The following is a 56,517-nucleotide window of genomic DNA, read 5'->3' on the forward strand; positions in this document are numbered from 1 at the left end:
ACGACGGAAAGCGAACTTTCATAAAATTTTCACAAATTTAGAAGGACTAGTCCCTCAAATATTAATAAACGTAAATTTCGGAATTCTTACGAACATCTGAGCAGCGAAGTCCTTTGTCTGGAAGTTCTGTTTTCGGGTTACAGCTCGTTATTCCGAAGGTTCTTTATTCCGAAGGCTCTTCAGTCCGAAGATTCGTTATTCCGAAGGTTCGTTTTTCCGAACTTCATTTTCGGATAAACAAATCTTCGGAATAACGAACCTTCGGAATAACGCCACAAATGTTCGGATTAACGTACCTCTAGGTATAGGGAATTTGTGTGTTTCGGGTTAACGAACCTTCGGAATAACGAACCTTCGGAATATCGAACCTTCGGAATAACGAACATCACCCGTTTTGGTATGGTAGCGGATAATCGCTAAGTAAGAACGGGAAAATGTTCGGAGTGGTCACTACTATGGGGTCAAAATTACAAGGTCACACAGAATTTGCAGGGGTCAACCGATTATCACCAAAATCTAATCGAGTCTTTCCTGTCATTATCAAAACATTCCCTGAACATTTGGTGCAAATCCGTTCACCCGTTCTCTTGTTATCTTGTACACAAACAAACAAACAACAACAACAAACAAATGTACGGAACCCTTTACATAACCCCCGATTTTCATTGGCGTGGGTAAAAGATTTTTGTTAAAAGCTTCAATCAAAATGTTGATATCGTTATGAGAGGCAAGAAGTGAGGTGTCATCTGCATATAAAATGAAATGAGAATCATGGCAAGAGTTGACAATGTCGTTTATAAACTAAAAACAGTAAAGGTCCAAGAATAGATCCCCGAGGCACATCCGTATTAATGTTTTAAAAAACGAATGAAAAGAATCATAAACAGTAAATTGTTTCCGTCCTCATAAACAATGATTAATGAGATCTAAACCATAATACACACACCACGAACACCATAATATTGCAATATTTGAAGTAAAATTTCATGAGAAAGACAGTCAACAGCTTTAGAAAGATCCATAAAATTGCCAAAATTTCTTTGCCACCATTAATTTCTTCAATTATTCTGTCTTGCATAAATTATGCTTGCCATATCAACAGTAGACAAATTTTTGCCAGAAACCATACTGACTATCGTATAATAAATCATATTGAAGAAGGAAATCATAAAAACGAGTAAAAACTATTTTTCAAAAACAATGCAAATAAATATCGGACGGTAATTTATGAATATTCTAGGATCATCTTTTAAAGAAAAAAACTGGAGTAACTTTTTATATTTTCATTTCGGATTGTACAATACCAGTATTTTACGAAAAATTATATGCATGCAAAAAGGGGTCAACAATATCAATATCGTCAAAACCACTGCTTTTCCCAGACTTTAATGCCTTTCCAATATCTAAACTTTCATCTGTTGAGGCTGGTTTAAAAAATAAAGTATTAGCAACAGGTTTATTCATATAAACCGATACATTCGATGAATGTAGATTTATCAGTTTAGAGCATCGTAGTCACGTGGATAGCAATATAAATGTTACATTATTTTGTCATAGTGTATGCTGACGAGAGTTTTCGTGTCCTCACTTGGTTACGCACGGGACTACATACAGTCTGATGTGTAGGCGATACACTTTACATGGTCAATTTTGCTTCTTCTGTTAGGAGGGCTCATTTTAACAAATTAAAATCATATCACCATAAAGATATTATTTCCAAGTTAGCTGAAAATCCGTCATAGATTTTTCGAGAGATGTTGATAATATGGGGAATTCCCCTCCTCTCCCTCACCGCCCCCCCCCCAAAAAAAAAAAAAAAATCAGGACACCCCTTGACCCGCTATAATCAATACTATCACACTAAACAATTGGCTATGACGATAGGGAAACAATATTATTCACTTGTCTCGCGAAGAAGATCGAAGATCGTTCTTCGCGAGACAAGTGAATAATTGTTCCCCTATCGTCATAGTATTCACCGCGATGGTCAACATCTTCACAAGAATTGGAAAATCATTGATATTTCAATTGAATTAATACAAAAAAAAAAATACAGGATACCGTCATCTTAAAGCTGAAGCTTGAATTTCATGACGGCCTCCGGAAAAGCATGAGGTATGATATATGGCTTATATTTCATTACAAATCATTTATGTGTGTGCATAACGGAGTTTCACGGCTTACATACATCGGCTTAATATTGATGGATTTGCGGTGTGATAATTGGGGGTTAAGAAAGATGTAAATAGGACTATACGTCTTCATGTAATTCATGGAAAAATGATTACCAGATAGTTGAGAATTGAATCAATCAAAATCTACTTTTTTTTTTCCTCTTACCGACTTGTCATTTTACTTTTACTAAGTATGTACTTGAATTTCTATTTCATTCTCTTTTTCTTTCTAAGAAACCCGTTCATTCATTTTCAAGCATTCCGGATATCGCGTGTTACATTTTCTATAATTCATTAGAATTCATCAAATTATGCACACTTCTGCGGTTTCAATTCAAGTGAGTTCCTTTTACTGAGTACACACTTTTCCGGGTGTTCCCTAGGCTTGCCTAACACGACTCATACAGACAAGGTCTTCTCTTCATTTGTTTGCCTTGTTTTTTGCAGATTCTACATTGATGTCCTTTCGATGACAACATGCATTATAGAAATCAGGTTGATGTCTTTTTTTAAAAGATCAAGATAAATGCCGACTGCCAATACAATAGAGACGAGGGGCTTTTTTATGTATAATTCCTGTTTTTGAGAGTCACCTGACCATTATGGCAGTCGTGTGCTAGGAAGATGTACTGTCTCTGATGTATTGTTGAAAGCCTGCGGGGACTTTCCCCCTTTTTTACCCTGTATAGAATTGTAATTTTCCACACGGAAATATTTCACATTCCTCAGGTTGTTCCTTGTGCAGTGGGAATGTTTTTGAACAAAAGTGAACTAAAAAAGAAGTGCTGTAAAACCTATAACAAAGAAGCTAAGAAATATAGGGGGAAATGCACGGGGATTTTTATCGACACAAATATACCGGATCCAATGACTTCATCTAAAGTCATGGATGGCATGCAATAGATGGCTGGTGTAATAGATTTCCTCGCATTTTTTTTGACACTTTTGCGACTGTAGAATGGCACAGTGTATTTTCTTTTGTTCGAGTTAGGATTTACCCACGAAGCGTGAGCACGTTCACAATCGCCATGCACCATTTCAATGCATGAATACCGCATTAACAATCACGCAAGAACCTTCTCTTTACAAGTTTCACTTTCAGTTTCGATTTCAATTTGGTTTATTCTTCACAAACATCCACATAGTTATAGCATTTACTCATATTACGTAATTCTATACATCTTACGTGGACATGGGTATATTTAGGCCTACTTATGCACTATCAAATGTTACGAACTTGAAGCAGGTTTAAAATTTGAATGCAGTGTGAGGGCCATTATAATCTCAGCTTGTTGAAAAGGGTCACAAAGAATTATTAACAGAAATTATGCAGGTAAGTGAAAGTGATATAATTCAGAAGGTTCATAATAGGCTGGCCGACTGAGACCAAGTGGGAAGTGGTGAAGGAAGAAAAATATTATGTATATATATATATATATATATATATATATATATATGACGAGTTTGTTCGCAAAAACCGATAAGTCCATTTTTGAAGATTTTGAAGTACGGACTCTGTCATAAAGTACAAAATAACAGCTTTTAAATGATATATCGGTCACTACATATAAAGGTACATTTTTAAAGTTATGGTCAAAACAAGCAAATTTTTTGTTATTATTCTCTTTATTTTTCGTGACCTTTAATCGCAAATATCTCCATTTGGCAAATATGGACTTATCAGTTTTTGCAAACAAACGCTTCATATATATATATATGTGTGTGTGTGTGTGTGTGTGTGTGTGTGTGTGTGTATCATATACCAGGACTCATGAAAGGTTCTGCTAATAAAACTATGTGCCTTCGTTGCCTTCAATAGCACTATTTTCTTATGGGCGCAGCCGCGAAGGAAACAGTGCTGTTGAAGACAACCAAGGCACATTCTTTAGCCTGCATCTCGAAAAATATTTGTTTTATAACCCTCACAAATAATTTCAATACTGACAGAAAATGGGGTGGGATTTAGTCAATGTTTAAGATTTGTAAAGTTGACCAATTACTCATTTAAACAAGTTCATTTCTTCTGCATACAGAATTACACACGCGAAGTGTATGCATGCTGGTCTGCGATGCGCGGTACCCTTTCATTTGTATGTGGAAGCTATAATCTGAGACTCCTCGTTACCTACTAGTATATCACTGCCTATCATATTTGTACGTGAAAACCTGTAACCATGAGTCTTCTTGCGTGTTGGTGGAAAACCGTACTATATTCGCCTCAATGCAATGAGCAGAATTCAATATCTTAAAATGAGCAAGTGGTGGTGAGGAGAAAAATCCTTGGTAGAATCTCATACATGAAATTGTGTGGTTTATTAGTGGTACGTTTAATAGCAAATTACCAGCGTGATGGGACAAGGATTTTCATGGGAAAATATTTGTTATCGCTTTCAATGCTGTCGACCAATCAGAGGACAAAATTAATTCGTGAGGTATGTAATTGATATTATAGCACATACTACAGTGTATATTGTGCAGTAGCAATGTATTCATGGCTTCAAGTGATATGCTGCATTTATAGATAAAGCCTCGGGAGAATAATTTTATTTGAAGGCAAACAAGCCGACCATACAATATAAGTCGAAAATCTTGTAAAATTCTATTGACTATATTTATGTTTACTCTGAGAGAGAGTTGTGAAGAACCTAATGATATTCAGAGGAGTGCGAGTTCAGCATCATTGAATGGCAAGATGATTGATTTCCAACTGCATCTGTGAGTACAAAATACACATCTTGAAAAATTAATCTATTGTAGGTCAAATTATTATCAATCAACATATAGGAAGCAAGGAGGTGCTTTCTAAGCATTTGCTTGAATACAGGTTACACGTTAACATAATCTGCTATGCGGTATTTATTTCTGATCAGATATTCGCGCAGAACTGAAACATCGTGATTTTGTTGTAACAGGGGGAAGTGTATAATACGTATTGATATGATATGCTGTGAACATTAAGAAAAAAACTTTTAAAAATACCTTTGTATAATGTGGGAAATGGAAACGTTGTAAATGGTTATTTCTTAGTAGAAAGAATTTAAGCTCGCTGCTCTTTGCCAGGAGGAGTGTGTTACGTAACAATGTGGGAATTATAAGGGTACAAAAGAGAGAGCAATGAAAATAATGATGGTTCAACTAAAACCCTTCCCTGTTTGAACTCAAACCCTTCACATAAGGCTGACGAAATCAGTTTCATCCAGAATATTGCTATGTATATAGACCCTTTCGATATTCCGAAAATGAAATAAGGCTCATAATTCCTAAAGTTTATTTCTTGATCTAAAATGATATATGGGTTGATATTCCGAAGGTGTGATGGCCTGAAAATGAAATTTCGTTCGTTTTTTCGAAGGTTCGTTAATACGAAAATGAAACAAGGTTCAGTTTTCCAGAGATTCATTAATTCAAAATGTAATAAGGTTTGTTAATCCCAGCATGATTTAAGCTTCGTCAATCCAACAATGAAGGTTCGTTAATCCGAACGCTAAATCCATTTGTGGAGAAGCTGGTACTGTCGAGAAAAGGGAGGGTCATCGTTTCTGCAGATTAGTTATATGAGGGTGGAAATGGGGTGATAATGATCAAGGGTGTACACAGTATAATCTTTCAGAGGGTATCATCAGTACACGAATGCATGACTTTTTTTTTGGGGGGGGGGGAGCCCTTAGGTGGCCTCTTGTAATATTTTTCTTTTCTATTTATACGTCATGCATGGCTCATCATAATGATGCCATAGATGACTATAGGAGCATAGGGCGGAGAGGGAGAAATTGTTCATGTTTCCATTAAAAATGCAATTTGCAAATTGTACGATTGTATTCCAGTTCGCCAGTGAGTGTATCGGGGAGTTTGTGTATTTTCCACATCACTCTCTCTCTCTCTCTCTCTGTTCTCGTTCATTTTTCATCGCCTAATAGGCCTATCATACCTTTTGTTACGTTCAAATTAATTAATTAATTAATTAATGTACAGTATTTGGCGGCAGAAAGTTTGATCTCATTGCCCATTCTCGTTATAATGTACCCAGTTGTTTAGTAGATTCAGGGCACCCTCGTGGTAGATTACAGGAACTGATTATAGAGCAGGCTTCAGAGATGTGTTTCAGGCCCTTTGTGGGAACATTTCTTTCAAGGCGACCATCCATCCCCAGTTATATTTCTTTCTTGTTTTAACCCTTCATTGGAATATATATACTTTTTTTTATAATGTAAGCATGGTTATGACCTCAACGGACAAAATGTCATCAATACCCTTTATGCAGACGATTAAACGTCATCACCAAAATAAAACAAAAAGTATATATAGATACACATTTCATCAGAATTCAACTTTCACTCTCAGTTCATGGGTTTTTCCTTACAGTATGCAAAATGTTAAAGTTTGTTAATTAGTATTGTATATGTGTAATATTCTATATTGGTATATGTAATATGGAATTACATAGATTACACCGAAAGAAGGCCTATTACAGTTTTTAGGACTACGGGTATTTTTTTTTCAATGGGAAAGTAAATGTTTTTTGATTTTGTATAAAACGAAATCAGTAAAAAAAAAAAAAAAAACGAAAGAAAAATGCAGAACATCGACCGATTATTGGTCCGTCCGGAGTATGAAGTTTCCATAAACGTGCGACATATAAATATGTATATTTTAAAGAATTTATATAAATGTTATAATGATTGTTAGTGTTAAATATCATTGTTGATACTGGCGCATTAATCTCATGGATGTTATTTGTGTTGTATGTTCCTAAAATTGTGATTTGTAACTTTCAATATATACCTGCAATTATCTAATGAGATAATTGACCTGGTTATGTATAAACATTTTCTTGAATAAAGAAATGATTCAATCAAAAAAATATAAATATAAATACATATATATTTTTTTCATTTTTTTTAAGGCTTAAAATATGTAACCGTAATTTAACTTTTTACTTGCACTTGGATTATATTAATAATCTTATTGCTCGAGTATGAAACATCATGAAAAAGTTTTACGCTTCACATAAATAGCAAATGCCAGGTAACATCCCAGCCAGTTTAAATACATTTTGGATCGGAAGAAGAACAGTGTGTGGTAACGTATCTTACGCGTCAAAAGGTCTGTTAGCATACGTTTCATACCAAACACCAATCATGCCAATAAATTCATTTTAACTTGTAAGAACATCACAATGTGTTTATTTGTGTTAAACACCGCACTTCTACACGTACAGAATAATCTCGACACAGATGGAAGATTAGATACGATTCCACAATAAAACTTTTAGATATAGTTATTACGTGAAATGAAATACGAGAACCAATCAAATACAAAGCCACAATAGTTTTTTTTTTTTTCTGACATAGTCCCGAAATTTTGTAATTACACGCAAGACGGTAAAATGAAGTTGGAAAAGAATTAGATTTCTATACAAATAATGAACATGAATTTAATTTCTCTTTGTTACTGTCTGTAGTAAATTAGGTCTCACGAATCGATAAACGATAGTAACGTATGTAACAAAGCATTTACGCTCTTAGACACATTAAACTACCGATTACATCAAACCCAGATCACTCAAATAATTATGTGATTCAAAAGACCTGATGCAAAACGTTCGACATCAGATCCTATAGTAATATTCAGAGTATGAACATGCAACGAAGGAAGTGCTCTTGACATTAACCGTAATACTGAGCGCATTTTATGTAGAAACGATGCAAAATTATAATGAACAAAGGTTGACTGTTCATGTAGTCTCGATTCCTGTGAAGTTGACAGCGTAAGGTGGGTACCAGACTTCAGCCCTTAAAAGCCCTTCTTAGTTGATTTTTACTGACAAAAAGTTATTGTGATACAAAACACACATGTACACACACACACACACACACACACAAATGGATTTGTAACGTACAGTGTATATCCGACGGCACTTTTGTAAATGCCACAATTCTAAGTCCTGGTACAGTTCTGGTTTAGATGAGGATTCAGTTTTTAACTTTATGCAAGATTGTCGAAATCCACGTATACGAAATACTTTGGAAAAGTGTATTTGATGAAAATCAGTTTAGAAATGGCTGCGATGTCCATAACAGTGGTAAAAGAAAGATGTCCACATAAAAATAGATGGGGGCATCACTCTTTGTTAGGACCTCTTTCATTCACTTTATTTGGGATATCTCGGCCATTTCAAAACGGATTTTCATCAAATAAACCTATAATTCCTCTTAGAACTGCACTTTCTCTTAGCAAGTCATATAGAGCACGTTGTCACCCGGTTAAATCCGCGCGTAAAAGCCCGTCGCGGTTAATCTTGCTGCACGATACATTTCATTGGTAATGTATCTGACATGTTCGATGGTAACGTATCTGATGTGCCGTTACCGTTCTCACACTATTATTTACAAAAATAATAATTTGGCCCTGAAATCTTCAATTCTAAATCGAACGTCATAACATCATAGACTGAAATGTAACAATCATCCTCTCATTCTTAAAATTATTTGGTAATATATCATCAATATCAATAATTGTTAACAAATCAGTACTATTCATACCTTGATTTAAAAAAAAGAAATGAACGGGCTTAACATTACCCTTCCCCAATATATGGTGAATTTTAATACATCCCCTTTTCAGATAAATTGTGATAAAAAACATCTTTCCTTTCAAACGTATGTTTATATTATCAAAATTAATCGGGTTTTCAAATTCCCATTCATATTCCTACACCCACTAATCTCTTCCCACACTTGCAAAATATCCCTATAAAATTGCGGAATTTTCGAATTCAATTTCGTTAATTCATAATTAAAAAGGAATATACATCGACCTCCTGCTGACCTACAACAATAATCAATATACAATTTCCAACTCAAAATCTTATTTCCTTAAAAAAACAACGTTTCAGCCAAACTATCCGTTGCACCTAAACAATTATATATATATATATATATATATATATATATATATATATACATATATATATATATATATATATATATATATATAATTGGTCATTTTAACACCGCCATTATTATAATCCTGACATAATCTTGGCTTTGCTTCGTAAACGAAGATTAAGGGGCATTGACGTCCACGTCTGGCGCAAGCTCGCTGGTGGCTGAAGAGGCCAATTCGTGACAGGCACAATCGACCACAACGGCTGCAGGGGAATGACAAGTCCGGGTTTTGTGTTGTGGCAACACGGTTCTTCCTCCTTCTTCGCTTTTCTTCGAGAGTAGCCCTACGGTTGTTCTCAAAGGAGGACACTGATTGGTGCACTGTTTGTCGCCAGGACCCTCGGTCAGCGGCAAGGGATGACCACTGCCGATAGTCGATGTTGCAGGTAGATAGAGACTTTTTCAGAGAGTCTTTGTACCTCTTCTTTGGTGCTCCTCTGTTACGGTGCCCAGTGGAGAGTTCACCATAGAGAGTGATCTTGGGTAGGCGGTGATCCTCCATTCTCGTGACGTGCCCTGCCCATCGCAACTGCGTTTTCAACAGCATGGCCTCGACACTGGTGATCCCTGCTTGTTGAAGCACATCCACGTTTGTGATAGTAGTCGCTCCAATGGATGTTGAGGATAGAGCGCAGACATCGTTGGTGGAAACGTTCCAGGAGTCGTAGGTGGTGTCTGTAAGTGACCCAGGACTCAGAGCCATACAGGAGGGTGGTAAGTACCACAGCTCTGTAAACACTGATCTTTGTGACTTTCTTGAGGTGCTTGTTTTTCCAGACACGTCTGTGGAGTCTGCCAAAAGCACTATTAGCCTTTGCCAGTCTATTATCCACTTCCTTGTTGATTTTTGCATCAGAGGAGATGATACATCCCAGGTAGGTGAACTGTTTGACTGCCTTCAATTCTTTCTCACAGATTGTAATGTGGGGTGGGCAATACGCTTCCTGGGGGGCAGGCTGATGGAGAACCTCTGTCTTCTTCAGGCTGACTTCGAGACCAAAGAGCTGAGATATCTCTGCAAAGCAGGATGTTACACGTTGCAGGGCAGGCTCTGTATGGGTTACGAGGGCAGCATCATCGGCTAAAAGTAGCTCTCGAATCAGTTGCTCTACAGTCTTGGTGTGGGCCTGTAGACGTCGTAAGTTGAACAGGCTACCATCGGTGCGGTATCGAATGTAAATGCCGTCCTCGTCACCGAGGTCATCCGTGGTCCGTTTAAGCATCATGCTGAAGAAGATAGTGAAGAGAGTTGGTGCGAGGACGCAGCCCTGCTTCACACCGTTTGTGATTGGGAAAGGTTCCGAGAGTTCATTTCTGTTTCTGACCTGGCCACACTGATCTTCGTGAAGCTGCATGACCATGTTAAGAAACTTGGGTGGACAGCCAAGACGCTCCAGGATCTGCCAAAGGCCTTTCCTACTCACAGTATCGAAAGCCTTTGTCAGGTCTACGAAGGTGACATATAGGCCCTTGTTTTGTTCACGGCATTTTTCTTGGAGCTGCCTGAGCACGAATACGATGTCAGTAGTACCCCTGTTCGATCTGAAACCGCACTGGCTCTCTGGCAGGTGGAGTTCTGCCACAGCAGGTACTAGTCTGTTGAGAAGGATTCTTGCTAGAATTTTTCCGGCGATGGCGAGGAGAGTTATCCCTCGGTAGTTTGAACAGTCAGACTTTTCACCTTTGTGTTTGTAGAGGGTGATGATGACAACATCTCGGAGGTCTTGTGGTAGCTTACCCTGTTCCCAGCAGCATAGGAAGAGTTCATGAAGTTTTGAAAGCAATGCAGCTCCTCCATGCTTCCAAATTTCTGGCGGGATGCCGTCGATGCCTGCAGCCTTGCCACACTTCATCTGGTTTGTGGCCTTGATGACCTCTTCGAGGGTGGGAACTTCGTCTAGCTCTTCTTTCACAGATTGCTGTGGGATCTGTTGAATTGTCGGTTCGTCGACAGAGCGGTCGGCGCTGAAGAGGGTCTGGAAATGTTCTGCCCAGCGATTCAAGATGGATGTTTTGTCAGTGAGTAGTGCCTGGCCGTCTGAACTGCGCAGGGGGCTGACCACTTGGTGCGAGGGGCCGTAGACTGCCTTTAGAGCTTCGTAGAAGCCCCCGTAGTCACCGGTGTCGGCACAAAGCTGAACTTTCGAGGCGAGGTTGGTCCACCACTCATTCTGGATGAATCGCAGCTTGCGCTGGAGATTGCTGCAGGCAGAGCGGAAGGCAGTTTTCTTTACAGAGCATGATGGTTGTGCAAGGTGGGCCTGATGGGCAGACCTCTTCTTCTCCAGTAGTTGATGGATTTCTTTGTCATTTTCGTCAAACCAGTCTTTGTTCTTCTTTGTGGAGAGCCCTAAGACTTCTTTAGAGGACTGCAGAATGGCAGTTTTCAGGTGTGCCCAAAGCGTTTCAGGACAGGGATCTGTGGGAGGGTCTGAACCTTCTAACTTCAACTGAAGATTTGACTGGAAGTTGGCTCTCACATCGGCTGACTTCAGGCTACCGATCTGGATCTTCTTCCTGGGCGGACCTCCTCGTTTTGGCTTTGGCTTGAAGTGAAGGCTGAGCTTGCATCGTACGAGGCGATGGTCTGTATGACATTCTGCACTGGGCATCACTCTGGTTTGCACAACATCTCTGAGGTCACGTTGGCGCACAAGGACATAGTCTAAGAGATGCCAATGTTTGGACCTGGGATGCATCCAGGTTGTCTTGAGGCTGTCTTTCTGCTGGAAAGTGGTGTTGGTGATTGCGAACTGCAGCTCTGAGCAGAATTCCAACAGGAGATGTCCATTGTCATTACAGTTCCCAATTTCATGTCTGCCAAGAACACCTTTCCAGGCTTCCGAATCTCGGCCCACTCTGGCATTAAAGTCGCCGAGGATAACAATCTTGTCATCTGCAGGGATGTCTTTCATTCACTTTATTTGGGATATCTCGGCCATTTCAAAACGGATTTTCATCAAATAAACCTATAATTCCTCTTAGAACTGCACTTTCTCTTAGCAAGTCATATAGAGCACGTTGTCACCCGGTTAAATCCGCGCGTAAAAGCCCGTCGCGGTTAATCTTGCTGCACGATACATTTCATTGGTAATGTATCTGACATGTTCGATGGTAACGTATCTGATGTGCCGTTACCGTTCTCACACTATTATTTACAAAAATAATAATTTGGCCCTGAAATCTTCAATTCTAAATCGAACGTCATAACATCATAGACTGAAATGTAACAGTCATCCTCTCATTCTTAAAATTATTTGGTAATATATCATCAATATCAATAATTGTTAACAAATCAGTACTATTCATACCTTGATTTAAAAAAAAAAAATGAACGGGCTTAACATTACCCTTCGCCAATATATGGTGAATTTTAATACATCCCCTTTTCAGATAAATTGTGATAAAAAACATCTTTCCTTTCAAACGTATGTTTATATTATCAAAATTAATCGGGTTTTCAAATTCCCATCCATATTCCTACACCCACTAATCTCTTCTCACACTTGCAAAATATCCCTATAAAATTGCGGAATTTTCGAATTCAATTTCGTTAATTCATAATTAAAAAGGAATATACATCGACCTCCTGCTGACCTACAACAATAATCAATATACAATTTCCAACTCAAAATCTTATTTCCTTAAAAAAACAACGTTTCAGCCAAACTATCCGTTGCACCTATATATATATATATATATATATATATATATATATATATATAATTGGTCATTTTAACACCGCCATTATTATAATCCTGACATAATATATTTGTTTTATTTCTATCTTTCCCATTTCATAAAAATTCCAACATATTTTTTTCCACCTCTATCATTACCTTATTTGGATCAGCTGTAAGAGAAGAATCATAATTCAATTTTGATAAAGGATAAGTTTTCATAAAATGCACTTTACCTATAAAAGTCAAATCCCTTTGCTTCCACCACCCTAATAATCTTTTTATTTTACTTAATATTTTCTTATACATGTAATTCATTTCTTCTCTTATCTTTAAATTCAAAGAAAAATATTTCTGGTTTATTTTTCTTCCTTTCCAATCCGAACAAAATATGTTTTCTCTTTATTGATTCTGAGACCACTTATTTTAAAAGACTCATCAACAATGTATTTTAACCTGTTCACAAATTTTTCATCATTAACAAAAAGCATTATATTACCTGTATAAAGAACTTGGTTCACTTCATATTTCCCAAATGTAAAACCTTTAACACCATCATCTTCTCTCACTACACTAAAATTTATATGGCCAATAGAAATAAATGAGGCGATAGAGAATTCCCCCTAACTCCTTTCTTAATACCGAAATACCCCGTCGAACGTCCTCCATTCATAAGACTTCTCATATCTGTATAAAATATCTTATTTTAAGCCATGTTTTGTAAGAATTCCAAAACCAAATACTTCCAACACTTTGAATTAAAAAAATAGAAATTTACCGAATCAAATACTTTTCCAAAATCGACTGCAATTAAAAATCCATTAGTTTGATCCAATGAATGAAAGAACATCAGGATCCTCAATTACCCTTACCACCTCACCTATTTTTCTCTCTTTAATATGCCCAGCCTGATCACACACACACACACACACACTCATACACACGCATCGTATCATCCCCCCATCAGGCGTAATAAATATTCATGATAGGTTCCCGCTCTTACCGAGGGGAATTGTACATTTGCGGCTGCGTGAAATGAATAATCAACACTGGGCTTAACGCGCCTAGTCGGGGCAGCAATTCTCGGGATTGCGCCATCACTCAGCTTAACGAGTATAGTCGGCGTGAAAAGAATCAATGAAAAGGGTCCAGAACTAGACTACGGTGTGACCGCTCAGGCCCCAAACTCTAGAACCGTTCAGTGAAGGCTCACACCTGTAAATATAATGGAATGTCCCTGACTGCATCACAAAATCGTACCAAAGGTACAAGAATAAATGAAAAAAAAAAATCACAAATGCAGTTTGGCAAAAAACTGAATAGCTGCAGATATCGAGTATGAATTTCTCTACAAACTTCACTTCGGTTGGAAGATGAAAGCTTTTCTCATGGAATTTAAAGGGACTTTCTTTGACAGGATACATGTACAAAAGTATATGATTTTTCTTTTAGTAAAAAGGACTCGTAGTCTGACTTTACGAACCCTTGAACAAAGTTTGAGCGAAAGAACCCCCCTTGGAAATTTGATGGATGAAATGATATATCTAACTTTTTTTCAGGTTAGTTAAGATGAAGCATTTCATTTCTCCCAGCTTTTTCACAGAATTTTTGTAATTTTACATTTTAACACACGTCTTTATGGGGAAATAGTGTTACCTGTGTGAGCCCTGAAAATCACGTCTGTCCAGAATTAGCCTTTTGACAAGGCCCTCTCGCTGTAATGGGTGAGCGAAGCGAACCCAACCGAGCACGACAGCGCAGGGCCTGTCGCTTCCCCTTGTTCCCTTTCGCTCGTCACCACACAGTGAGAGGGCCTTGTCAAAAGGCTAGTCCAAAATTAGACCGCAAGTGCGTGATAAAGTATGCGTGCAGAGCACTGATCTCAGGAGTAACCTCAAGTGATTTATGTGGTGCACAGGTGTACATTATCTCCACACAAACACACACACACACACACACAAACTTTTTATCAAACCCTGATTCAATTTTTTTCAAAGGAGTTTGGGCCGCTGGAGCGGGGTACTAGTCACCTTCAGTGATAGTGCTATTTTTTTTTTTTTTTTTTGGGGGGGGGGTTGTTTTTGTTTTTGTCTTTCTGGGAGAGGAGGATAGGTAGATTTTTTTTTTCAACTTTCCTTGCCAAATTTGCTCATGCAGCGATGGTGGCACTTGATTTTCAAATTTATAACTTTTTTTAGTGGAAGGCATTTGGAGCTGTCGAATGCCATCACATTCTTTTCTACGTTATAGACAGATAAAATGGACAGGATTGCTCTACTTTCTAGCATTAAAACCATACTTGTGATAGGGTATCTACTCTCATCGGTAATGGGAACATTTTATTGTACTTCAAGGTTTTCTCTCTGACACTGCTTACCTCTAGCCCCGGTCTTTTGCTGCATACACGGGAGTACCCATATCCCTTTTATCTAGCTCTTTAACAAGACTTTGACGTCGAGCAACGTAACTGGTTTTTTTTTTTTTTTTTTTTTTTTTTTTTTTTTTTAATGGTGAAGCATATTCCCGGTGATTAAGAAACAATTTATTCTGTAGCAACTGCAAATGGGAATATAGTAAAACTTGCTCACGTATCCATGTCAGTGTGTCAACCCTTCCATTTTTCATACTCGTCGGTCCTATTAAAATAATTTAAATCGCAATTTTATTTGAAAATTTGACAGTCCAAACAAACGAGAATAAGTGAGAAATTGTGTACGCAGTAATATAAAGTGCTAAGAAATTGAAATGTCTGCCTGTCTGTATGCTTGCCGGTACCCCAAGATACTCAATTCATAAAAGCAAAGTACATTGATTTATAATTTCTTGCACTGAGACGTACAGACAGTCCAGTCAATTGTCTTTTTCTTTTTCTCTATATCTATTGAGAACGTTCCTTCGCCAAATTTCAGAACCAACAAATGATAAAAGTCTGTCATGGCAATTTTCTTCTACGTCATCGACAATCGTGAAGATGTTTTGGCCAATGTCATTATCATGCACCATGTTCACTGTAACAATGCTCGGGACAATCCCACTTCAACCCAGAGTATCCCAAATGTAACCAAATAAACGGTGTCATCCCACGAGGCCGACACCTACGATTCACACACCCCATGAGTTCGACAGATACATCAACTTTAATGTTCGGTCTCGTGGGCCCTATTTGCTTAGTGTCGAACTCATTGGCTGTATGGATGACCGGTGAACTGTTTAACCCATGGGCTGTATAGCCCTTTTGCTGTATGACTCTTGGGCTGTATGACTCGTGGGTGTCGGTCTCTTGACGTGCACCCAATAAACACGTAAAAAATTGAATGTTTTAAAAGAGTCAACCCACCACTGCACTGTTCATATCAAAATAACTTTTGGTGTGGTTTTTTTTTTTTTGTATTTTGACAGTCGTGCACAAAAATTATTAGACAAACAAAGGAAATATCTTTGCATTCCTACATCAATGTTATTCAACGCATAATAAATCTACAAAATGTTCCGCAAGATGTACGCAGATATCAAGTTGAAAATTAAGGTATTAACGTGCAATTTATATTATGCACAATTTTTTAAAGATTGCTATATACAGGTAACGAAGGAGTGATAAGAAATTATATCGCATTGCTTTATTTTGCGGAATTATTACTGAAACACGCATTGGTCCTTAGGAAACTACAAACACATTTGTATTGAGTGACATTTAATTACATCCATAAAGTGGGCATCAAAATATCATTTACAGCTGATTTATACCTTTTAATATCTTTTCTTGATTACTTTATTGATCCATGCATCATAGCAGTCAAATAAATTTACTTTCGAGTTTTCGATTCATAATAGTCATTTGAACATACATATTCCCTCTTTTCTTCGGCAATATAAGTGTAATTCAACAGCGTACACCAGCTAAAATGTTAACCCCAACGTGGTATTGATAAATACCTCGGGGAATTATAAAATTTTGGAGGCCGAAGATGTATATTCCCCAAAATGTCCCCCTCCTCTTATCCTCTACATGAATTTCATTGATATCTATTCAGTTGCACAAAGTTCAACTGTACAATTCAATGCAAAAAAAAAAATATCATACCCTTTATCATGGCCTATATCTGTATACGTATATTTTCTCCATGCCGTATTCTGTGTTAACGTTCAAGTATTCCTGTTTTTTTTCTACTGGAAAAAATACATGATCTATTACAGAGTATATTCCATACAGTGTTAAGGTAAATATGAATATTGAAGAGCTTGAAAAATCATATAATAGTATAGGCCTACTTTAAACATAATTTCCACACTATTAACCACCCTAAAGAAAATTGTAATTACAGGCACCTTCACCAGAAATGCATTCGTATTTCATTGAAAATCAATATCTATATATTTCTACTGAAAAAAAAAAAACACAAGATGATCTATTACTGAGCATATTCCGCTCAGTGGTAGAATAAATGTGAATATTAAAAAGTTTGAAAAATTATAAGATATTATAGGTCTACTTAAAACATAATTTTCACACTTAACCACCTTAAAGAATATTGTCATTGACAAATTCATCAGCAATGCATTCGAATTTCATTGAAAATCAATATTTAGATATTTCTACTGAAAAAAAAAAACACACGCAAGATAACAGAGTATATTCATTATAGTGTTCAAGTAAATATGAATATTAAAAAAAGCTTGAGAGATTATATAATATTATAGGCCTACTTAAAACATGATTTCCACACTTAACCACCTTATATGTTGTCATTGTTACCTTCACAAGAAATGCACTCGTGCTTCGTTAAAAGTCAATGTGTTGATATTTCTACTGAAAAAGAAATCCATTACAGAGTATATTCCGTATGTATACAGTGTTAGAGTAAAATAACATGAATATTGAAGAGAGAGAGAGAGAAAAAAAAATCTGTCTGACCCGGCAGCAAATCTGGATTACTGATTCCAAAACGATGTTGAATCAATTCTGATTCTATCTGAGTAATTGTCATATGAGTGAATGATTATGATGATATTGATAACAGCAAAGCAATATGATAATAATACATGAAAATCAATTTTTACTCCTCCTCCTAATGCTTACTTTTCCACACTCCTTTCTCCTCTTCCGCATCATCATCAGATCAAGATAGACCTTGCATGACGTACTAGTAGATGTAATGCAATGCTCACTCAAAGACCAAACATGACCACAGACGAAAAATGTAACATATTAAATGTACCAAGAGCAAAATCAAACACACAAATGTTGGACAGTAGATAACAGCAATAATTCCTATTTGATATGATTTGATTTGATTTTTTTTCAACATAATTTCATACATAAGTCAAATGTCTTTTCAGTAATACAGAAAGTGTCAGTTTACGGATTACAATGTACATATGATTCGAAGTAAGGATGTGTGTATCAATTGTTATGATAATTATTAACTAAATTTATATCATATTTCATTTCATTTGCATCTAATTCTAATTGCTAGAATTTTGAATAGGTACATGCAGACAGTTTTACATCCTTGTCCATAACTTTCATTCTGTTGCGGTTACCCTATATAGCGTGTTATGTGATAGAAGAAATCTTTGGTAACATATCTAAGGTGTTTCACAACTACATTACATCACAAACCTGCTTTTCAATCTACTTCAAAGAATGTATCCAGAAGGCAAAGAATTATGGACTCATATGTACACCTAAGATTACTTCCTATAATATTCCTTAATCTTTTCGGTACAGAGAACATAAGTGAGAGATAGAGAAAAATAAACTTTTGCTAGAAACAAGAGGCATCTTTAACATATATATATATATATATATATATATATATATATATTATAATACTAATCTAATATGGAATGCGATTATGGATGAGTGTCACAGGCGGTGAACTAATTAATGCATACAACATTTTTTGCTATTATATGATAATGCTATTGCTTAAGCTTGCCACCGGTCTTTACTATAGGTTAGATTACTGGCCCCACAGAGCATAAATCACTGCCAGCATTTCACCGGGAGTAACAGATTCGCCCCCAGTCTGCTGGCTGCCTTGGCAGAGATACCACTTCTCATCCATTCTCTCACGATTGAAGCCGACGCTAACCAGCAGCGATTCCACGTGCGGGAACTCCTCGGTGAGACCGGTAACCCGGGTTTGATCCAGGGGGAGACGGTCTACCGACATAGACTTCGCAAGCTGAAGACAAAGAAAAATGAAATCAAAGATACATGCTTAATTACATGCAAAGTATAGTAAGCTGCATTTCTTGGTTATTTTATATTTTTCATTTTTTTACTTTTTTAGAAAGGCGGTACGAGATGTGTGTACGAGCGGAATTATGTTCTTCAGTTTAAATGACGAACCTAAAATTCGACATAGCTCATGTGCAAAATACATTTAAAGCCACTATAGTGGTAAGTCTCTCTGAAGATGAGGTTGATTTGTTGGCCCCATACGTTATATTATCTTAAAAATAGGTTGCTTCTCATTGTTATTTGGAGGTAGTGGATGTTGAACCTTTCACACATATTCACGAATATTCAAATCACAGTTTGAATCAACACGCAGTCGACATCAGTTGTTCCATGACCACCATGAATGTATTTATGGTTTGTATTTGCATAATTTATAATGTTAATGGATTCACTTCCATTTAAACAGTAAACATTATGATCTGTTGCTCACGTTCTCCAAGTTTATCGAAAAGAAACTAAATGAAGAAAATTCTTCTCTATCCCTTTCTTCTGTTCTTCAGTCATCTGATGTACATTGCTCGTTATGCCCTCCATCTTTTTTAAGGAAGCAGGCTCTTATAGGGTATAGGCCAATTTTATAATACAAAAATTAAACTCTGTAACATCCTTTTCTTTCCGGAAATATGCCACCATATGCATGGGACAAACATAATTATCGCGCCTACACGCACACTCCCCCCCCCCCACACACGCAAACACACAAACAAACACACAGACACACAAACACACAAGCAAACATGAGCACATAGACACATAATAAATGGAAAGGAAGTACAAGCATTACCATCTCCATTAATGCTGATCTCTCGGTCTCCGTGCACTGCAGCAACTTGTCGCGCTGGTCTTCACTGAGATCTATAAAAAAAAAAAAAAAAAGACGAAGACTTACAAGACATAATAGTGTTGGCACAGTACATGGGCACTCGGATCGAGTTACTTCAAAACCTGCACTGGGCCAACAGCCAAATCGCGTTTGGAAGAAAGTAATGCAGCACTGAAGGGGCAAAGTAACCATAGGTTGCATATCACTATCATGATTATATCATTTTTATACTTCTTATTGTTGTTACTGTCATTATCCCCGTCTTATAAGATATGAGACTTCTTTTACCCTCAAAGCTTTAAACATTGCTTAAGGTGCAATCACACATCGCCGGTTTTGATGGCGGTTCATGGCGGTTCAGCAAATCGCCGTGCTCCGCCAAAGACCGTGTTTACACCGTACACAAACCGTGGTCATCCGTCACTCATCCGCCATGAACCCCGGGAACCGCGGGGAACCGCGGGGAACCGCCAGAAAAATTAAACAAGTTTAATTTTTCGTGGCGGTCTTGGCGGTTTGAAATGGACCGTGTTCACATCGCCGTTCATCGTGTAAAGAACGGCATCCTCCGTGTTTGCACTGCAAGATCCTTAATGATACCGTGTTAACACCGCCATAATTTTCAAGCAAAGAGAAACAATGAACTTAAAAGAGAATAATGGCTCCGGCGACACTTCGTGGCGGAGAAATAAAAAATGGAGAAAAAAAAAAGCAAAGATGAACCCATAATCCAAGATCGGGTAAATATACTGAATGCTATAGCTTCCTTACCTCTTTAACACATACAATACAGTAATAAATAAAGTTTAATGTTCAAAAAGTTGTTAGGTATGTTGCATTACATCATTTACATTAAAACCATCATTTACATTAAAAGGTAAGTTCATAATTTTAAATAAAACTTAGCAGCTTTCAAGATGGCCAGCAACGTGAACCTGATAAGTTATACACAGAAGACTTGTGTAAATATGTTATGTTGATACAGATACGTTGAAACTTAAGAGAGTAGAGGGAAAAGCAATGTTGAAACTTGAAAAAAAAAATCACCATTATTGTGTTACGTGAACCTGTAAGTAAAGAGGAAACTATGCACACATACTGTATGTATATGCTTCTTTGATAGTGTACAATGTACATATGTCTTTTTATTGACTATTGTTAAAGATATTATTATTATATTATCATCGTTGCCGTTCTTATAAAGCGCATAATACCTTTGGCAAGGCCTCTATGCGCTTAAAGGTATTAGCCCACATTTGTAAACCTGCAGCAATTGGTCTCATAGTTAGCATGGAGTTTGGGTATGATTGCAGTAACACCTGTGCAAAATTTCGTTCCAATTAGTCCATTACTTTCATAAAAATAAATGAAAATGCACCGTAATCCGTATGCATGCGTGTCTATAACGCTCGCTAGCTCCGGTCCACGTACGTGTTACATGTACAATGTACGTAGCTATAGCCCGCGCTCGTAATTCGATTTTGGGTCGGGTTGACCCGGTTTGAAAATTGATTTTAAAACGATGATTTTCTCTCTTTTATCGAATGGTATAGACAAAGAGCGACAGGTGAGGTATGTTACTGTTATAACTTGTACTTGAAGTCATATTGGACCTGTTTTATGCAGTTTTGATTTTCGTGGGTTTGCAAATGTGGGCTAGTACCTTTAAGAGGGGGTAACAAAAAGATAAACAGGAAAAGGTAATTTCAGAAACAGCAACATGCTGCATTAATCATGTTAATCATCATCTACAATCACTATGTTACTATTTTAGCAGATAAGTTTTTAAAAACATTTTGGACTTATTGATGAGAACTTGCATGTTTTATCACTTGGGGTGCTGTTCCACAGTTCTGGGGCTGCATAAACTTTGTTTGTCATAGTAGTTTGTTGTAATGGATCGAGGGTATCACATACAGATTCCCCTTACGATTTAGGAACTCCCATAGGCTCATATTTCACGAGGAGCAATTTTGTGAAAACATGGATAAACAAGCAACAAGATCTTAAATCCAATACAAGATCTTAATACCAAATAATAATGTGAAAACTTAAAGAAAAAGAGAGACGTTGAAACAAGCAAGTACTTGTACATCACTGAATAAATAAACCTGCAAATGAACAGGAATCTTTGGAAACTTTGTTGGATTCTGCTTTGATAATTACGTATGTCATTTAATGACAGTTAACACAGATATTTAAAAAATCAAGAGAAAAAGCACGTTGAAACTTCAAGATAATTGCTTGTTGCATCACTTATATTAATCTGTAAAACACAGGGGGCTACATAATTTCTTTAAAATTGTGTTTAACTAACAAAGCAAAACGCTCCTTGTTGAAAGCCATTGAGGACAAGTGAAAGGGCTCTGATTGCATCCAACTACATGGGCTTGGTATGGACTCCTCCACCTTCCGGGGAGATCCGTGTTACTACCGCGTCAATCCGCGTTTGCTCCGTGTTCAAAACGTGTTGAGAACGTAGTCACGTCGCGTTTAAGTGCTTTCCGCCATCATGCATTGGGACACGGTTCACGGCGGTTTGAGAACCGCCATGAACCGCCATCTAAACCGGCGATGTGTGATCGCACCTTTAGTGTCTATCTAAGCCCCAAAACAGGCGCTGCTTGACAAAATAACGGTTTCTATAATCTATACAAAAAAATAGATGGATGAAACTGGTATTGTATGTAAATGCCTATCAGAATTTTTTGTGTGTGCGTATCAGGATGAAGCAAATTACATAATGTTAATAGGAAGAGACTTTATTGATTAGAACTCTAGGGCATAAAAGAACATTCTTCTATCAGTCAAACAGCAAACTATCTGCAACTGTCCTACTTCTCTCTCAACGAGGCCATCCAAAAGAATACTTCTCGAATCTATACTATAAGAGAAACAAAGGCATGTACCAATTTCTCTGTAGTTCTCTTTTTTTCATCGCTGTAATTATCATAGTCGGGATCATTTTATCATCGTTATCGTTACCGCTGTAATGTTCTATATCATTTCAATGTTTGTAAGTGTATATACCACTTCTCTTCTCTATGATATAATGTATACACACATACATATATATAGACATTATGTATTTATACATGTATATATATATATATATATATATATATATATGATAGCAGACATACTTATGATACAGGCCGGCAGTGCATGAAAAAAGTTTTATAAAATGGGTTCAAGAATGTAGCCAATTGGAAGCGCTGAAATGAGTCACGTGTGCGTGCATTAATTTCTTAGTAAATGCACTAAGAAGAGTCTCTCTTCCACCTCCCTGGCCTGACGTATAACGTCACAATGTTTACACTAGCAGTGCGCACTCAATCAGTTGTTACAAGTGCGTCACGCGCTACTATACGCGCTGTCATTCCTGTAAACAACTTCTAGTTCGGGCCGCGGGCTGCCGCAACAGCCGGCGGCCTTTCTTGTGCATAACACGTGGCGTACGTATACTCTTATACGCACGTACAGTACTTATGTGCGGGATTTCCGAGTGCGACGTGCGTAAATGTTTGGGACGAACATCTTCGGACATCTTGACTTTTGAGCGAGTGCTACATGTAGCTGGCTGGTATTGACCCACAAAGGTACGTGAATAATGCTGTTAGTTTTCGACCCATTTTATAAAACAAATGATGCACAGGATTATTTCGTGGCGTTAGTGAAGGTGCGGCGCACTCTCGAGTATTGACAGCGGTTGCAAACATGCACTCGGCTGCGCCTCGTGCATGTCGCATCATTGTCAATACTCTCGAGCGCGCCGCACCTTCACTAACACACTCTATCCTGTGCATCATTTGTATAATAGTGCACGCAAAATATAACGATTGCCAACGATAACGCACTATCGATTTGATATCGGTTACTCCCTCATTTTAATCATGAGTACTGAATCCCGCACCTTATCGACACGATTGCGCCACAACCGAGATATGCTTAGCTCGATATTATCGTTATTCTCATCTGTGTGGGACTAGACTTTCAGCGGTAGATTTAAACATAGAAGCTGAAATGAACAGGTTCGCTACTGTTACAGAGACTGATCTATATAAACAGTATCTTAGACAATAAAGGACACATAGGATGCCATCAAATACGCCCTACAAATTTTGGACTCCTACTGTTCTGAAAAAGGAATCAATCCGACGGATATTGAGCAAGTCAACCCAAGATTTGTGCCGCTTTCTCCGTACATTCTACGCTTAAGTGCGCCGTGGAAATGGGCAGTATGTGTACGCTATTATACGCTAAGCGCTCTTTGATCACGCTACGCTAAATGAACTTTTACGATACGACATTTACTACACACTCTCGGAATCCACATGTGCAGCAATGGTGACTTCAATGATGCCTGGCACGAGCCTTGTGCTTAAATCCAGTAGATCCCTAATCCTACAAAACATCATCTAGTCCTGGTCCTGGATCCACAGTGCAGTAAGTAGGGCGCCTAACGTGTTACTGTTAGATCCATGGTAGACATTGTGGAGGGGAGCTCTGTCGCTCGTCATAAGTGACGTAGATCTAGTATAACGTTTAGGCCAGGGCCCCTAGACCTAACCTATCGTAGGGCCTAGAAAACGTTAGATATAACCACGTAGACCCTAGACTCTATAGTTGAATTGATTTTGTCTACACAGGTTCAAAGAAACTGGTATTATTGCTTGTCTAGACACGTGTAGACTCTAGAAATGATCGAGATCTAGGCTTTCTTATTTTTTCAATTTATCTTGCCTGGGTATGTATGCTATTTTATATAACACATAGTGCATGACATCTTATTGCACTATAACAAGTACCAAGCACCTCCTCAGGCAATTATATTCAATTCGGCCTGCGGCCTCATTGAATATAACTGGCCTTCGGGGCAAATTCAGAATTTGTCGGTGCTTATATTGTTATAGTGCATTCAGCCTCATGCACTATATAATATATACATATATATATATATATATATATATATATATATACATACATATATCAATAATTTTGATATTCAACGCCAAAATTATTTATTTAAGCAACACCGGAAAGATACCAGAAAGCACTCATTACCAGCTTTTCATCTTCCAAGGTATTTCAGTACTTCTTTTGAAGTATCAATAATTGATAATAAACAGCACTTTAAACCAATCGTTACCTCTGGCGATAACTAGAAATTACTGTGTTCTATGGCAATGTATCATGTAGATAATCATTGTATCGTATCATATACCGATACGGAATATCATTTGTTGTCAGATGGAAAAATATATCTGATATTTGATGAAAAGAACTTCGAGCTGTATCAATCTCACCTGCCATGACATCCAGCAGGTCAGCTAAACAGTTGAGCACACCATCCTTGTCCGAACCAGGATACATCACTTCCACTTCCTGTGAATTCGAAAAATAAGAAATCCTTGGTTTTGTGAGTTAACTTTTTTTTTTCTGGTTTAAATACAATTCGACTCAATTCAATTCAATGCAATTCAGTTTAATTCAGTTCGATTCAATTGTTGTTTGTTTTTTATTTATTTATTTCAGTCACAATTAATCAAGCATATACAAGTATAAAACATAATAAAATGTTTAGATCGGCTGGATAAGCCTCACTCAGTAAATATTGCCAACATGGCTTACTGTTTTTCAGGAGGGTCCAGTTACATTTACAAATCATTTACTGCATAAAACTACTAATTACACGATTACACACGAACAAATAAAAAAGTCCCCCCCCCCATCCCCAACATAAAAAACCCCAGCATAGTTAACTTTAATTAAGCTCAAGCCCTGCATATAGCATTATACCTGTCTATAATCTGTTACCTTTTATACTCTGTGTACTTTATACTCTGTTACCTTTTATACTCTGTGTATATCATCTAATAAATATAAAACACGAGTCAAATCGATTAGCCAGTAAGACCCATTGACGAATGAATGTGCTCTTTAATATGATTTTTGGAATATGTTAAAAGTTGTTGCCTTTTTTACATTAAAAGGAATTACATTAAAATGAAAACTCCGTCTATGGGAAATCATTCGTTTACAATAATTGGTCCTTGGTGTTGGAATCTTTATGTTATAATCAGATCGCAAGGAATATATGTTCTCTTTAACTTGAAAAAAAAAAGTTCACTTAAGTAAGGCGGTGCCAATCCATTCAATGATTTATAAACTAGTAGAAGAAGATGCTGTCTTCTTGTCGAGACAAGGGAATCCCACTGAAGAATGTCATGCAACCTAAAATTAGAAGTATGAGAAAATGGGTCATTTTTTAAGATGATTCTCCTTGCTCTATGCTGAAGTTTTTGAATCATGTCCATTTGTTTCTTTTTGCCAGAGTCCCATACAATATCAGCATAATCTATAACTGGGGCAATATGAAAGACTTATATAACATCTTAAAACTTCGTTCATCAATAATATGACTAAGTTTTCCCATAAAGCTTATCATTTTACTCACTCTCCTACAGACAAAATCAACTTGTAAGTTCCAATTTAACTCTTCATCAACTGTAATATCCAAATACTTGACACACTTAACCTGTTCACGGCTTTTGGAATTTATACTCATTATGCTTATTCAACAATTTTCTATTACCAATTAGCATACAAACTGTTTTGTCTCAATTTAAACTGAGTCTGTTTGCACACATCCAATCAAAAATATTATTCAGGTCTTTTTGCAACATCATTTCAACTTTTTGAGGATTTGTGTCAGCAAAATACAATACTGTATCGTCGGCATACAGGTGATTATTACATGCATCAACTTTATTTGCCATGTCATTTATATAAATGACAAACAACAGTGGCTCCAATATCGATCCCTGAGGGACCCCGTAAGAAATACACTGTTCATTTGATAATGTGTTGTTCGCCGATCACTTAAATATTCTCTAAACCACTGAATGCTTGTATTACTAACACCTATAAATGTACCAATTTATCTAATAATATGTCGTGCGCCACCGTATCGAAGGCTTTTCGTAGATCGACGAAAACTGCACCAATATAACAATGTTTATGCAATGCATCAAGCTTGTCAAGCCAATCATCCGTGACCTTAATGAGGGCGGTTAACGTTGAATGTAGTCTTCTAAAACCAGACTGTTCTATTGCTATTAAAGCTCTACGTTTTGAATAATCAGACAGCTGCTTATGAATAACTCGTTCGAATAATTTTGAGACTACTGGTAGCAAAGAAATAGGTCGATAATTATCTGGGTGCCTCCTATCACCCTTTTTAAACAATAGAATTATTCTAGCCACTTTCCATCGGGCGGGAACTACTTTCTCAATAATAGACCTGTTAATTGAATAAGTAAGAGTTGGTGCAATCTCTTCTGCTGCCAATTTAAGTATACTAGAAGATATTCCATCAATACCCGTTGAACTTTTATCTTTGAGTTTCCTCAGTTCTAACAACACTTCATTGTGAGACACACATTTCAATTCAAACTCATTTTCAAATAATTTTTCTTTATTTACAAATAATCTACCTTGCTTTTTACATGGAATTGATTCAGACAGCGTCTGCCCTACTTTAGCAAAGAATGAATTAAATGCGTCAGCTTTCTCATTTTCTTAATGAACTATTACATTTGAAGATTTTTACCTGGAAACAAAGTTTTCATTGTTTTCCAAGCTTGAGCAAATTATCAATTTGATCACTCGTTAACTTCTTAACATAATAACTTCTCTTTGCTATTCTAATTTCTTCTGTTAGTTTGTTTCGTAATTGCCTATACTGGCTCATCAATATATCATCCTTCTCTTTACAAGCTCGTAGTTTCAGCCGATCACGCTTTTTTATGAGTCTATGAACATGAGAATTTATCTAAGGGGAAGGCTGTTGCCGTACTCGCTTTTTTCTAATTGGCATATGTTTTTTTCAATTCAGTTCAATTCAAAGCGGCCACCGTAATCGTATACATTAATCATCATGTCTATATTTCACATGAAAAAAAATACTTATTCAGATATTTCGCATGTGTCTTTATGATTCGCATTAATCAATAATTGACATACACGACCCTATGTCGTTACTCAGATTTTAAAAAAAAACCATGCCCTGTCATTATTATGATACGTTAGGAGTGTCTCGGAAATTGGAAACTGGGGCACCGTGATAACTGTTATTGCACGTCGCTCCTGCCATGGGCAAAACATTATGACACTGTTCTTCCATTTCTTCCGCTGGATAACCCTTGTGAATAATGCATCAATATTCTTCCAACGGCCCTCATGGCACCCAAACTGCTCAATTCAAAGCTCAGAAGACATGATATTGTGCTCATGCCTTTCTGTTGCCTCGGAGTTTTGTATATAAAAAGGTCTGAAATAATGCGGAACACTATACATTGATTGGATATCTAGGTAACGGAGGGGAGGGGGTACTGTACTGAGGATAGATTCTCACCCCAAATACAAATCCCGCCACTCTCAGAAGATCCTTGTGGGCATTGACACTGACTCCTCCGAGCATCTCATCCAGAGCAGCACAATGACACCTTCGAACTTTCATCGCCAACGATGAGATGGTTAACAGCCGACTGAAGCTGAGAAAGTGTGATTAAACAAAACAGATTCATTTGTATTGATGAAAAGCAAAGTTTTGCTGTCATATTACATCGATGCTTTGAATATACTCTTCGCTTGACGAAGAATAGAAGACTTCAAACGGTGACTCGTAAGAATACCGTTAACAAAGGTATCCCCTCTAGATTATCCTGTAAATGAACTGGGTCTTTGAAGTGTCTAATTTTGAAGGAACCAAAGCTTTAGTAAACTGTGACGCAATGGAATTTCCCCATCCTGTGCTCCGAGTGCCATTAGTAGAGAAAACCAAAAATTTTTGTACATTCTGTTCGAAGTCAATGGCACCAAATGGGTCAAGGAAAGTCCTAAGACCTCATTGTGACTACATGTATTTGAGTTTCTCATCAGCCGATTTCTGTTCATAATTTCATGCACAAATCGGTTTGTCTGATATGATCGATCAAGCAAGGTTGAAGAAAACAACGATCGATAGTTATGCCTCTGTTGCAGCTGGCATAAAAGTACAGTCCCTGTTAGATTTCAAAATCAAGTTTTCTCCGGATGTATTTTTTTTTTTCCGAAGACGAACACAAAAATCTTCCCGCGCCCGAAATTTGCATTTGGCCTATTTTAGAAACTGTTGAAATACCATTGGCTGTCAATAGATATGCTTCACCATGCAGGTGTATATAAAATTATATGATATAACTTCAAGACCCAAAGCTTCTACAAGAATACATTTTAAATGAGATGAATGATGACAAAAACTAGAAAAACTCAAACATGAACTAATATCAGTTACAAATTGGAGTAAGTTGCCTCTTTGGTTATCTGTGCTATACACTATAAACACTGACAAATCGAGAATTATCAAACACTATTTTGGACCTAAGAATTGCACTTTTGCAATATTTTCACTCGGTTTTATTACAGTAGAATATTCTTTTGAAAACGAATGGATTTTACACGCACAGCATATCTTACCAGTTCATTTAGCTTATCAAGTGGCGTCGTCATTAGCTCAATAAGAGACTTTCTTATGACACTCAGTCCGTCGTCTGGTAAATCAAAGATGGCCTCCATTCCTTCTGTGATTTCATTCGAAAATTCTCTTCCTGGAACTTCTTTCCCTTCTGCTTCTAAATAGGGAAACGTACAGGAGAAAAAGCTGCATCATGTTTTTGATGCGTTCGAGCGCTCTCCTAGATTGGACCGTGCCATCTCTTTGACCGTACCATATACCCGAGTCTGAGGACAGCTCGAACGCTCCTTAACCCAGTGAATACGAGTTCTTTATCAATAATACTCCGGCAGGTGTCTATGGGAAATGCATGTTGGAGCAATATCGACCCGTCCTCAATGGGTTAAAGTGTACCGTACCAAACGGCTTATCTCGAAAGGGTTGGAGCGGAGCGCTTAACGCACCAGTTTGAGACAAGCCCCCCCCCCCCCACCCTTGTCTCGAAAGGGTGCGTTGGGCGGAGTATGTTCGAAGAACGCACCCATTCGAGACAACCGGGGGGTGGGGGTTAGTCTCGAATGTACGCGTAAGTTAGTCTCAGCTAGTCTATGACACCTTTCTCCTTTTTATCTCATCCACATCATTCAGTGTCATTCCTCTATGAAATTTACAATCCACCCCTAAATTGCAATATTCTTCATTTTTCTTCTGCACCCGTATCAGTCTTGTCAGCGGAAAAACCTTTACAAAGGGAACTGAAAAGGAAGCAATTGATTCATTTCACAGGAAATCCATACTATATATATATATATATATATATGCAGTAAAATGCGAATAAAATAATGTAATCATGTGACTTTCCGTAAACATCTTTGAGCCGGGGAGCCCGTAGATTGATTGCCAAAAGCATTCCAGCTAACAATATAACCGAAAAGTTCATCAATGAATACACAACAAAGACAACAACACACACACACAAAAAAAAACAAAAAAAAAACAGTTGATTTAAGGTGATTTAAAAGGGTCGGGCTCCGGTATTTAGTACTACGTATGTAAATTCAAAGTTCATTGTCCTGTGTGGGTAATTGATAGGGTTCTTTATACGAAATAACGGACCACAAAATGATAATCAGTTATGTATCTAGGGATTCAGGAGAGGGGAGGGCGCCTTTACAAAATTACAGGCGGCGCACCCCTCCCCCCCCCCCACTTCTCTTTTTCTATCGCATAAGATAATGTTCAAACAAAAAATAAAGGGGCACGCGCCCAGTGCACTCCACCTGGATCCATCACTGGTATTTTATGAAAGAGTATAAATCAAGTATTGTAACAATGAATTTGGGAATTATAATTATTGAAACCAATAATTGGTTCCTGAGGACATTTTTTGACCTTTTTCGGGCTGTAGCGCGAAATCACATTTGCCGAGAAGTTCCGGGATTTGCCAGAGCGGGTCTCAATTTTGAAAGAAATCCAATACACTGATGCATTATTGCGCATTCAAATTAAAAGAAAAAAAAATCAGACAACAATTCTTAATCATTTCCATTGAACGTTAAACAATATATCCATTTCTCTTTCAGTAGCATTCACTGCCCACACAAATCCGGTCGATGGATCATTGATACCGTAATACAGAACTCTCATCACCCCGACACCCACCCTACCATTCCGAGGCGCTGGCAAACGCACGGTGGCTATTAACATGATTAACCTTTTGTCAAGGCCCTCTCCGTGTGAACCGGCGAGCGAAGCGAGTCCAGCGCTCGCCTTGGCTCTCTTCACCATAAAGCGAGAGGGCCTTGAGAAAATGTTATTTGATGGCTACATGCGCCTGACGCATACACACCCTTGGTCCACAACATGATGCCTGCTACAGTATCTTCATGGTTGGCCGAACTATCTCTAATAAGATATTGTACGGCTCTGGCTGCAAAACGTGTGAGACTCTTTTGGATCCACAGATATAGAAACGTCCACAAATAATGTAGAAACGCCCATTGGTGTAGAAATACATCAACCACAATGTACAAATCTCCCATAACCGTAGAAAATTCCAACCACAAACATAATGTAGAAACGAACAGCGCCCACTAATGGAGAAACGCCCACTAATGGAGAAACGCCCACTATGTACATGGTAAGAAATTTGCATATATCAACCACAAAATAAAAACGTACACCTAACTCCGGTTTATTTCGGCTGTACTACCTGTATACGGTTAATTTTTTTCCTTAAAATTTTCTGAAGAGTTTTGTTTGTTTGTTTGTTTTTTCATTGGCTGGTTTTTGCTATTATAGGCCTTCCTAATTAATTTTGGGGATCGCGTGCTTAACACGAATCCTAACAATGGCAAAACAAAACTTTAACAACTGCTCCTTATTAACCACCCTAAGCAATTTACTTTGAAATTCTTTCCGATCTCCGATTAGTAGGTGACGTTTGCGAATTATTTTAACATCAGTGCATGTGGCGTTTCTACATCCATGAGCGCTGTCCAATTTCTACATTACGTAGGAGTTTTCTACATGTGATTGATGTACTTTACATTAGTGGGCGTTTCTACATTTGTGGGCGTTTCTACATTGTGGGTTCAACAAACTCCCTCTGACTCGTGTCCAAATAGCTTTAATGAGGCACGTTTTCTTCACAGAGCGCTCGAACGCTGATAATCTGACATGGTATGGTACGTCTTTGTATGGTTTGGTTCGCTTTTTGATCGAATTTCAGCGCTCGATTAACGCCGTCTGACTTAAATCTCGTGAGTGGGACTGAGCACCTTTTTTTTTCAATATTTCATCTACTACATTTTGTTTATCAAATTTCGAATTCGAATTCATTTTATTTCACATGCTAAAAAGAAAGCATCACGTTTACAACACAAACAGATTGAGCTAGTTGCAAGCCTAATATATTTATTCATAATTATGTATATATATCATTTATCAGTAGGCAGAGCATGATAAACTCATATTAATATTATATGATTTATTAGAATATTTTCTTCAATCCAAGTCGGTGGATTTGAACTCCTAATACAAGACACAGAAACATTGGAACAACAATTGCCCTCACGTACAACCCATATAACAATGGAATAACAATACCTGATGGGGCAATCGGGATCAGATCTGGGTCTTCCATTTCAGTAAGCAGGGAAAGTGGTTCTGCCGCTCCCATCCCCACTCCAAAAAACATGTCGTGTGGACAACAGTCAGAAAAGCTCTGCGCAGCCGACTTGCTTTTCTTTTCTGTTGACGAGATATTTGGAATTGAGATTTTATTCAACATGCCCAGGCAGAAAAGAAGCTTTTTGAACCAACTCACAATGTCCTGGAATCTCTAAAAGATTTACATATCATAATAAATAATGTGAACAGAAGCGGGTGCTTACTGGAAAAGTGGCATGTGGCATCTCCCATTTGTTATCGGCTAAAATTTGCTCATCCAACATAATATGTTACAGTGTAACTCCAGAAGCTCATTACCGACATTGCATCACGTTACATGTAATAATAATGATAATAATGATAATAATAATAATAATAATAATAATAACAATAATAATAATAATAATGATAATAATAATGATAATAATATATACATATATATATTGGGCCGTGACGCGAGAAAAGGGCCCTTAGGGCATTAAATACCGAAAATGAGTTTTCACCTCCACATTGTAGAAGGAAAGCTGACTTGTTTAGATATGCAAACATTTTTCTGAAATTCCACTCCCAAATGACCCCATTACGACATTCAAAAAAGCATGTTTTGTCCAAATCCTGTTGCTTTTTGATGCATCTATGCATGTGCGCGCATTTAGCTAGTTGATCTTTTTTTTTGCGCATTGACAATGACAATGTTTTGACAATGACAATGTTTTTTATTCTTATTTTCCCATGTCATCCAAATATAGAGTATTAGCGAAAATCAAATGGTACAGTGTAATAACACGAAAACGAAGAAAAATATAATTTGCTACTACTATTTACATTATTTACAAATCACCAGTAAAGCACAATAGGTAGTATACATCTGATAAAACTGGCGAAAATCTTGAACGAAATGCGGTTGATAAACTATTTACATTATTCAGAACCAACAGTTAAAAAAACAATAGATTAGATGCATGTATGGTATGAATGAAAATCTTAAATGAGTGTGTATGTGGTTAATTTATCTATCAAAATATGCAGATGGGTTTGCTTTGTCAAACTTCGTTTTCTGGCGTTTGCGCGCAGCGGCGCTAAGGGCCCTTTTCTCGCGTCACGGTCCATAATATATATATATATATATATATATATATATATATATATACATATAATACACGGCGGGCTAGGCAATATCGGTAGTCTGGTAGCCTAGTGGCCCTGGGCCTCTAGAAATATATTTATTTATTTATTCATTCATTCATTTATTTATATATATATATATGTATTTTAATTTATTCATTTATTTATTTATTTGTATTTCTAATCTTTTGTCAGGGTAGCCCATTCACCAATGAATAATGGTCTTCCATGGAGCCCTGAATAATATTGATGAACATAATATATATGTACATTAAATAGCAAAACGTATATACAGAAGATAACATATAGATACATACTGTACATTGCAAAGTAACACAAAAAAATAAAGTGTATGTTGATTATGCCACAACAAGAGTTCACCAGAATGCCGACATAACAATTAAAACGCTATTATGCAGGAATGATTAGCTAGCCCAGAATAGATTTCGTGTGTTACTTACAAATACCAACTTGTCTTAAACAATCTCTTAAATGAATATATGGAAGAATCTGATCTAATTGAATAATCCAGCCTGTTCCATTCAAGTGGCTGTGGCATAGTGGATAAGACTCCCGACTCCCGATCGGAGGACCCGAGTTCGCATCCCGCCCAGTGCTTACGTCCTTGGACAAGATGCTTTTACCCACCATGTCCCTCCCGACCCAGGTGTATAAATAGGTACCTGGCAACGCTAGGGTAATGATAATGGCAGGGCCCTCTGGTAGAGTAGTGGTAACACTGAAGAGGCTACCCTGGGTAAATAAGGCCTTATTGTTATTAGTAGTAGTAGTAGTAGTAGTAGTAGTAGTCGTAGTATTATTACTATTATTATTATTATCATTATCATTATCACTATTATTATTATATTTTCATTATTATTATTATTATTATTATTATTGTTATTATTATTATTATCATTATTATTACTATCATTATCATTATATGACTGGGCTGCACTTGTGACAATCAGAGCGATATCTTGGCAAACGTAGACTTCCACTGTCTATTAGCCTTGTGTGATGTTCATGTACATCACTAGGGTTAACTAAGTGTACCTGAAGGTATGAAGGTGATAAGTTATGGACGCATTTATATATCATCTTAACGCGACAGTACTGATCTCGAAACGTTTGTCTAGTGTCATCCATTTAAGATTTTTGAATAAATCAGCCAACGGTGTGTCATATGTTTTGTCCAATACTATTCGTGCTGCCCTCTTTTGAATGTTTTTTAAAGCTTGTAGTTGTATGGGATTGAAATCTGTTTGACCAATCAACAGAACAGTAATCAAATTATGGTAACACTAGAGTAATTTTAAGGATTGTTGGGGCAAAAAAATCCTTCGCTCTCTTTATCATGCAGACACTTTTCTGGGTACGTTTACATACATTTTCTATTAGTTTAGACCATTTCAGTTCTTCATCTATTAAAACACCTAAAAATTTGGTGAACTGAACTCTTTTAATCAGACTACCATTTAATGAAATAGTGAAATTTTCAATTAGCACGGGAACCGATAATCATGACAGAAGTTTTGTTAGTGTTAAGGACGAGACGATTTTCCTTAATCCACCCCATTACTTTGTTTAGTGCAACAGTTATCTTTTCTTCTAAAACTGCTGCGTCATTAGCACTGACAGTGAGGGTCGTATCGCCAGCGTATATATCTATAACACCTTCTGAAGTACACTCGGATAGACCGTTGACATAAATTGAAAATAAAAGGGGACCAAGAATTGACCTTGAGGTACACCTAATTTGAAAGGTGAAGGGTGGGACTTGGCCCCTTTGAATTGCGTCACTTGCTTTCTGTCACTTTAATAGGATTCGAACCAATCTACAGTCGTCTTGTTACGTCCTATACACTTTAATTTATGTAAAAGTAGGTCATGATCTGAAGTATCAAATGCCTTCCGAAGATCTATGAAGGCAACTCCAGAAATTTGATTATTATCTATATTCAATGACCATTGATTTACAACTTTTGCAATGGCAGTTGATTTGGAATGAAATGGTCTAAAACCACATCGATTAGGGTGTAGTAAATCATTCGCATTCATGATTTTGCTCAGTTGTTGATGATTGTATGGCCCTTTCGATAATTTTACTCACGGTTGGTAACATTGAGATGGGGCGGAAGTTATTTAACGAAGAAATATCTCCTGGTTTTAAATATTTGTACTACCTGGGATGAGCCTTTTTTTTTTTCATTCACGTGGAACAACTCCCGTAGACAGGGATTTGCTATTAATATCGCAAAGAGATTCTGCAATAACATTCTTTGTCATCTTTAAAAGTTTGCAGCTGATGCGATCTTCTTCGGTTGCTCTATCTATGTCAAGAATTTCGATCTGTCTCAATACAAAATCTGTCGTTATCATACTTAAATTAAATTGAGAATGAGATTGAACAAAACCTTTGTCCTCATCTAATATCATTTGAGAAGTATTCCTCTGCAGATCTTTTGTAATTTTAGTAGCATAAGATATGAAAAAATTGTTGAATGCTTCAGCAATATTTGCGTTGTCCGATACTTCTGCACCATTAACCTTCATGGTATTGGGAGAAATGGGTGAAGATTTAGGCGTAAGTTCTTTCAAGCTCTTCCAAATTTTCTTACTGTTGTTTCTTATTCTCAGGAGATAAGTAACTTTATTCTTTAGATATCTATAGGTATTCCAAAGATCATCACTATTGTTAGCTTTAGCAGCTTTGAGAACTTAATCACGTTCCGTCATGAGCTTAAAGGGGATGGCTAGTAACTGATCAGTGGGAATCAGTGGAAATGCTGGGGGATGATTGTTCCAATCCTTGTGGGATTCATTTAAGAGTAATTATATATCTATTGTTGTGTGAAAATTATTTGCTTCAGAATGGTCTCATATTCAAGTAATGTGCAGTTTAATGTTTCCAGGTTAGCATGCCTGTACAGTGACGGGGCATTAAACTGCACATTACTTGAATATGAGACCATTCTGAAGCAAATAATTTTCACACAACAATAGATATATAATATACTCTTAAATGAATAACACAAAAATTGGAACAATTATCCCCCGGCATTCCAACTGATTCCCACTGGTCATCACAGTTACTAGCCATCCCTTTAACAACCTCATCAGATATCCATCTATGGACATGCATGTTTTCTTATCCGCTTTTTGCGCAAAGGTATACGTGCTTGTTGATAACATTATTGAAAAGAGTCAACCACATATCCCACGCATTATCAACGTCGTCTATATCTTTTATGACCTGCCACGGAGCACTTCTCAAATCAATATAAAATCCCTCCTCATTAAGATTTTTGAATGAGCGAAATTCTGCATATTCGGATTTTTGATGGATCTTTGCAACAAAGTCTCGAATAGCATACACCAAATAATGATCACTAATGTTAGTCTCATATATTCCCCGTTCACTGTAAAGTTCTTTGTCTGACAATGTCTGATAAAAATATCAAGTCAATTAAAGTAGAAGCAGTATTTGTAACTCTTGTGGCAGTATCAATTAACTGACTTAGTCCGTACATATTTGTATAAAACATAACGTTTTCGGCATTCACATCATGTTGGTGTGGCATATAATTACAATTGAAATCACCTAATATAATACAACTCATATGTTCCGAGAGAGCAGAGTCCAAATTCTTGTCTAATTCGTCAAAGAAATCAACGTGAGAATTCGGAGGTGTGTAAAATTCCCTAACAAGGATGGAAGGCTTATTTGGATATGCAATTCAAACCAAAGGCATTCTAAAGTAAGATGAATTCAAATCGTCTGTTATTTTATAGTTGAATCTTTTGGAAATATATACAGCCACACCACCACCATGTCTTGTACGGTCTTTACGTAATAGAACATAATCATCGATATGTAATTCAGAATCATCAATCACGGAGTCACAAAAAGTCTCATTCAAACCAATAACATCAATAAGTTAATATAATTGATGTATGTCTCAGAAGTAATCTTAGTTCATAAATTTTAGAAATTAAGCTACGAATATTTAAGTGGGTAAGTTTTAAACCCCTCTTTCTGAGCGGGGGAACTGAACCAGTCAGTGGCGTATCTAGGGGGGGGGGGGCAAGGGGGGCACGTGCCCCGGGCGCCACTCCTTGGGGGCGCAAAAAAACGAAGAAGAAGAAGGAAAAAAAAGGAAAAAAACGAAGAAGAAGAAGAAAAAAAGAAAAGAAGAAGAAAAAGAAGAAGAAGAAGGAAAAAAAAAACTCGCCCGGAAGGGGGAGGGAGAATGGTGAGGGGGGGGGGGGCAGAAAACCAAATCAAACAAGATAAAAACAAAACATGATGATGACGCGGACAAAATGACAATGTTTATTGTGTTCACACAAAAATTCCATGTTCTGTGAGCTGAAATACAAAAATTTTCGGCTCGCTCGCTGCGCTCGCTCGCCAAAATTTATATAAAAAAGAAGGTAAGAACAAAACGTGATGGTGACAAAATGACAGTGTCTATTGTGTTCACACATGTCATTTTATATTTAGCAGGCAAAATGTTTCACGGAGCAGCGGCTGCAATTTCATTCGTTCTGAAGCGATCGCCAATTGGATCAAAAGACGGCGTCAACGGTTTCGAACATACGGGGGGGGGGCGCAAAAAGAACAACAACAAATCAAACAAGATAAGAACAAAACGTATAATGATGACGCGGAAATATACAAATTTCGGCTCACTCGCTCGTACTAATTTAGAGTATTTTTTCAAGTCCTCAGTTTGTTGGTATAAATCGTTATCTGTAAGGTCGTCACTATAATTATGAGATTCAATGAGCAAAAAAATGACAAGAATTCCATGTTTTGTAAGCTGAAATACAGAAATTTTCGGCTCGCTCGCTGCGCTCGCTCGCCAAAATTTATATTAAAAAAAAGATAAGAACAATACGTGATGATGACGAGGACATTTACAAATTTCAGCTCACTCGCGCGCACTAATTTAGAGTATTTTTTAAAGTCCTCAGTTTTTTGGTATAAATCGTTATCTATAAGGCCGTCACAATATCTTGATTAGAATTGTAAGATTTGGTAAGCAAAAAATGACAAGAATTCCATGTTTTGTAAGCTGAAATACAAAAATTTTCGGCTCGCTCGCTGCGCTCGCTCGCCAAAATCTATCAAAATTTATTACATTTAAGTCACCCTCAAAAGGTCCCTTTTAAGTGCTTGAAAAAGCATCATGTGGACTTTGTTTAAAGTTCCTACCGGGATGGGGTTGGGGTTGGGGTTGAACACTTTTTCAGAAATTAGGGGCGCAATTTTCGTGCTTGCCCCGGGCGCCGTTTTCCCTAGATACGCCACTGGAACCAGTTATCAAATTATTAATTTCATTTGATAAGTTAATGTGGTCGTTCCTGTACTTTGTTAGTGCTAACCTTATCATTGCAATTCAAATTTTCGGTACCAATTTTCAAAGCACTATTAGAAATTGGTTGTGATTTTGACTTCGATACACGAGAACCCGTGTACAATGTTCACCGAAGTTAGAGCGAGAGGTTAACAGCATGTCGGGTCACCAAATTCATCCTTTAAAGCCAGGGTAACCGAGGCTTTAGCCAGGGTTATACCAGAACTGAATTCTCTCGAGTATATCTGGACCGATTCTTCCCGAATATGGCCTGAATTGGAACCTATTCTGTCTCTGATTCGGTGAGCTCCCCGAATCAGAGAAGAATAAGCTCCGAATAGGTCCCGAATCAGAGCAGAATCGCCAAGAATTGACCTGAATCAATTTTAGGCATCCCGAATAAAGGCGAATGCTAACCCGAATAGTGGCCAGAATCGAGCAGTGGCCCGAATGCCCCGATTACAGCCGAATAGAGCCGAATGATGACCGGCTGGCTCTGAACATTTCAAAACGAGCCGAATCCCTCCACGAATGTTCTAGAATCCCTCCCGAATTTTCGCCCATTCGGGGAAGGAGAACAGAATGTTCCTTAGCAGCTGAGTCGGCTCAGGTGTCACCGATGCTTTACGGGCAACCAAAATTTCAGATGTAAAGATTGTATAGTGGACCGAACGTGCTATCAGACAAAACAACAACAACAACAACAACAACAACAGCAACAAAAACGTTACACAGCTGTCATGTAACATCATGTATGATATGTCATGTGCGTATGTAGGCCTATGTATGTGTGTATGTGAGTAGCTATTATATTAATATCGTATGTTAGAATTCAAAAGATAGATAAACGCTGTTTTCATTTTTGAAAGTAACTTTAGTTTTTTTTTTCAATGCCACCGCACTCGCCATATAACAAGAAATAGATTATTTTCTTGGTGTTGAGATGTATTCTCTTAATCTTGAAATGCCTCACTTGGAGACAAATGAATATACACTATTAGATTTTGCATCTCTCCAAATAGAGATCGTATACAATGTGTGATATCATAACAAATTGTCTCTGCTGCCACTACAGCGACATTTACACTGTCTTCTTTGAAATGTAAAATGTCATCAGGAATACTATACTTTGAAAACAAAATCTTTTTGAAGAAATTAAATAAAACCGGGCATAATCATGATAGAGGAAGGGGCATATCTTAAAAGTAAAATTCCCGACCATGCAATATTGTTGTCTAAAAAGAAAGAGGTAACATTTCCTTCATGATTTTTTTCTTTCTTTTTAGACTAATTTTTGACAGGTGCAGACTTCCCCTTTAGACATAAAAAACAATTTCGTTCAACTATTCACGACCGTGGTAGCCGAGAAATTTGGTTCTTGATTTATAATGAAGATAACCTATACATATATTACGAACTAGATTCCAGATTGGGTGTATGGAGAGGGTGAATCTGATAGACCGAAAAGCTGTCTCACTATACACCTCTGAGTCAACAGACAGGCTTAGAAAAATACCTTCATATCAATTCGGCTATTTCCCCCTCAGCGTCTAATAATCAGGAGAAAGATATTTCAGTTCATTTCATCCTATTTCATTTCCGACAATGGATATGGAAGAGGTACGTTGGTATGTATTATATAAGCGGGCATATAGCAGGGAAAAGTTCACTTACTCTTTATATCATGACCTCCAGTAAGTTTCATTTTCTCGAAACCGCCCTCACTGCCCGGAAGTAGAAGAAACTGCATGGTTTGGTCAGCCCTGATGAGTAAATCGTGCATACGGAATGCCATGGCGGTATTGGCGGGAATTTGCAGACATCGTGTGCCTTCTGACAACACTTGCCCACAAACGTCAACCTGATATACGATACAATGAGTTAAGTAACTGTCAGGATCGTATGTACAACCACGTGACCCGCGACCACGTGATCTTGAAGCATTTTGATATGCTATCCAGTTGGAGAACTTTGTGTATGTGCATTGTGTGTGTGTGTGTGTGTGTGTGTATGTGCATGTGTATATAATGAAGGAGATGTTGATTAATTTGATCAAGTTGATCAAGATAGCCTTTTTTCTAAGACTTACGCAGCATTTTATCTATATTTTGTATAAAGGTATGCTTTGCTAACAAGAAAAAAAAAGGTATGTGAAAAAAAGCATGCCTCAAAAACACAAGTGTTTGTGTAATGAAGCAGATATGGATTGGCTAGATTAAGTTGATCAAGTAACTTTTCTCCTGAAGTTCATGCAGAATTTTATGCCATGTTTTTAAATAAACGGTATAATTTGAAAAAAAAATCCCCACAAAACATATTGTACTGCATAAATGTTTTTAAAAAGATATGATTTAGCAGCACACGAGAGAAAAATACAGCTGCTCTTTTTTTTTTGTTCATATCTATTTCATTGTGAACATGGGCCTGATATCGAATGAAATTCGATAAAATAAAGAATATCATAAAAGAAAAATGTGTGTGTGTGTGTGTGTGTGAACAATGAAAAAAAGTTCAAGTGATGAAACCCACACACAGACACACGGACACACACAGACACACATTACATTGTTTACTGTTTCACCCAGAAAGAAACGAAGTACATCATCATCCCATGGCAGTAAAATGGTTAAATTACGACACATTCAACTTTTCAAAGCATAGTATTAGGAAAATGTAAATAAATAAATAAATAGATAGACAAATTAACACAAGAAAACTGTTCTACCATAATCCATGCAATAGGCCTATACAATCTACTCTTATCACGGAGGACCCAAATTTTACAATGGCGAGCAGAACATATTTTGTAATACATGTATTATTGCAAAAACAAAAATTGAAAAAAAAATAATGAGATAATGAGTAAAAAAATGAAAATATACGGCTAATTGTACTTTTTGAATATATACATGCAATGATATATGCATAGTACAAATAAGATAAGGATGGAAATGGAGGGTCCAACTTAACAGCAAAGCTTATCGATTACGACATAGGACCCTCAACTTCCAATCTTCAGGTGCCACTTCCTTTACACACACACACACACACACACACACACACACACACACACACAAAAAGTGGAGGGGTCAAAAGTGGTTACACCCTTTGTATTCCAATGTATTGTGGAAAAAAGTGGGGACCCTCACCCCCATTTTTCCGTCAGCCTTGTATCTACATACATCGTTTTCTTACTTACCATCTTTGCTCCACCCACACCAACGCCGGCGTCGCCGTCAACCTCTACTTTGTTTATGGTTTTCACATCCACTTCCGTTTTATTGTTGAGTGACGTCACCACCAGACAAAGGGAATTCCGAGAATCCGACATTGCCTCACGAACTAAGGCATGCGAAGGATCTATTTTTCTGAGTAAAAAAAAAAAAGAAGATGAATTACCCCAAGAACATTACTGTTGATCTCTTGAATGTATAGAGCAAAATAATGCTTAAAAAACTGAATTGAATGTATTGCATAATTTCCGCTTTAACTCTCAATTATAGTAAGGACCACACATACTAACACATTTAACTTTGTAACTGGAACCTAACTGGCGTAGAAGAATTTTGCCTGCTATGATCTCTTAACAATACCAATTGCACTTTTTCTTTTTCTTTTCAATCAGGAGAATGAAAATGTCATTGTGTGAGGAATAAACATCAGCATCTCTTTTTTTTTTTCCTGTCGCTCGTGTAGTGGTCCACCCACTTCTTGGAACGTATTAACAGCAGTGTGCCTACCACGGACGTTTTTTGCTGCACAAATTGTCGCCCCTGCACAGGGCGACAATTTGTGCAGGGAGTGACGGCACAAATTGACGCCTCTGCAAGGCGACAAATTGTGCTGCTTGTGCAGTTCTCAATTTTTACCCCAATGGCGACAATGCGTACAGGTAAAATGAAAAGTAGCTGCACAAATTGTCGTCGATCGTTGTCTTCAAGCTGCAGAAGAAAATGCCAAGATGCACTAATCTAAGTGATTTGGAACATACTGGAAATAGAAAAAAGACATAATAAAGACATTAAAAAGTTAAAATTGAATATGTTACAGTTGTTAGAATTATTTCATAATTATATTGTTATGACATGATTTTTACTAGAGTTAATGCTTGTGACTGGTCGTAACGACGTCATAACGACGTCATACGATTCGTTGCTGTATTGATCATGAATATTTATGAGATTGAATTCAATATGCAAAAACTAGTGAAAATAAGGAAAAAACATTAGTAATTACAGTATTTATACTGTGTCAGAAATTGTACACTTTAGTCTTATCTTATTCGAACTAATTCAACCTTGTGTTATGAACACATATTTTCATATTTAATTGGGCTTCTCACAAAATTGTGGTCTAGTTTAGTAACCATGTCATGAAGCATTACGACATTTTGCCCTTTTATATAGAGACAGAAGAGTGATACAACAGTCCAGTAACTAGGAATAGGTGGTAGGCATAAGCACAGGAATAGAATTTAGGACCTTAGGAGTAGACGGTTCGAGTCGTAGGATTGTACCTGAAGATGCCCACACCTTTGTTAGATCTTGTAATTAACATAGTAGTGAATGTTTCTCGGTTTAAAACGACGTCAAAACTGACGTCTTTTTCCTTTGTTTATTTTTGTCAAAGTGGCGTCGTTAAGACGCCTTTTCTCTGTACCAATACAGAAAAGGTTATAAATTGACGTGAAAACGACATGTTTATGTCTATAAGGCGTCTCTGTAAGACCACCTAGACGTCAGACAGACGTCACAAATATGACGTGTTTTGACGTCTTACGTTTGAGCAAAGATACGATATTTTGACGTCAGTCTAAGACATTTAAATGACGTCCTTTATCTTTGTGTATTTACGTCGTTTAAGGACGATATATTACGACGCCTTTCTGACGTCTAAATATGACGTCTTCCATTTTAGCAAAATTGCGTATTTTTGCCGACAGTTTACCATGTCTTCCTGACTACAGCGCTGACGTGAAATTGACGTCATTCTGACGTGTCTCTGCTATCATGGATGTATGTGTGGATGTATGTGTGAATGTGTACATGCATGTATGTGTGCATGTGTGCATTCTACAATGTGAAACGCAATGTGAAACACATTATGAAATCTCTTTACATTGTTGAATTTAAATTTAAACTTAGATTTGAATTTAACAGTTCGAACGCAATATGAATCATCAATTCACAATGTGAAACAGGACATCAGTACGTGGACTCTCTGTGAAAACCACACCACAGTGTGAAGTCATCTTCACACTTAAATTCGAGCGTTTTTACATAGTCAATTATATCATGTATGTGACCACATTGTGAACACACTGTGAGACACTATGAATGCACTGTCAGACACTGTGTACTTTCCAGCAGGGATGTATGTATGTATGTATGTGTGCATGTGTGTGCGTCTTTTTGTTTGTGTTTTTTTTTTTTCGAGCCCAGGGAGGGGAGAGTGAGGGATCACCTGCGACGTCCGTCAGGCGTCTGTCCGTAACGCTACAAAAACTTGAATAACTCTGTATCCAGGGCTTTAATTTCAATCAACCTTGGAATACACAGTTTCACATTTTACCAAACATGGAGATCACCTCAAGGTCAAAGGTCTCAGACATGGGTCAATGATTTTTTTTTTTTGTTTTTTTTTATGGCGCGTTTCTATAACGACCAATAACACCATGCACACACAGACTCACACACATACACATACAGACATCCATCACGCAAACACATGCGCGCGAGCTCATCCACCCAAGCACACACACACACACACACACACACACACACACACAGACTCCAACTCTCCGGATTTGTGTGACACACATTTCCCTTCACTCACCCATCATCCACCCACTCCACACACATACACACACGCGATCAGCGGTTTGCGCGTTGTCAGTGTGGAGTACGGCGGTCACACTTTGTGTATGATATTAATATGCGTGTATGAGTGGGGGAAAGCGAACGATTAAAATCGGTCAGTTTAGTATCAGAATCGGCAAATTTGTCAATCTCCTTGCTCTTTTTCAAGAGGGCTATTCAAAGGAGATGAACCTACTACTAATTGGTGGGTCTTTAATTTAACTGTTCTGTCTCCCTCCCCCCCCCCCCCCCCGGGCCTCTCTCTCTCTCTCTCTCTCTCTCTCTCTCTCTCTAGTTTACCTGTTGTTGGCAGCGTTCACAAGGCTTGGGACATCGAGAGAATTATCAACGATGTCGCCGAGATCGAACGATATGGTGACTGAGTTTCCGCATCCCAAATCCACGTCTACGTATCCTTGCGGCACGGATGCCTCAAAATTTCCTAGAAAGCACAAAAGTTCGAAAGGGGATCAATATCATCTTAAAGAATAGGCATATATTTATTTGAATTGCCCTAAATTATTGTAACTCCCTAAATAAAGGTATATATCATAAGATAACAATCGCTCCTTATATGTGTTTTCCAAAAGAGACTATGAAGTTGTTTCCTTTACAATCTAATGATTAAGATGGGGTCAGGCCTAATTGTAGGTGTATTTCGCTATTCTCTCGCAAAAATACATACTGTTATCTTTGAAATTGGAGTGAACTATATACGGCTCACACCCATAAATAAAATGGATTGTCCCAGACCCCTTCTCAAATTTGTACCAAAGATACCAAAATAAATGAAGAAAAAAATTAATCAAAAATCACTAATGCAGTTTGGTATAAAACTGAATAGCTGCAAATATTGAGTGTGAATTCCTCTTCAAACTGCATTTTGGTTTAAAGAGGAAAGTTTTTCTCATGGAATTTGAAGGGACCATATTTCATTGGGTACGTGTACGGAAAATAGGTGATTTTTTTTTTTTGAGTGACAAGAATTCGTAGTGTGTGTGTATGTGTGTGTTTGTGAGATATAGAGGAATTCACATTTTTATTTGATGAAAATTGGTCGTGAAATGTTTGAGCTTTCGAATAAGAGCGATCCTAATAAAATGCGACAGGCCACGATTTTATTGAATCTCTTTGTATTGTTTTTTTCATCAAATAAACTTTCAATCCATCCTAGAATTGCACATTTCAAGGAGCACTTTCTCAATGTTTATCAAAACGTTGCCAGCTGAATCTTCACCTCAACCATAACTCATAACTATACCATCCCCTTAGTAACGTATAACAGTGAGTCGAGATCATACTCTGCTATCGATTCATATCTTGACAAAATATCAAACTGCATCTTAAGCCTAGGCTATTGTCACAACTCAGAGCGGCGACCGACCGATTTGCAGCCGGCTAAGACACCGCTGAAATTTTGGCACCGGCCAGCAGTTTTTGGAGATGGCTATAAAACCCCAGCGATGCCCGAGCGATGCCCTGTCGATTTCCCGTCGGTCACCGGCCGATTTTACGTGAAAAAATTGCGAAATATATGGGGATCTTCTCCGCGCAGAGTCTGAGCAGTCACCGAGCGATGCCCCATTGGCAACTGGACGATCTCCCACCGGCCACCGGCCGATTTTTACGAAATCGCTCAGAGACCGACGGGTGATCGATAGGCCCGTAGGCGTATACCGGCGGCGGCCCGCCGGTCTCTGCCGGAAATTTCTCTTGAGCTATCTGGGTTTAGGCTACTATCACAAATCAGAGCGGCGACCGACCGATTTGTAGCCTGCTCGGTTGCCGCTGAATTTTTTTTTTCCACCGCCCAGCAGCTTTTGGAGATGTCGAGCAGGCTATAAAATCTCATCGACGATCGAGCGGTGCCCTATCGATTTCCTGTCGGTCGCCGGTCGATTTTGGGTAAAAAAATTGCGAAATATGGGGATCTTCTCCGCGCGGAGACTGGGCAGTCACCGAGCGATGCCCCATTGGCAACTGGACGATCTCCCACCGGCCACCGGCCGATTTTTACGAAATCGCTCGGCGACCGACAGGTGATCGATAGGTCATCTACCGGTTTCCCAGTCAGACGGCAGCACGTATGCTAAAGAGCCGATCCGGCAATATTTATTCAGCACTCTCGTTGACGATCTTTGCGTTTGAAAGGTGTCTCGCACGTGCGAGATTTTGCGAGAGTTTGAGAGGGCTATTGTTTTCACAGTGTAGCGACTTGTACATACAGTCATCATGGCTACAAGTCACGGTAAATTGTTTTTCAGACACTGATCATTATTTTGATACCAATTTGCGTATAATATCGGTTCTTATCATGACGATATAATCAGCTGAATTTGCGTAAATTTTACCCGCTTTTCACGGAAGATTTTGTCGTCTAACATTCGTTTTTGGTTCCTGACCGGATTAAGAAACTGTTGTTTCTGATTTTTTAGTGAAGGAGACGCAAGCATGATTTAAACTAGTTTTTCCGTTTTGAAATGTCTGTAGAATTCACTCCTAAGCCGGAAGTATGCTCCACACAAAGTGTACAGTGGCGCGAATTATTCAGCGCTTGAACTATACACGCGTGCCTGTATGCAAGCATGCGCTATGCACGCACGTGGCATGAAACCGTAGACTATATTTTTATTTCGAGTATGGGAAAGTCACTAGTGTGTGTAAAGTCTACGGCAGTCTATTGACAAAAAAGGACTGAAACCTAAGGCTATATTATAGGGACTCTACCTAAGACAAATTGTGTTCGCATACTTCTTGATTACAATGACCACGGCGCTCGGCATCGCCTTGCTTTAACCATGGAGCTACTCACAGAGAATAGCTCCATGTTTTAACATGGCGTGTTAGAGCTTGGACTGGTTACTAGAAGGTCCGTGGTTCGACTCCCATTCGGGGTCTTACACAATATCTTGCTTTCATTTTTGCTCTTAATTTCTAAAGTATATTAATTTTATAACGGTTTATTCCGTCAGGCTTAAGGCTAGAGAGAGTAAAAAAGTCAAAGACTTGATAGTTATTCTCTATCCAAGTCACCAAGACAAATAAATGACTTTCCCATACTGGGGAAAAAAAATCTCAAACAGTAGCAGCGTATAATGACGTAATGCAAGCGCTGAATGCAAGCGCTGTCCAATGAGAGAGCTTACACTTTAGATTGCACGGTTTCAAGCTGACCAGCACTGACATCGATGTATATTTTGCTCAATCCTGACCGGATTCTTTTGACGTCTTGAACGTGTACTACACGAATCACTTTTTTTCATCATTTTTCAAGCTCAAATTACACTATGATTTTTTCATTTAAAATAATTTGAGTAACATGTGACGATAGCTTACATATTTTCCTTAAATTTGACACCAAATTTGTGAATATAAGGTGTATTTTTGTTGCCGAAACCCCAAGGACAAAACCCCCTTCTGCAGCTCATTACGTATGCAAGCCTCGAGCGGGCTTGCATACAAGTTGAATAAATACGAGCGAAATATCGGGTGTTACGGTCTGACTGGTCCCGTAGACGTACCGGCGGTCGCCGACGGTCTCTACGGGGAAAGTTCTCAAGATCTACCTGGGTTTGTTTATGTACCTTTATGTGATTTGTGATGTCATAATTATATGATAAAACTTGAGGCTAAAGAGTTAAGAGTTATAAATTACCAACTACCAAACCTCACTTATGTCAGTATGTGTAACGATAGATAACTACAAATTAGGAAATCAAACAAAATGGAGAAACCCAAGATGGAACAAAGATTAGAATATATTAGAATTATCCAAAATATCTTTGTTTACTTCTATTATAAAAGTTTTTTCCCATTCCTATCTAATTTCATATTTTCATTTCTAAATTTCTTGTCATTCATAACTTCTTCATTAAGTAGGCCTTTGATAAATGATAAGATAACTAAATCATATATTACTAAGTCTACATAGACACTAGCTTTTAGCTTTCTTCTCTTTTGCCCCAAAGTGGTTGTCCCTGTCTTCCATGTTCCTCATGTTGGTTGCCGAGATATTGAGATGCTGAAATTAAGGTGGGGTAACCTTGCCTCTATCCCTCCCATCCTTCCTCCACATTGCCCTGGCTTCTTTTCGCCATCTAGTCCCTGGTTTCCTTCATTGCTTCTGTCATCTTTATCTTTATATATTTTTAGTTCCTAAATCGCTCGACGGCGACCGCTCGATCTATTCTCTTGGTTTTCTACTGTGCTTTTGTTATTTTTTGTCTCTATTATTTTTGTTCCCTACATCACAAACTTTATCACCATGTTGAAATAAGATGAAAATGAATGAATAAAATTGAATGTTTTACTTTGCTTGTGGATGTTTTAGCCATCCAAGTACCGATTTTTATAAAAAAAAAACAACAACTTTTAATTCCTCTAGGAATGACGTGCTCTGTATCAACAAGTTAAAAGCCCAATTCTCATCTCCACAAATACTATATATAGCCCTTTAGCAAGAGGCGAATTAATCTGTCCCTCGGATGTGAAATTATTGGTAATTGAGGCCCCATGTGTGAGAGAGTCATGCACATGAAAGATCCCGCCTCATCCATCCATCGTAAATAGCATCGACGGGGCATTATTACCCCGTGCAGCGGTCCCACCTCTCACAAAACTGGACCCCCATGAAAGACCAGCTATATAGTGCATGCGCATATGAACACGTGTTGTCAAGCCAGTATTCTTGAGTGGAAATTTAATGAAACACATTGAACAAAAAGCCTCTGATTTATTTCTTTATATCAGTACCAGTCGGAGTTGATATACGCAAGAGCATGTAAATTTCTTATCCGAGTGGTTGTAAATCACCCGGTGATACGAAGTTTGCTCTTGCGAAAATTGCTCCGGTCTTATTTTCTCCTTAGACTTAAGGTTTAGGCTGGTAAGAGCTTTAGGTTTAACTTGATGTGAGGATTAGGATTAGTATTAGGGTTATATTTGGGGGTATAATTCATGTTTGGCTTAGCGTGCAGATATTTCATGGGAGCAATTGTCGCAGGAGCAAATTAATGACATGGAATCACCCACCTTTGGCGACGAAATTGTGTGATAAGTTGAATTTTCCGATATCTTCCGAGTTGATAGGAGGAAGGTGGAAAGGCTCCAACTTCATATCGACGTCTTCATGTCTCAGTATGTCAGAGAGCTTGAAAGCAGTAGGGGTAATCGTTTCCCTCTGCCAAAACCACTTTTTGTTCTTCTTTACAATGAGATGACCCGGTCCACATTTTTTGGCATCCAGCAAGCCTGTTGCCGGGATGAGTTCCCCCGACATGACTTTTGCAAGCGTAGTTGTGGTCGACTTGAAGATGGAATCAGACATCTTGAACTATTGAATGATCATAGGTGATTTTTTTTTTTTAAATCTCTGTAAAACCTCCTCCTCCTTTAAATCGGTAGCCTGTTATTATGGCGCCGGTTTGATTCCCAGTGAGTCTTGCTGAGCAATCAAACGTTGTGTGCTATCACATCCTATCTATTACGGGTTATATTAGGTAACACTCCGCCCCTCCAAATATAGGACGTGAAACGAAACTCCTGTATGTAAGCATTGAGGTGTGAGCAGTGGCGTATCTAGGGAAAACGGCGCCCGGGGCAAGCGCGAAAATTGCGTCCCTAATTTCTGAAATAGACTAGTGTTCAACCCCAACCCGATCCCGGTAGGGACTTTAAGCAAAGTCCACATGATATGCTTTTCAAGCCCTTAAAAGGGGTCTTTTGAAAGTGATTTAAATGTAATGAATTTTGATAAATTTTGGCGAGCGAGCGCAGCGAGCGAGCCGAAAATTTTTGTATTTCAGCTGACAAAACATGGAATTCTTGTCATTTTTTGCTTATCAAATCTTACAATTCTAAGCAAGATAGTGACGGCCTTATAGATAAAGATTTATCTATACCAAGAAACTGAGTATACTTTAAAAAAATATTCTAAATCAGGGGGCATTTCATGAAGCATTTTGTCCGACAACTTGTCCGACAAAATTTGCTCTCAGCCAATCAGAAGCAAGGATTTCAGTAGTTTTTAACAGTTTGTCAGACGAAATATCTGACAAATTGCTTCATGAAATGCCCCCCATGTACGCGCGAGTGAGCCGAAATTTGTATATTTCCGCGTCATCATGACGTTTTGTTCTTATCTCCTTTTTGTTTTGATAAATTTTTGTATTTCAGCTTACAAAACATGGAACTCTTGTCATTTTTTGCTTATCAAATCTTACAATTCTAATGAAGATATAGTGACGGCCTTATAGATAACGATTTTTACCAACAAACTGAAGACTTGAAAAAATACTCTAAATTAGTACGAGTGAGTGAGCCGAAATTTGTATATTTCCGCGTCATCATGACGTTTTGTTCTTATCTCCTTTTTGTTTTGATAAATTTTGGCGAGCGAGCTCAGCGAGCGAGCCGAAAATTTATGTATTTCAGCTTACAAAACATGGAACTCTTGTCATTTTTTGCTTATCAAATCTTGCAATTCTAATCAAGATATAGTGACGGCCTTATAGATAACGATTTTTACCAACAAACTGAGGACTTGAAGAAATACTCTAAATTAGTACGAGCGATTGAGCCGAAATTTGTATATTTCCACGTCATCATTACATTTTGTTCTTATCTTGTTTGATTTTTTTTGGTGCCCCCCCCCCGTATTTTCGAAACCGTTGGCGCCTTCTTTTGATCCAATTGGCGATCGCTTCAGAACGAAAGAAATTGCAGCCGCAGCCCCGTGAAACATTTTGCCTGCTAAACATAAAATGACATGTGTGAACACAATAGACATTGTCATTTTGTCCGCGCTATCATCACATTTTGTTCTCACCTTCTTCTTCTATATAAAATTTAGAGAGCGAGCGCAGCGAGCGAGCCGAAAATTGTTGTATTTCAGCTTACATAACATGGAATTCTTGTGTGAACACAATAAACGTTGTCATTTTGTCCGAGTCATCATTGTGTTTTGTTTTTATCTTTTTTTTTATTTGGTTTTCTGCCCCCCCCCCACCATTCTTCCTCCCCCCCCCCTCTTTCCGGTGAGTTGTTTCTTCTTCTTCTTCTTCTTCTTCTTCTTTTTTCTTTTTCTTTTTTTTTCTTCCTTTTTTCTTTTTTCTTTTTTCTTCTTTTTTTTTTTGCGCCCCCAAGGAGTGGCGCCCGGGGCACGTGCCCCCCTTGCCCCCCCCCCTAGATACGCCACTGGGTGTGAGCAATTCATAACCCACGTATACGGAAAAGATCCTGCATTATTCATTTGTTTTGGTCCTATCAAATGCACCAAGCATTGTTTTAAAAACGTTTGTTACTTTTTCTGAACGTGTGTGCAAGCAGAGTAACATGCATTATTCAACTTATTTCATGCTGTGTGCGCCAAGCGGGATCGTGATGATTACGTTAATTATTTAGGCTGTATTCCATGATGTTTGCACCAGCAGGGGTTGAAAATGCGTTTTGTATTTTTCTCCCAAAAATCTCTTCGCATTTTGTACATGCGTTCTTAAAAGGTACACGACATGGTTGAATTCGTGATCCTTTTTACGCCTATCGCTTCCTCATTATAACGGACCATTCTGAAAGAATGAAATTATTTATTTGTAAAATACAATGTGAAATAATAATGAACATCACGATGATTTTATTAAATTAATTATTTCGGCTATAATCTTTTACGTAGTGTACACATCAATGTTTCCCAACTAGCTAAACAACTATAAGTCGAAACAAACATGGAAATATTATGATTTTGCAGAGTTTGTGCTTTCTTTCTAATATCTAAATAGGTTAGGAGAGTCCATCTGAATTGAAATGTATATCATTTTAAATCTTAGAGTCTGCTCTCTTAGAAAGAGGATTAAGCTTTTAACTTTTCGCAAGATACTACAAAACCACTTATGAATCAGAGGAATTCTCAGAGGAATTCAAAGTTCATTTGATGAAAATCGATTTTGAAATGGCTGAGACATCCAAAAACAAAGTAAAACAAAGTAAAAGCGATTCAAACAAAAGGTTGGTTCCACTTTTTATTAGGATCGCTTATTTTTGGATATTTCAGCCATTTCAAAACCAATTTTCATCAAATAAACATTGAATTCTTCTTGGAATTACGTCCCCTTTCATATTTCATAAGAGGTTTATCATTACATCACACACAAAAAATCTGAAACCAGGTCTCAACCAAAACTATACCATCCCTTTAACCCCAAATCCATATTTAGTGTATTTTTGTGATTTTTTTTTTTTTTTTTGGGGGGGGATGCAGAGTCACAATTGCAGTGTTAGATATGAAGCTACGATCAGACTATTGCAGTTTGACTGCTGAACTTCATCCAGATGTTTGTCATAGATGAATCCATAGGTGATGGCATAAGTGCTTTGCCAGGTACTAACCAAACCAGAAATGAGACAAGTCCCCCTTAGAAAAACAAAAACAAAAACAAAAACATTACAAAGCAAAACAGAACATTTAAGCATGCAAACAAGTCAATGAAAAACCAACGGGTGAGCGGAAGCACACTGAAGAAAAAAATAGTAAAGTGGAACAAAGCATTTTAAATGGACAAATGCAAGTATCTGTCAGCACATAACAGTCTGAATTCTGATCTTTGATGATTAAAAGCTACTGTGCAGTAGACAAGGTCATTATTATAACTATTTATATCATAACTAGTATTCTGATGTAGGGAACCTCATAGTGCAAAGAGAGAGGAATACAATATATATTAATGTATGCTTACAAAATATTTGCAATGATAGAATATTGTGTGAAAGTCAGCTGCTTTCATAATTTGATTAATAAACCATGAAAATATTTCAAATGATTATGAAAAATCTGTTAAGGTATAAGTGATCCAAACATGAATACATCAGTGAACGTTGCAGTGCACTTGTTCTTATTTTCAGGCTTGTAATGGCAATCTTTATGTAGCCCAGTTAGAAATTATATCTATGCGGGCAATTATAATTTGATGAAAGAGATAGAATTAAGAATAGCTTATAATGTAGAAATGAAGTAGAATATGATACCAGAAAATACTTTGAGTGATAATATTTTCACAAAGACTCTTACCAGTAGCACCATTATGGTTATGATAATTGTACTGTGATTATGACGATACTGAATAATGAAATACTTTGTACATGTTTTCAAGATCAGATTTTCCAATGAATCAGGCAACCAGAATATTAAATTTTGACAGCAACAACTGTTCCAATAGTTTCTGCAGTTACATAATCTGTCACATGACATGTTTTTGTTTTTTTTTTTCATTTCCATCTAAGAAGATGGCTGGACAACCCATATTCAGCTACGTTTAGCTGGTCTTCATGGGGTCCAGTTGGATGTGAGGTGGGACCACTTCACCGGGTTAAACACCCTGCTCTTTGCGATGAATGAATGAAACGGGATCTTTTACGTGCATGAGTTGTTACTCTCTCATACAAGGGACTTCCATTTTATGTCGTATCCGAGGGACAGAGTATTTTGCCTCTTGCTAAAGGGGGCGGTATGCTTACACACAACTTGGGTTCGAACCACGGTTCGAACCCGGGTCGTGTGATCGTGAGGCGTGACGCGCTACCGACTGAGCCAACTCACCGTCCTACTGAGCCAACTCACCGCCTTAAAAATTGTTAAATTGTGTAGAATTGATATTAATGTGTATCAAATTGACAGCAGTGAATGAATCAAATAATTGAATAATTGTCGGCGTATATCTTTCTGCCTCTTTCAATGAAATGTGTTTCCATTGTGGCAATTGATGAGTAAAATCAAAAAGTATTAAACATAGAATACCTGCGAAAACTAGAACTATCATTCATTGTGATTTTTACTCCCACCTCCAACTGAGGGAGTTTGTTCAACCAGCATTAATTTTATAAGGTTTTATTAAAAAAATAGTTACCATGGCAATGCATTGTTCTACATTGAATAACGTTGTGTTTTGTTTATTAAAAGATTCTGTTCGTCACATGTGTCACAATTATATGAATCGTAAGCCAAATGCTCAAGAACTGAGTGAATTAGGAGAACAAACTGATAAGTCTTATGATTTTCATTAAAAAAATATCTTCCCATAGCAACACACTGTTCAATATTAACGAAAGATGAAGTTAGCACAAGTACATAATATAACTGTCACATGTGTCAAATTTCAAGTCAAATGCTCAAAAGCTGAGGAAGTTAGCTGAATCAACAATATTTTAGTATGATTTTAATTCAAAATACTCTGTACCATGGCAACGCGTTGTTTGACAAAGAACAAGAAGAAATTAGCACATCAGTCTAAGTACTTTTAATAGCAGTCTCATGTGTCAGATTTCAAATAAAAGAGCTCAAATACTGAAGGAGTAAACGGAATCAACATTTTTTTTTGTATTATATTCGCTGAAAATGCTGTTACCATGGCAACACAATGTTTCATATCTACGAAGGTTAAAGTTTGCACAACTACATATCATAGTGGTTACATGTGCCAAATGTCAAGCCAAATGCTCAAAAGCTGAGAGATAGCTGAATCCACAATATTTTTGCATGATTTTCATTCAGCTGTTACCATGGCAACACATTGTTCAACAATAGCGAAAGATACAGTTTGCACATTTACATACTATGCCGGTCACATATGCCAAATTTCAAGCCATATGCTCAAAGATTGACGAATTTATCGAATTCACAATATTGTTACCATGGCAACCCATTGTTCAACATAAACAAAAGATTAGTTTTGCATATCTAGATACTTTAACGGTCACGTGTGCCCAAATTTAGGTCAAATGCTACAAAAAATAACTAAGGAAGTTAGGTCAATTCACTTATTTCTATGAATGATTGTATAGAAAAATTGTTGCCATGGCAACAGATTTTTTTCATTAAAAAAAAGTGTTTTGCGCAACTACACATTACATTGATCCGATTTTATGCTGAATTTCAACTGCATTGCTTTAAAACTGAGGGTAGTACTTCGATCCACCACAATTTGTGTGATTTTAATGAAAATTTGCCGTTGCCATGGCAACGCATGAAGAGATATTAACGGAAAAGATGGTTTGCACATCTACCTTTGGCAGCAGTCACATATGACAAATTTGGGGTCAATTTCTCCAAAAATGAGAAAGAAGTTTGATAAATGACTCTCAAAAAGCTATCACATAAACGTAGGAGTGCTCCTGACCACTCCAAGATTTATGTTATAGCTTTGCCAAGTTGGGAGAGACTTTATGTGCTAGCTTTGTTCATGAAATGGTTTCTAGAAAAAAGTCTCTACTAAGTGTGAGTTTATGTGATAGCTTGTTGCTATATCTTTTTCATGAATTTTTTTTTAAACAAAGTCTCTCCTAAGTATGACTTGGGAGAGAGAAAAAAATCTTTTAGGACTTTCATGAAACGGACCCCACGTTGTTTCCTTTGCCACTCCTCCTGGCAAAGAGCAGCGAGCTCTTTGCCAGGAGGAGTGTGTTACGTAACAATGTGGGAATTATAAGGGTATAAAAGAGAGAGCAATGAAATGATGGTACTATACACTGTATAGTACCATCATTTCATTGCTCTCTCAATGAAATGATGGTACTGTACACTGTATAGTACCATCATTTCATTGCTCTCTCTTTTATACCCTTATAATTCCCACATTGTTACGTAA

The 56,517-nt window shown here is 37.5% G+C and overlaps 1 protein-coding gene across 1 annotated transcript; it reads right to left on the reverse strand.

Moving 5' to 3' along the window:
* Positions 1 to 18,764: 18,764 nt before the first annotated feature.
* LOC140245482 (gasdermin-E-like) lies at positions 18,765 to 50,210 on the reverse strand. Its single transcript, XM_072325052.1, is given in 10 exon segments — positions 18,765 to 18,989; positions 19,833 to 19,903; positions 25,178 to 25,256; positions 28,288 to 28,371; positions 28,373 to 28,426; positions 29,391 to 29,554; positions 40,701 to 40,868; positions 42,222 to 42,394; positions 45,185 to 45,326; positions 49,916 to 50,210. Coding segments are annotated over 10 exon segments (1,455 nt in total).
* Between the last annotated feature and the right edge of the window lie 6,307 nt (positions 50,211 to 56,517).

This window comes from Diadema setosum, chromosome 22 (genome assembly GCF_964275005.1).
Source record: "Diadema setosum chromosome 22, eeDiaSeto1, whole genome shotgun sequence".
NCBI lineage: Eukaryota > Metazoa > Echinodermata > Echinoidea > Diadematoida > Diadematidae > Diadema > Diadema setosum.